The 72089-nt window shown below is 46.8% G+C and overlaps 1 protein-coding gene across 1 annotated transcript; it reads right to left on the bottom strand.

Annotated features, from left to right (window-relative positions):
* Positions 1 to 24543: 24543 nt before the first annotated feature.
* SKA1 (spindle and kinetochore associated complex subunit 1) lies at positions 24544 to 71118 on the bottom strand. Its single transcript, XM_082255146.1, has 7 exons — positions 70991 to 71118; positions 63773 to 63887; positions 57711 to 57835; positions 55111 to 55202; positions 43783 to 43920; positions 41178 to 41347; positions 24544 to 24766 (listed from the first exon to the last, which is right to left on the bottom strand). Exons 2-7 carry the CDS (start codon positions 63858 to 63860, stop codon positions 24618 to 24620), a joined length of 762 nt encoding a protein of 253 aa, XP_082111272.1. The 5' UTR covers positions 63861 to 63887; positions 70991 to 71118; the 3' UTR covers positions 24544 to 24617.
* Positions 71119 to 72089: the final 971 nt, after the last annotated feature.

The following is a 72089-nucleotide window of genomic DNA, read 5'->3' as shown; positions in this document are numbered from 1 at the left end:
TGTCAATGCAAGTCGCTCCGATGTCGCCCCGAAGTAGTACAGGAACTATTTTCTAAGTCGGAGCGACTTGAGTCAATCCTATTAGAACGGTTCCCGTAGCACTGCATGGACCCCGGCTTGTCAGGCTGACCAGTCGCATGACAAGTCGCGGTAGTGTAAATGGGCACTTTTCAAAATATTTTAAAGTCTCATATTTCTAGGATCAAGTTATGAAACCTTGCTGTATAATAAAAAGAGTACAGGCTGGATATGGCAGTCCTAGAGAGAAGCGTTATATAAAATAAAAGAAAATCTGTAGTCTTCTGAAAGATCTTTTCGGTATATGTGTAGATGTAATCACCCAACTCCTGCTTTAAAGTAGAACAAAAACATCTTTAATACCAAAAGAAAAAGAAAAGAAAAATAAATTGCATATGCATGCACCCTTATAAATCTGTCTTGGTTTTTGCTTTATCCATATTCTATGTTATCTACAGCAATTACTCTCAACCACTGGGGCGTGGCCTTCCGGCACATGCAGATCCCCTAACCCAGTGGTCCTCAACCCTGGCCTACAGGGCCCACTAACAGGCCAGATTTGCAAGATAACTGAAATACATCCCAGGTGATATCATTTACTGCTCAGTGATTGCAGTACTCTGGTCTGCATCTCCCCAAGGTAATACCTAAAATCTGGCCTGTTAGTGAGGACCACTGCCCTAACCTCCCACAGTGCTTCTCGGGTCTCATTCATAGACCACCCAACTTCCCATAGTGGTCCACCATGCCTTTCAACCTCCCACAGTGCCTCCCAGCTCTCCTAGCTCCACCCAACTTTACATATTGGTCCACTATGCCCCTCAACCTCAAGCAGTGCCTCCCACCTCTCATAGTGTCACCCAACCTTCCATAGTGGTCCACCATGCCCATCAACCTCCCATAGTGCCATAGTGCCACCCAACTTTCAATAGCGGTCCACCATACCCCTCAACCTCCCACCTCTCATTGTGGTACACCATGCCCCTCAACCTACCAGCTCCCATAGTGTCTTCCAATTTTCCATAATGGTCCACCATGCCCCTTGACCTCCCACCTCTCATAGTGCCACCCAACCTCCTATAGTGGTCCACCATTCCCATCAACCTCCCACAGTGCCACCCAACTTTCCATAGTGGCCCACCATACCCCTCAACCTCCCACCTCTCATTGTGGTGCACCATGCCCCTCAACCTACCAGCTCCCATAGTGCCTCCCAATTTTCCATAATGGTCCACCATGCCCCTTAACCTCCCACCTCTTCTAGTGCCACCCAACCTCCCATTGGGGTCCTACATGCCCCTCAACCTCCTACAGTGCCTGCCAGCTGCCATAGTGCCACCCAACCTTCCATAGTGGTGCACGCTGCCCCCCAATCTCCCACAGTGCTCCCTGAGAACCCTTACCACCCACGGCACCCCCCCCCCCCCAGCTCCTGCAGTGCCTCCTAGCTTTTTTTGCACAGCTTCCACCCCCCCTAGTGCCCTCAACCTTGGCACAGCCACTTTTTGCCTCCAATGGGAAAGCATAAAATTGGCAGGAGCGTAACTACAGGGGTTGCAATTGCAACCGGGCCCCATGCTCCAGGGGGCCTGTGTGGCTCCCCCGTACACCTGGATAGGAGGGGCAGTGGGGGCAGCATGTAGAGAAATCCCTGTCCTCCTTTTTCCTCCTGAAGCTGCAGGAGGAAAATGGAGGAGATTGGTTCCTCTGTATGCTGCCACCGCCACTCCTCCTATCGAGTTGACTTGTGTTCTGCTGTCTCTGGGCCCCTGTGTGCTCTCCTTGTTTCCCCGCCCCACTGTGGTCCCTTCCCTCTCCTGCCGGCTGCTGCAGGGGATGTGTCACAATAGAGAACCAGAAAGGGGTCGGTAGATATGTAATTTACCAGCTCCTTTTCTGAATGGACAGAGTCGTAGTCAGTGACATTGAAAAGAAATAATAATAATAAAATGATAAAAAATAATACAATTAAAATACCAAAAAATAAAAACTACTGACACCAGCGGGTGAACTTCCAGGATCGCAAAGGTCACACTTGCAACCGGACCCTGGCATTCCACCACCGTGGGGAGGCCCCAAGATGGCAGGAAGGGAGCCCACTGCAGAACTTGTGAAAGGGTCCCACAACAAGAGTAAAGTTCCCCAGGATCAGTGGGAAGAGCCCCTGGCTTGAAGGGAAGGGCCCCAGCCAGGGGTCCCTTCATGGTTTCTTGCCCTGGGGCCCTGAAGGTTCTAGTTATGCCTCTGATAATTGGGTGACATGGACAGAGCGTGGCCACCTTATAACAAGATGTGCTTGCACAAGGACCTTCGTGGAAGAATGAACAGGTTAATGAAAGCTGCAAATTTGAAAATAATGAAAAATGATTTTTGAAGTTACAATAATATGTTATAGATTCTAGGAGATTTTAGTTATTGGGTTTCTATGTACTGTGTACTTTATTTTAAATAGCCTTATCAGTAAGAGTTAATGTTTAAAAAGCCATAGGAAGGACTTCTTGCCAGTAATCTGGTGCAGCACTGGACACACCCAGACACAATGATTGCAAACCGCAACTGAAAACTGAGTTCTAGTTGTAAATACTATAATTTCTGTATGATACAGAAATATTATTTAGCAAATGAGTAATCTGAATGCAGCAAAAATATTACATACGTTTACCCGCACTTTTAGTGTTGATGGGGCTCAGTGCTGTGTAAGAAAGCAATGATTTCATTACAAGGCAGAAGAGCCCAAATCCCTGGGAGGAAGCCACTTGTAGAGCGGACTGTAATTAGGGGTGCAGCCATGCATCTCTAAAAATGATTAATGCTATTGCAGGACTTGTGCGGAGGGTTCTGTGCTATAATTAGAGTCCTGGATATTTGTAATTATAGAGGCTGTCCTAAGATATTAAGGCAAAGCACAAATGAACCTGAAATTCACCAAAAGCCTTGCTCAACTGGACACAAAGCTGTGTGTGTATGCAAAATGTGTAATACCATGTGTATAAATATTTTAGGAATTTATCTGTATATGCCAAGGTGTAAGGCTCCATTCACACCAATGCCTTTTTTGCAGAAATGCAGGACATTGTTTTAACATGGGTTCCTATGGAACACCTTCACATCAATGCATTTTTGTGCCTCTGCATTTTTTTTTTGTTTTTTTGGTTCAATAGACTTCAATGGAGAAGCTGCAGAAAAGCATGTAGTGCGTTTTTACCATGGTTTTGCTGCGATTTGCATTTGCCCAACAACAAATCCCCCCCCCAAAAAAAAACGCATAAAAAACGCAAATCACTGCAAAAAAAATGTGGAAAGCACAGCAAAAAGCACTACAGAAATGCTCAAAAAGCAACATGCATAGGTGTGAATTGAGTCCTAGGGGGTCTGTTGGAAAGCTGCTGCAGATACAACTCTTCCCAGTCAGGATGATACTGGACGTATAGCTGAGCCCTTCTTTTTTTGTTGGAGACAAGAGGAACTCAGATACATTAAATTACATCATAAACATGCAATTCCACAAAAAAGAACAATACATTATAACACATTAAACATAACACTACCACCTAGAGGCAGAACTACTAATCACAATATAATATACGAGAGTGGTTGTTGCATCTAAAGGCCCGTACACACGTACCGATCGTCGGCATACAAACGTCGGTGGACGAAGGATCTGCCGATTGTACGCGTGTTAGTATGGTGCCTCCGACAGATGTCTGCTCACAATCCGCGGACAAAAGTCTTTCGTGCAAACATGAAAATATTTGTATGCCGACACCAGAACGGACGATTGTTCGCCTGTCAGTACACAATTCGGCCGACAGACCGCAGATTTGCAAGACTGGGCATGCTCAGAAAATAGAAAACACAGGGAAAGTTAACCATTACATGACATCACTTCTGCAGTCGGCGGACAAAATTCTTGTGCTGTCCTTGTGCTGTCTTTGCACTTTTCAGCAGACACCGACATCCCGGGGAGAAAAGAGGAACATTTGTAAGCCGACCATCGGTACGTGTGTACGGGGCTTAACTCTGTATGAACAGCATGCTAACCTTTTTCACAGTGCCCCCTGCCACTCTTTAATCAGTCGGGAAATTAACCCTGTGTAAGCTCTGTGTTGGATGGTGCCTAAAGTACATTATATTACCAAAAGTACGCCTGCCTCTACACGCACATGAACTTTAATGGCACCCCCAATCTTAGTTTGCAGTCTTGCAAGGTCCATAAAAACCTGGATGAGTGAGTTTGAGGTGGAGGAACTTGACTGGCCTGCACAGAGTCCTGACCTCAACCTGATAGAACACCTTTGGGATGAATTAGAGCGGAGAATGCGAGCCAGGCCTTCTTGTCCATCATCAGTGCCTGACCTCACAAATGCGCTTCTGGAAGAATGGTCAAACATTCCCATAGAGACACTCCTAAACCTTGTGGACATCCTTCCCAGAAGAGATGAAGGTGTTATAGCTGCAAAGGGTGGGCCAACTCAATATTGAACCCTACAGACTAAGACGCCATTAAAGTTCATGTGCGTGTAAAGGCAGGCGTCCCAATACTTTTGGTAATATAGTGTATCTGTTTCCATGTTGGAAAATTAGCACTGAAAACTATTAATCCAGCAAGGCAGATTTAATAGGAATAAGACCCCTTTCACACGGGCGATCCGATCCACCGGTTAGTTTTTTAGGCGGACCTGATCGGATGCACCATGCATCCCTATGGGGCAGCGGAGACATCTCTGCTGACACCCGCTGCTATCCGATCCGATCCTGTCCGTGAAATCCGGACGGATGGAAACCCTATTTTCCATTCGTCTGGAGGATCGGATGAGAATGGATAGGCGGTCCGTTCTCATCTGATCTCCCATAGAGGACAGCGAGCATCTAACAGCTCCATCTCTGCACACAGAGGGGAGACTGAGCTGTCATTTGCCTGCTCAGCGGGGATCGATCCCCCGCTGAGCAGAAGGGACTCCGTCGGGCGCACCGTCCGTGTGAAAGGGGCCTAAGATTTAAAAAAACTAACCACTTTGTGAGATGCTCCACAGTAAGTCATGGCTGAGCAGGTCTCAACCAGGAAAAAAAAAAAACCACTCATCGAATGTGGAAATAAGAGCTTTGCTGTTCTTATAGTCAGCATTGTGAAGGGGATGGTTGGGCACAGACAGAAAATATTTCAGAATATCGTGCACTGGCCTGTGAGTAAAAGATACAAAGGAACAAGAGTGAAGATCAGGAGGTGTGACATCACTTGTTGCATGCTTGTATGTCTGTGCTGGTGGTGGGAGTCAGGGTTCAGGGGGATGACCAGAAGGTCTGTTAGGCCCAGGGCTGGCAGGAGCATAAATCAAGAACTGTTCTACTAGGGCACTGGTCTCCAAACTGCGGCTCAGGGTCCAAATGTGGCCCTTTGCTTGCTTTTATCTGGTCCTTTGGTCACTATTCCAGCAACTGACACCAATGATGGAGCACTATTCATTTTACGGATAGCAATGGTACAATGATAACTACTCCTCCCATTAAAACCAATGCTGGGGCATTATCCAATCCCACTAGCCACAGTCCGGCCTCCCTAAACCCTGAAGGACATTAAACTGGCCCTTTGCTTGGAAAGTTTGGAGACCCCTGTACCTAGAGCAGCCTTTTTCAACCAGGGTGCCTTGAGGTTTCTTCAGGGGTGCCTTGGCAAAATGCCTAAAAATTGCCCAAAATATGTTTTCAAAAAAAGGTTTTCATTGTACACAATTACAACCTTCTAGCTGGTGGTGTCCCAACGACCATTGGCATAATCAGTTGAAAAGGAGGATGTCAGTCACCTGCATAGCATCCTTGTTTAACCCTCCCCTACCCCTCACATTAACTGAATGATAGAGGAAAAACTGAAGGAGAAGAGAAACATTGGGATACTACTCAGTACCAGTTTACAAAAGTTGCTTTGGAAGAATAAATCACCTCTAACATTGGGTGTCCTACTTGGACTTGTGGAAGTTGCTGCATTATGTAAGACTATTAACCACTTAAGCCCCGGAGGATTTGGCTGCTAAAGGACCAGGGGTTTTTTTGCGCTTTTTTACTGCGTGACTTTAACGGACAATTGCGCGGTCGTGCGACGCTGTACCTAAACGAATTTGACGTCCTTTTTTTCCCACAAACAGAGCTTTCTTTTGGTGGTATTTGATCACCTGTGCGATTTTTTGATCACGCGCTATAAACAAAAAAAGAGCGTAAATTTTGCAAAAATAATATTTTTCACATTTTTTTATATGAAATTCCCCAAAAAAAAAAAGTAAAAATCTAAATTTTTTAACATTTTTCGGCCAATTTGTTTTATGCTACCTATGTTTGGTAAAAAAAATCGCAAAAAGCGTATTTTGATTGGTTTGCGCAAAAGTTATCGCGTTTACTAACAAAGGGAAAGATTTTTGTCATATTTGTTTTTTTTTTTTTAACGCGTAATGGCGGCGATCTGCGATTTTTTTTCGGTACTGCGACATTGCGGCGGACAGATCGGACCCTTGACTGACATTTTTGACACTTTTGGGGTTACCAGTGACATTACTGCAGTAATCAGTGCTATACATATGCACTGTTACTGCAAAAATGACACTGGCAGGGAAGGGGTTAACTTTATTGGACAGGGAGGGGTTAAGTGTGTCCTAGGGGCGTGATTCTAACTGTGTAGGGACATTCCTATTGGTGTAAAAGCAAAGATCAACCGTTCTACATAGTAGAACGGTCAGATCTTCACTTTTACACAGGGAGAACTGACAGGCAGCTTGTTTACACAAGCTGCTCTGTCTTTCTCCCTTCACAGGAGCGATCGCAGTGTGACTGGCGGACATCGAGTCCGCCGGTCACACGCACTGACTTGCCTGTGAACGAGCCGCGGCGGGCGCGCGCCTCGGCGGGCGCGCGCCCGCCCGCGATAGGCTCGCAAGTCAGTGACAGGCGAGTGACGTACCGATACGTCACTCTGCCTGGCCGGGGCTGACCGCCGCAGTATATAGTCGTGCGGCGGTCGGCAACCGGTTAAAATAGTTTTTACATTTTATAATGGGGTGCCTTGAGAGTGTCCATAATTTTTAAAGGGTGCCTTGACTGAAAAACGCTTGAAAAACAGTGACCTAGAGGACCAGGTAAGTGATCATTCCCTTATTGAACAGTCTGCACCTTTTTGGCCATGGAAAGTTATTCTGGTACCTGTTGCTACCTAACAAGCGGATAGAAAGTATTCTAAGGTGCTTTGTATGTTAATGTGTTACTTTCCTTGGTACAAGCCACATCTGCAATCACCGTTCCTGCTCAATGTTATTTTTCCCTCTTTCCTCAGGCTTTTATTGATTGAATTAAATTATCATTCTGCATGCAAGTCAGGCTGGGTATAAACCATGAAGGCTTTTCCTCTGAGACTCTCTCATGCCATATTATTTTTCTACCTAATTAAAATGTGAGAAATGGAGGCCATTCGCTGTCACTGCTCGACGATGTGCGGCAGGATCCATTTCAGTGCCGGATGAGATTAGATAGTCTAGTTCTCTATAATAAAATACGTTTAAGCAGATTGCAGTGCTGAGAAAAAAAAAATACAGCTGAACTCCAGACTAAACAGCTAAAAACACACATAAAGAAAATATACAGTATATATAAGGGAGGGGATTTATCCTCCAGAGAACTTATATTTCTGTACATCCACCCCTAAGATTTACAAAGCTCTGCCAGACATTACAGCCAGGCAAATGACCACCTATTTACAGTTAAAGCGGAGTTCCACCCAAATGTGGAACTTCCGCTTATATGCTTTATCCCCCCCTTCTGGTGCCACATTTGGGGGGGGGGGGGAACAGGTACCTGTTTTTGACAGGTACCATTGCCCACTTCTGGGAGACAGCGGCACTGTCCCTCAGGAGTTCAGCCCTTTCCTTCTTCCTCCGCCGCCAGGCCAATTAGAAAGCGTTGTGCATGCACAATAGGGCACCAGCTGTGAAGCCAAAAGGCTTCACTGCCGGGTCCCCTTACCCTGAATGGCGGCGGCAGCACCTAGGAGCCGATATGAAAATTGGCTTTGGGTGCAGACATCGCGGGAACCCTGGATCAGCAAGTTCTAATATTTGAAAGTCAGCAGCTACAGTATTTGTAGCTGTTGACTTTTAATTTTTTCCTGGGGGGGCGGAACTCCTCTTTAAATACAGTGGCGTCAACCTGCTGACAGGACAGTGTTAGAACAGCAGCAGAGGTAATTTCTCTGCTCACTCTGCTCTCATATCCTATCAGCATGTTGTCAGCAAATATGCATGCAGCATTCCAGATTTACCCTAAGTACTGCCTTCTGCTCCAAGTTTAAGTGTAGCTGTACAGGGGACTGCAATAGGCAAATACCAATTCTAATTTAGGGAAAAACTTTAATTTAAAAATAAAACCTTTAAAGAAATCCCACCTCCTTTTTATTGTAATTACATTGGGAGACAGGGAAGCCATTAAGCTCCACTGTCCTCTAGACATGAGACACATAGACTCGGCTTCACCTTTGCCAAATTCCTCTCTTCAACCCCATGTGCCTCAGCATGGATGAGCTACTTGGCGAATGCTAGAATGCAGGACGGTGGGCCTCAAGGAGCATGGAATCCAACGATACTTTGCAGCTTGAGCTGCCCACACTATGAAAACCGATGAAGCTTGCTGTCAGGTGGCTGATCAAGCTGAGCTGCAGTGAGAAAAATAGGGGGTTGAACTGGGTACCGCAATTGGTCATACCGTAGCAGGGGGGGGGGGGGGCATGGCCATGGACAACTCAGAGGATTGGTCAGTGTGAACATCCCCACAGGTGCGCTCACTGAAGAGGGGGAAGTGGCAACTGAGCTCAACAAGAATTTCAACAAATTGGGCTTCCAGCAGGGGATGAGCTGACAGTGAGCAATGAGAGAATACTAAAAGGATTTTCTTTACAATCCATTAGCCTTCCCCTGGAGAGGAAGGTATTTTTACATGAATGTGTGGACTGTTATTCCTCTTTCAATATTTTTATTGAAGGTTAACATACGAATAGGTAACAATACAGCCATAAGCCCTTGATGGTAGCGGCAAATGGAGCTCACAACACAGAAGAGATACAAAGAAAAAAGGCATACATTAACAATGTGTACAATAGGTGCAACAAACCCAAATATTACAATTTACCCCCCAAAGGGAGATAGCAGAGAAAATCAAGAGCAGAGAAAATCAAGAACAAGAAAAAGGAAATGTACACGTGAACTTTGTGGGAGCAGCTCAAGTGGACCAGAGCCTGATTCTTTTTCATTTTGTATCAGTAGATATCAGGCAAAAAAAGAACAGGATGCTACACGATTTGTCTTAAAGTCATAATAGGACACTAATCCATAATAAGGCAAAATAAGGAGAGAAGAATAGGAAGGAGAAAAAGGGAGTAAGACAGGAAGAGCAAAGAGAGAGACATAATCCACCCATGTGACAGGCCCATCTATCCCAGCAAAGAGAAAGGATTTGTTATTAGGATGTAGTTTACAAGTAACTAATCTATGCGCTCCAGATTCGCTCAAACCGGGTAGAGGTATCACATAAGAGGCTGACCATCTTCTCATTGATCATGACCCATTAGGGTTTACGTTTCATCAACGTAAAGTCCACCAATGGACTCTTCCAGGCATGTGCAATCGCAATTTTGGCTGCCAGGAGCAAGAGATTAGGGTCTGGTTAGATCTGGACACTCCAGCTATGGGTTCGTGCATGGGTTGTAGTTCTGGGGTTTTCAATAATATTAGTCATGGTCACTGTGAAGAGCAGGGAATTAACTTTTATCCATTACCATATAACTTTAGGGCATATCCCCCATATGCAGAACATCGTTCCCACTTGCCCACATCCCTGGAAACAGAGCGTGGAGGAACCATGGTATGTTCTCGATAAAAGGCCCCGGACCAAATACCAATGAGAGAGGACCTTATAGCCTTGCCTCCACAAAGGAGACATTCATAATGCTTTTATGTATTCTAAGAGACCAGTCCCTCCAGTCCTCCTCGCCTATGTCCCTTTCCCAGGCGAGCAAGCATATACAGAAGTATACTTGGTACTGGTATTTCTTTAATGATGTTATAATGAATACAAATCTAATGTTTAAACCTAGAACACTAATCAGCATACCTGAAGAGGTTTCTGCACATATACAAGCAGGTTTACAGATTGCCTTGGCCTGATCTGGGGCTATCTCTTAAGTCTACAACCACTTCCTGGACATCAAAATTGGTTTACAGCTATGATGAGCATACTCAATGGCCATCAATAAGGTCCGCAGAGTGGAAAAGGGGCAGGTATAGGTGTCTCATTCCTGCACCTCACTATTGGCCCACCAGTGTAATAAGCAGACTCCATCAAACAATACAAGCATGCAACATTGTAGGGTGTAATCCAGTCTTTGACTAGATGTTACCAGCACCCCAGCAAGCTTTTAAAAAGACAAAGCTCTTTATTCTTGTACAATCACATAGAAAAGCAACATTTTGGAACCGTGCAGGGACCCTTCCTCAGGCGTGGCATAGAAGGGTCCCCATGTGCGGTCCCAAAACGTTTCTGCTCTATGTGATTATACAAGAATAAGAACCTCTGCAGTGTGAAACAAGCTTGTTGGTGTGCTGGCGACATATCTTATCCATGTTGTAAACTGTGGTCAGTTCAGGGTCATTGCAGCACCCTTTTACCACATCAATTCCAGTACGGTGTGGGACAGGAATATAGTCCTGGTCAATGCTCAACCTGGGCATCTGGTCAGTATTTGCATATTACAGAGCCCTGACCTCCAAGACTCATGGGGGACACCAAGTCAAATATGGACAGTCTTGAGAGCAACTTGAGGTTTAGCACATTTACTAGGATCAGAGGTTTTCTTTAACCACATCCCGCCTGCCCTATAGCAAAATGAAGGCGGGAATGTGGTTGTATTATCCTGACCGGATGTCATATGACGGCGGCAGGATAATACGGTCTGCGCGCCCCCCGGGGGCACGCAGAGCGGCGATCATTGATGCGAGGTATCAGTCTGACTCCCTGCATCTCCGATCTCTGTAAAGAGCCTACTGACGGGGGGGGGGGGGGGTTCCACCAGGGATGCCCACCCATGACCCCAGGGATGCCCACTATGGCCACCAGGGATGGCAATCAGGGCTCAGGGAGCCCCCCATTGCCCTCCCCATCAGTGCTGCCCACCAGTGCCCATCATTGCAATCCATCAGTGTTGCCCACCAGTGCCGCCTATCAGTGCCCATTAGTGTCACCTATCAGTGCCCATCAATGCCACCTATCAGTGCCGTCTATCAGTGCTCACCAATGCTGCATATCAGTGCTACCTATCAGTGCCACATAGTGCCTATCAGTGCCGCCTATCAGTGCCACCCCATCAGTGCCTCCTCATCAGTGCCTGTCAGTGTAGGAAAAAACGTATTTATTTAGAAAATTGTATAACATAAACAAAAAAACTTTTTTTTTTTTCAAACTTTTCGGTCTTTTTTTTATTTGTTTAGCAAAAAAGAAAAAACCTTGCGGTGACTAAATACCACCAAAAGAAAGCTCTATTTGTGGGGGGAAAATGACATAAATTTTGTTTAGGTACAGTGTTGCATGACCGCGCAATTGTCATTCAAAATGCAACAGCGCTAAAAGGGGAAATTGGCCTAGGCAGGAAGGTGGTGAAAGTGCCCTGTATTGAAGTGGTTAAAAGTAGCTGAACATTTTTCTCTTACCTTCTTGATAAATGATCATTCAATGCTGAATAGAAGTATCATTATTTACTAAGCTTGATGGGAACATTTTTGTCTGATAACAAATACATTAATGTATACTTTATCAAAATCTGCATGGAACAATCTTTCAACCCAAGGACCTAAAATATTGACTAGTTATTAATAAGCCAGAATATAAAACTTTGACCCCAAAACTAGTATTTTTATGTTGGCGAGAACTGCATTTCAAGTGTTCTCAGCTCCCCCCCACCAGTCATGGCAGTTACAGGGAGAGTTCCCAGGGGTGATGCCCCAAACTAGAGTAAAGTATTATAGGTCTAGGCATTTAGGAACCTGAAGCAACATGTTTTCCAGCAAAAGGTAAATATGTAATAAGGAGATGTACAGTTATAAAACCTCTTTATTCATCTCTCCCAGTATAACTTTGGGCATTTGTATGTTAATAACTGATTTCTAAAAAAACATTTTGAGTGAATTAGATAAGTTTTGTGACCATGTTTTTATAGGTGTTCCCCATTGGACAGGATCTCCCCTCACTTCCTGTCCCAGTTGTCACTAAGAGGAGATTTCTCCAGTGGTGACACATACAACAGAATTATGTTTAACCCTACATGATGTTGGACTTGCGGCCAGGAAATAAAGCAGGATTTTTATGAATTACTGCAGTCTCCAATGCACACTGGGAGAAGCTCACAGTATGGAGCAATTTCTTTTTTTTTTTTGAATATCTTTTTATTGGTATAAAACAGAAAAACAACAACACACTACAAAAACAACAATGGTCCATTCAATCAGTTACATGGCACTGAAGGGATAAACAAAAATGCTGTCACTCATATCGATAGCGCAGGTAGACATGGCGTTCACAGTCAGCATAGTGAGAGGAAAAAAAAAAGAAAAGGGGGGGAACCACCCCAGCCATGAAAACAACAAAACCAAGGGAAACGAGGCAACCGAACTGTGGACCGCCATTATTCCATGCACGCCAGCAGGGCAGCCGAGGAACCCTCCAGCCACCGCTGCCAGACACGGTCATGCTTTTTCAGACAGCCCCTGTGTGCGTATGTGTCTCGATATAGTGGGAGAACTCCATCTATCAGCTCCCTCCAATGCTGTTGCGTGGGGGGAGCCCGCCTGCGCCAGTGTAAAGCAATAATCTTCCGGGCATAGAAAAGCAGGAGACCTAGGAGGGTGCGGTCCGCCACTCTAGGCACCAAGTCATTCAACAGTCCCAGGAGGCCAAGCCGGGAGGAAGGGTCCAGGTCCATCTGCAAAAGAGCGGAGGACACCGAAAAAACACGGGACCAGTAGGCTGAAAGTTGTGGGCAAGTCCAAAAAATGTGAAAAAAATCCCCCGGAACACCCCCACAGCGCCAGCACTCCGGGGACTGCGCAGGATAGATCTGATGCACACGATGTGGGGTGATATAAGCCCTGTGCACAATTTTGAATTGGACCAAACGGTCACGCATGGAGACCAGAATCTTGAATGGGGAATCCCAGATATGCAACCAGTCCACCGAGTCCAAGTCCGGAACGTCCCGGGCCCAGTGAGAGTGGAGGCCCAGGAGCTCCGGAGAGGAGACCCAGAGGAGATGGCGGTGTAGCACCGAGACCGCCCGAGCGGAGCAGTCGTACCGTAGGACCCGTTCCAGATCCGACTGCACCAGCTGAGAACTCTCAAGGGGGAATTGGGCTCTGAAGGCGTGGGACAACTGTAAATAATGAAAGAAGTGCGAGGGGGGGACATTGCGATCCGAGACTAGGCTCGTGAAAGACGGGAGGGTGAGGTCAGACGTAAGGTCCGAGACCTTCTTAATGTTAAATTTGGTCCATCGCACCGGGTCAGGGAGACTGTACAGGTGGGGCAGAGAGGGATTCCTCCACAGAGGGGCGCTCGGGGAGGACGCGGTGTTCGGATAAGACTCCAAAAGAAGTCCCTGGCGCCACGCCCGAAGCGTTGTGCGCATGGAGGTAGTCAGTTCGTAAGGGGCCCGGGGGCCACGAAACAAGAGAAGGGAAAGCGCCTCCGTAGAACCCAACACCGCGGCCTCCACCACTACTGCGGAATTGGAAGCCTCCGGGGCCAACCACCAGACAGCTGTGACCAGCTGAGAGGCCAGGAAATACTTGTGGCAGTCGGGGAAAGCCAGTCCTCCCTGGGAGAGGGGACGCATAAGGGTGGCGAATTTGTAACGGGGGGGGCGGGGGCCCCATAAGAAACTAGAAAACATCTTGTTCAACGCAGTGAAAAAGGACTTTGGAATCCATTGCGTAGAGTGTCGAAACAAGTATGTCAATTTAGGAAGGAGTTTCATTTTGATCAAATTGATCCGGCCTAGCAGGGAAAGAGGGAGGTTCTCCCACGCCTTCAGTTTGGCCCTGAGTGTGGCCACAACCGGGTCCAAGTTCAGGGCAATAAAATCGGTAGGGTTCCTCGAGACTCGGACCCCAAGGTACATGAAGCTATCTACCCATTGAAGAGCAACATCAGGCCCACAGTCTCTCCTGGCCTCAGGGTCAATCGCCAACAGTAGAGATTTGGACCAGTTCACCCTGAGTCCCGTCACATCGGAGAAAGCATTCAGGATCCTGAGGGCACCACCGAGGGACGGGCCAGCGTCATTCAGAAACAAGAGGAGATCATCAGCATACAGAGCTACCCTCTCCTCCAGCCATGCCACCCGAAGACCTTTAACATGCGGGGAGACCCGAAGGGCCTCCGCCACAGGCTCCATGGCGATGGCAAAAAGGGCCGGGGAGAGAGGGTAGCCCTGCCGCGTACCCCGAGACAGCCGAAACACCGAGGACAGTCGTCCCCCGAGGCGGATGGCAGCCTCGGGGGAGGCATAGATGGTCTGCAGCCATCGAATAAACAGGAGCGGGAAACCCATCCTCCGGAGCACCTCCCACAGGAAGAGCCACTCCACGGAGTCGAACGCCTTCTCGATGTCGAGAGAGGCGACGACTCGGGAGCCAGAGTTGGTATGATTGGCCTGCAAATTCGTAAAAAGCCTACGGAGGTTGATGTCTGTGGATCGGTGGGCCATGAAACCGGTCTGGTCCTGGTCGACAACGGAGGGGAGCAAGGGTTGAAGCCTAGCCGCCAGTATCTTCGTGAGGATTTTCAGATCATTGTTAAGCAGGGCAATCGGCCGGTAGGAGGCGCACAATTTAGGGTCTTTAGGTGATTTATGTATCAGGATTATGTGAGCCTGCGCCATGGAGGGGGGGAGAGCCCCCTCCGCCAGACAGTCGTTAAAGAGTGCGGCCAGTAGTGGGGCCAGCAGATCCAGGTGGGCCCGATAAAATTCTATCGGAAGCCCATCCGGGCCCGGAGCCTTCCCCCTGGGGATAGAGCGGACCACCACTTTCACTTCCTCCTCCGTGATCGGCCGGACCAGACCGGACCGTTCATGATCAGAGAACCATCCCAGAGCAATCGGATCGAGAAGAGGGCACAGGTCCCCTGGCAGGAGACTCGGCGGGAGGGTAGTGGTGTACAAGCGGGAATAAAAGTCTCTGAATTCTGCCAGAATCGCCTCGGGAGAGGAGAGGGCCTCCCCCGCCGAGGAGATGAGCTGGGGCACCAGCGTTAAGGGGGTATCCTGTTGAGAGAGTTGGGCCAACAAGCGACCATTCCGGTCCCCCTGCTCAAAACAACACTGCCGTGAGCGATATAGGGACAGCCTGGTGAGTTCCGAGAGATGGAGCTGGAGGTCCCGACGGGAGGCCTGGAGCCCCTCAAAGTTCGCTACCGAGGGGTCCTGCCCATAGCGGACCGAGGCCCTCTCCGCCGCCTCCTCCAGCACCACCGTGTCAGCTGTCAACCGGCTGCGCACCGCCTTAATGGACGAGATATAGTGACCCCTAGTGAATGCTTTGAACGCATCCCACACCACAGCAGGGGAGGACGTGCCAGCATTTATGCGCCAATATTCCCGCAACACAGGAGGGGCTTGTTGTGAGACGTCCGGCTGATCTATCCAGTGAGCTCCCAGGCGCCACATAGAGCCATCGCGAGTCAGTCCAGATCGCAACTGTAGCAGCAAGGGACTGTGATCAGACAGGCCACTCGGGAGATATGCTACCCCCTCCACCTCAGACAGGACTGACGGGCTGGCAAAGGCAAGGTCAATCCTAGAGGAGGTCTTGTGCGTAGCAGAGAAGCAGGAGTACTCCCTCTGCTCAGGGTGCTTCCAGCGCCAGGCCTCCCGGACCCCAGCCGCCTCCGCCCAGTCAAGCAGGTCACGAGAGAATACCTTGGGCGGAACTGGCCTGTCCAGGTCGGGGGAGAGGATGGCATTGAAGTCCCCGACAATCACCAATTTGGCAGAGGCGTAGAGGGAAACCTTATCTAACACATCATATAGTACTTCGGCCCTAAAAGGCGGGGGTACATAAATCCCCACCACAACGTACCGCTGCCTCCACAAGGTGAGCACCAGCACGACATACCTGCCCATGGGGTCTGTGTGAACCGCCTCAACCTCATGGGGCAAGGACTTGCGCACCAAGACCGACACCCCCCTAGCATAGGAGGAGTAGGATGCATGAAAGGCCCTATGGACCCAGGGCTTCTTGAGGGCCTGTAGCTTGCCGCCCACCAGATGTGTCTCCTGTAGCACAAGAATCGAGGGACTGTGGGATTTAACATACTGAAATAATTGCGCCCGCTTAAATTTGTTGTTCAGACCACGGACATTCCACGAAAGGATGGAGAAACTAGAGGATTTAAGTGACGCCATATCTAGGCATAATAGGCATAAGAGGGCCAACCCGCACACATGCTGGGAGACCCATCTGGTGAGCAACAGCATAGCAGAAGGAAATGCACCAACTAGCAAAACACGTAACCGAAAAACAAAAAAAGAAAAAACAAGCATGTACATTAAAACATACAACAGTTACCCTAGAGCCAAAACGGCTCACCCTATCGTGCCCCGGGCACCCCATAAAACACAGGGGTGGCGGGGGGACGATCTCGACCAAAAAACAAAAACTGAGAAAAAATATAGCAGACCGCTAACCGTGCAGCCTGCCGAGCAGTCTCTCCAGGGGGGGAGAAATCAAAGAGGCACGATGCCCAGACCTCTTTCCGGGCCGGGAAAGCACAGTCCGAACAGTGCAGAGAGGGGAAAAAAAAAAAGTCAGCAGACAATGTGATATCAGCAGCACAAGGAGGGGGGCAGCTCCAGTAAGCAGGGACATCCATCCGGGGGGAGAAGGCAACAGAGGGGGGGAAGAGCAGCGGGGCAGGAAGATGTGGATCAGAGATGGGGGGGAAGACCGACAGGCAGTCCAGGTGAGGCAAAGTCAGCAATGAGATGGTCCAGGCAAACAAAAAAGAAAAAGGCTCAGAGAGGGGGGGGAAGCACTAAGAAGAAAAAGGGCCTTCGGCTGCAGGGGGAGAGCTGCAGGCAATACTTGCGACAGTACGGAGATTCTCAAGCAGCCGAGCGGTCATCCACGTCACCGAACATCCAGCCAAGCAGCCGCCGCCTCTGGGGTGTCAAAAAACCGAGTCCGGCGACTGGGATAGAGGAGGCTATACTTCAGGCCCCTGCCAATTAGCCGCTTCCTGATGTCGGTGAACTGGCGTCTCTTGCCCTGAACTTCTGGCGAGTAGTCAGGGAAAAACATCAGCCTGGTGTTTTCATAGCAGACCTCCTGTTTGGCCCTGGCCGCAGCAAGGATTTGGTCCCGATGCCTGTAATTGAGAAGGCGGAGGAGGAAGGGCCTGGGGGGGGGGGGCGCCCGGCACTGGGGGTGTCGGGGGGACCCTGTGTGCCCGCTCCACCACAAATGTCGGCGGCATGTCAGGGAGGCCTAGCAGCGAAGGGAGGAACGCTTCAGCGAATTCCGCCGGTTTGGTGCCCTCCACCCGCTCCGGCAGGCCCAGGATGCGGACGTTGTTGCGACGGAGACGGTTTTCGGTGTCTATCGCCTTATCTTGCAGTGCTCTAACCTGAAGCTGAAGGGCTCGGAGCTCCGTGGAGTCAGCACGAGTGGAGTCTTCCAGCTGGGATATCCTCTCCTCCGCCTCCGTCACGCGAGAGCGGAACTTATCAAGATCGTGGCGGATCAGGCTTATGTTAGTGGCAAGATAGTCCATTTTAGCAGTGAGGGTGTCCTTACAGGCCTTGATTGCCTCCAGAATGTCGGCCGGGGAAGGATCTGGTGGGCCGCCGGTGTCTCGAGCAGGCTGAGCTTCAGCAGACATCTTCTTCGGAGGAGGGCTCGTGTCCAAGATGGCCGCCGCGGGACCCGAAGGACGGGACGAACTCCGGGATTTGGCGGACCGCAGCTTCCCCGGTGAGAACGGAGGAATCTGCGAAGTGCCGCCCCTCCTTCTGGACCCCAGGGTGAGTTTTTAGGGGTATAGATGTAAGGGATGGATGCCGATGGAACAGATAGGATTATTGCAGGAGCGGAGCTAGAGCCCTGTGCGTCCGTGCAGTCTCACATCCCGGCCACGCCCCCCAGTATGGAGCAATTTCAGTACAGGAGAGGAGCCTGCACAACTGAAGGGAAGGTTGGAGCTTAGATTTAAGTAAATGTCAGGAGTAAGAGGCCACCTGATAACTGACCAATGCTATGTTGTCAACTACATGACATCACACATTGGGGTTAATTTACTAAAGATAAATACTGTGAACTTTGCAAGTGCAGGTACCTTGTTGCCTAGTGAATGAGGGGTAGCTTTGCTGACTTACATCATTCAATCATCTGCAAGCAAAAATGCTGTTTTTCTTGCATGTGATTGGGAATTCTATGCAAAGTGAAACTTCACTTCATTCATGAAGCTCTGGAGCAACTGCACGTGCAGAGTGCATTTGCCTTTAGTAAATCAACCTCATTGTCTCCTAAAGCCCCGTACACACGATAATAAATTCGGAAGGGAAATTTCATCCGACGACTGATCTGCCAATTTTCGGATTGTTAGTATGGTGCTTTTGACAGCCGACTCCGACTTTTCGGCTGACAAAATCCTGATGTGCAGGCATTAAAATTTTTGTCCTCCGTCAACACACGTCAGATTTTCATCTCATTAGTACAGAATTCAAAGGGGAAAAATCTTATGAGCAAAACTAGGCATGCTCAGAGATGAAAGAACACATAGAAAGAAATCCAACACATGCCATCACTTCTGAAGTAGAATTCTGTCGTACGGGAAAATTAGTGTGCAGTCTAGAGCACATTCCAACCAACGGACACCACTCTGGACAAAAGACGGATGACCGGTCGGCGGAAATTCGTAGCATAGTATTGCAAAATAGCAGAGTCTTGTACAGGACAGACTGCATTCTGATCCATGCATCGAATCCACACGGATGTACATTTCGGGTTGCGTTTGGAGATTCATGCAGCCGACTTACCTGTCACCAATTTGATCAGGCCTCCTACACTTACATCCCTTGCAGGTGAAGACAGTCATTTGCAGGGATGGACAGATCAGGTTGAGAGAATAAGACCTTAAAAGTGTTTGCAAAGTCTCTTTTTTTTTTTGTGGTAAAAATAACAAACATGTTATACTTGCCACCTCTGTGCAGTGGTTTTGCACAGAGCAGCCTCGAATTCTCCTCTTCTCGGGTCCCTTTTCTGTGCTCCTGTCCCCTTCCCCCTGTTGAGTGCCCCCACAGCAAGCAGCTGTTTTGGGGGCACCGAAGCCGAGCCGCAGCTCCCTGTGTCCATTCAGACATGGAGCCCATAGCCCAGCCCCGCCCCCACTGTAGCAGAATGGACACAGAGTCTGGTTTGGATTGCTTCAAGGGGCACAGGGTGACCAAGAACCCCAGTTGGGTTTACACTAATCAGACTCGCTGTACAACCACACTGGACTCAGCCTTTCATGTTACCCTAGTTATCCTGGGTTGGTTCTATGTGTGGTTTGTGTGAAGGCCCTCTTTCACTTGGGACCATAATATTTCTGAACAGTGTCCCTCAGGAAAAATATAAAGATAAACAGTTTGACTTAACAGATTGCTAGAATATTGCAGGAGTGTCTCATAGACCCTTGCTAGTGGGGTGGGGTTTATTATTGTTAAGTATCTGCATCCCATTGTTCTTCTGTTGTTTCCCTCTGCCTTTGGATAAACTTATTATGGGATGTATATGTGTATGTGGATTGACTGCTAAGGGGGAGGGGAGATTGTCCTAAAGTGTATATCTCTTTGTGCCTGTGTTTCAATAAACAGTTCATTCTAGTTGACTTCCAGAACTGTGTGTGGAATTTTTGCCTTGGATATAATAGTATTTCCTCAGCTTCAAGGATTATACAGCGGAGATACCTAGGCTGGGTATTGGAGCTCCGTTAACCCTCTTTCCTGATGGGCTCACTGAATTTGATTGACCGCAGTGAGAGCCAATGACGCTGTGCTGCCATCTTGGCCAGGAGAGTCACAGGCAGTAGCTGAGACAGGCCTGCAACATCGCTGGATAGAGATGAGCCTCAGGTAAGTATTAAGGGGGCTGCTGCATATATAAGGCTTTTTATATTAATGCATAGAAGGCATTTGGATAAAAAAATCTTCTGACTTTACAATCACTTTTAAAGAGGTTGTAAACCCTCGAAAGTTTTTTTTTTTTTTTTTTTCTGCAACCTTAAAGAGAAACCCATAATGAGCTAGTATGCATCGCCTAAGAACGAGCCCCCGCATTGCCGCCCGCTCACCTGTATGACGGGCGACATGTCCAGTCGCCCGTCTTCCGGGATCACGGCATCCGGCCATCTGATTGGCCGGAGCCGCGGTGACGTCACTCGACGGTCACGGCACGGGGCTCTGAAGAAACGACACCAGCGGCCGTTCCTTCAGAGCGCATGCGCCAGTGATGTCACTGGCTGAATGTAAGGTAAATATCTCCTAAATGGTACAGGTTTAGGAGACAATTACAGTACCTATAGGCAAACCTTAATATAGGCTTACCTATAGGTAAAAGTGTCAGAGGAGGGTTTACTTCCTCTTTAAGATTTGAAAATAAAAGCTAGAAGCTGAGTGGCTTCCATGCTCAGCCACTCTAGATTCTGTCTGCTTTTGATAAATTCCCCTCATTGTGGGTATTCAGACTTTATGGGTTATCTATTGCCCTTTGCACTTTATCACATGCTCTCGAGTCATGCTTTCTATAGCAGATAATGGGGAGTATGTAAGAGTTCAAAGGATCAATAGCTCATATGGCTAAACTACATTTACAGTTCCATTCATCTTCAATTAGAACACAAAGTTAGCTTTAGCATTGCAAACATATTACAGAAAAAATATTTCCTAGATAAACATGTAATAGTTTCAGTATATTATGGGAAAACATTTCAAGCAAAATTATAGGCTTTTTTTTTTTATTTTTAAATGTTCCTTCGATTTTCACAGCTTTAACTTGATGCAAATAATGTAAGGAATTGATTATGAAATTCCACTTCACTGTCTCCAAAAAAAATCAGCATTGACACCCCCCCCCCCCCCCAAAAAAAAAAAAATGACCACAAAAACAGGAAACTAAAAATACAGTTTATTAAAACGCAGAACAAATGCATTTTTTTAGAGGAAATACAGTACAAAAAAACCCAACAATTCACAAACAACACAGATATCTGGAATGTGCAGAATTTAGTTGAAATTATATTAACTGAATACATTTTAAATTAATATTTATACTTTTAGCCACTAAAAATTTACAATTACTGTATACTGTTAACAAGAACCTGAAAGGACGTTTTAGAGGACACTTTAACACGCTTTCACATTTCATGTGACTGTTTCATACACAGATTAACCTCTTAGGGGATCCTTTACACCAGTGGGGTGCAGTACCGCACACACGTTTAATGGGTGGTATTTCGTGCATTAAAAGTAAGTTGCATTAGAGCAGCCCATTCATTTTTAATAGGATGTCAATTCACCACAATGCACCAAACAAGCAGCACCACCACATAGGAATGGTTCTTATCTGTGGATTGCGGTCCGCTGCAATGCGAATGTGTTTGGGATTGTGCATAGAGGCGCCATTCAAAATAAAAGGCACCACAACACCAATTGTAACTTTTACGTGTGTTTTGCAGCAATGTGCACAATGCTTTGGTGTGAAGCCACCCTTAGTGGCTGCCCTATATTAGGGAATTTTATTAGCATCCCTGCAGCAGAACTGCTGAGATCGGTTAGCCACGTATGGGCCAAAGCCATAGTGTGACAACAGCAGTGTGCTTCACAAATTTGCTTTCCTCGGTTTAGTACGGGACTAGCCGGCCATTAACCGAGCAATTTTCTTTCCGGCAAACTCGATTTTATCCTCAACACAACAAGTATTGATGGGGGAATCCCGACAGAACAGTGATTACTGCTAGCGGCTGTAATAGCCGCTAGCAATAATTGCATGTAAAAGCCAACATGCTGGCTGTACCCAAGTTGATGATGGATCAACTTGGGTACATTCAGCCTGCCCAATCATTTGAACGGTCTATGGCTGGCTTTAACCCAACAAAGCTCCATTCATTGTAATGGATGGGGAAAAAGTGCTGGAAGAAACCAGTCACATGACTGTGACACATCACATGACAAGCCTCTCCTTTTACAGAATATCCTCTACAGAACAGCACATGCTGTGTTTATTGTGATGTCTTGCAGAAAAGCGATACCTGCTGGTGTTATAAACAGGGCCTATAGAGTCCATTGTCTTCGGTTTATCTAACCTAAATAGATTAGCATTGAGAAACAGAATAGTGAAGTCATAGGGAGACAAGGTTACACAAACAAACATTGACGAGATAATTTACAATGTAGTGGAAATACATTAAATGGTTTTATTCATTAATTTCTACAGAATGTTTAGAACCTCTACCAGGTTTTTAGTCATGTTGGGGTGATTTCCCCTCATTTCCTGTCCACTATTAACTAGACAGGAAGTGAGGGAAATCTTCCATTAGGCACACAAATAATAGCCTTGTCCCACTACACTAACGACAATTTTTATTTCTGTCTGTGTCCCTGTTGGGGAGATTTCCCCTCCCCAAGTGTTCCAGAGACTTTCTAAGTGTCTGCATTAAAATTGCAATCACGTTATCTCATTTACCTTACTAAAGGTTCTTCAGTCTGCAGAAAAAAAAAAATTAAAGTCAGCAGATACAAATACTGTAGCTGCTGAATTTTAATATAAGGACACTTACCTGTCCAAGGATCCAGCGGCGACCTCACCTGGGCCCGTTGTTCGACAGTCTTTGGGGGCCCCGGCATGTCTAGTGTAGGAAGCCGGCTTGACTCCTTGCAGCTTCACAGTGCGCATGCACGAGTCGCGCTGCGCTTTGTTACTTTGGCAAGCCAGCTGGCATTGATTACGGTCTCCTAGCCTGCCTCCCACTGCGCATGCACAAGCTGCGCTTTGGGAATGGTCCTGCAGCTTTGTGGGACCGGGGACGTGTCCTAAGAGGTTGTGGGGGAAGGGGGGGGGGTCGAACTTCCACTTGGATTGCTGCAACCAGACCGGAAGTGGGAGTCGGTACCTGGCAAAACCTAGAACCCCCCCTTCCTGGGAAAAAACAAAAACAAAGTGCAAAAAATTGAAGAGGAGGGGAAGAGGAAGCAGACAAGGACTTCATGTTTTGGGTGACGTTCTGCTTTAAACATTTACTGGAATGATAAAATCGGAGGGTTCCTGAGGGGGTAATTAAGGTATGGTCCAGCAAGGTTCCTTAATCAGCATCTGGAACGATAATTCTGCTTATAATTTTATCAGTCCAGTACACAGGCTGTTCAGGTATACCAAGTCCTGAAGAAGGAGGACTGTCTGAACCCCGAAACGTGTTTTTTTTTTTTTTTTAAATGATACAAGAGTAAAGAATTCTAGCTTAGGACTATATACGATTGGATTCTGGCACTTTCTTCCTTCAACATCCAGTCCTTATTTCAACAAAGAGCTGACATTAAGCCACCACTCCTGGAAAGGAGTGCTTAACGAAAATCATTCCATCAACACTGGTTAAGGCCTGACTGAAAACACCTACCACTTGGGGAGACCCATTGTCCCACACTGTTCGACTTCACAAGGTTTTGCTTTAGTTTTGCTTAACCCAGGTTCACACTCATGCGGTGCAGGACACCATATGTAATTCGCACAGGAATCGCAGCACATTTCTGTGTGAATTGCATGCAGTGTCTCTGGGGTGCTATTTAAACCATGGATTTGTATGGCTCAAATCACACCACATTAGCATCAAACTCGTGCAGGACTCTTTTTTTGTCTGCAACAGAATCAGTTCACACCTATGCGATCTGATTCCTGCAAATCGAACTGCGTTTTGCAAACCGATTGTTGGCGGTTGTTAACTTGACATACACTTCACAATCGGTTCGCATGAACGGGTTGCAATTTTGATGCGGTGCGGAATCTGCTATAAATTCCACCGTATCTAGTGTGAGCCGAGGCTTACTGTAACCCCATTGGGGAGATTTTTACTTCCTGTCCCTGTAATGCCTGTATAAGAAATGTAAGGGTATGGGCATCACCAGTAATACAATCCACTGTCACAGAAGTTCTAACCTTTCCCAGCTCTACCAAAAATATGGTTGTCTTTGTCCCTGTGTGCGAAGTGTCCCATCACTTCTGTGCTGACAGGAAGTCAGAGAAAATCACCTCAATAGGGACACAAACAGCAATAAAATACAAAGGCTCTGACCCTTCACTGCTCTATCTAAAACAAAACATTAAGGTAGAGTCAGAATTTCCATCAGTAATTCAAAGTACTAAAACTTTAATATCAACGGCTGGGAGCAAAAGTATTGTCTCAGAACAGTTTCCTTTTAAATTAGTACGATTCAATAAATATTAAGGACTTCCTGATCGGAAGGATTTGAATGGTTCCTGGTGTGTTTTTGGCAATTAACAGATAACATAGCGCACTATTCCTTTACCACGCAGCTCCCGCATTCTATGGCAATGTCGCAGGATGTTCAGCATTCCATGGAATCTTTTATCCACCTTCTGCTGGGTGAATTCTTTGATATCTTGCTCTACAATAAAAAACTGACCTGGGGGGAGATAAATAAGATGGGTTAGATTACAAATTATTATGTGCTCCATGTGTATTTATGTAACGGGCTAGGAAGAATCTGAAATACTCCTGTAGCTTAGGCAGAAAAAGAAAGCCGCCATTACTAGTAAAAAAAAAAAAAAAAAAATTACATAAATAAATCCCATAGTTTGTAGACGCGATAACTTTTGCACAAATCAATATACGCTTATTGGGATGTTTGTTTTACCAAAAATATGTAGCAGAATACATATTGACCTACATTGATTAAGAAATCTGATTTTTTTTTTTACACGTTTTTATTGGATATGTTTTATAGCAGAAAGTAAAAAATATATTTTTTTTTTCAAAAAAATGTTGGTCGTTTTTTATTTATAGCACAAAAATAATAGTCTAGTATAGTGTATAGCGCAAAAAATAAAAACCACAGAGATGATCAAAATACCACCAAAAGAAAGCTCTATTTGTGAAGGAAAAAAAGAACATCAATGCTGTTTGGGTACAGTGTCGCACAACCGCACAATTGTCAGTTAAAATAACGCAGTGCTGTATCGCAAAAAATAGCCTGGTCACGAAGGGGAAAAACCTTTCCAGAGGTAAAGTGGTTAATTGGAAAGGATCCTAAACGACTGAGGATCTAAAGTTTTAGGAGAGGTGCACACTGGCACTGAAAGATGGCGTTTGAGGGGCATTTTTAACATTCCTCAATTGCCTGTGAAGTTGATAGCATGGACAGCACACAGTGCTGTTCACATTATCAAAACATGAAATGTTAGCTTAGCTTTGGTTCAAAATTGACGCTTCATGTCTAGTTTGAAAGAAGTTGAAGAATTTCAACTCCTTCCATTCAAGTCAATGGCAATGTGCCGCAAATGCGCTGGCATGCGTTTGCGGCACACTAGGAGATTACAGTTAAAAAAAAACACGGAATTTTTGTAAAATCTTACCGTAAAATTCCTTTCTCTGAGTCCTCCGACAGTCGCCGCCCCCTCCCAAGTCTTCACCAATGGGTATTGACCTTTGCTCCGCAGGAGTAGCTAGGCAACAAGAATTGTTAATACAAAAGCTTTTAGCATAGACACACCCCTAGGGGCTGTCCCCTCAGTCAATACCTCCCTGCACCAGCATTCCCAACTCAGTTTGGTAGCATAGCAGTAAGAGTACACAAAAACCCCAAAAGAGGGGCGGCGACTGTCGGAGGACTCAGAGAAAGGAATTTTACGGTAAGATTTTACAAAAATTCCGTTTTCTCTTACGTCCTCCGACAGTCGCCGCCCCCTCCCAAGTCTTCACCAATGGGACGTCCCAAAGCAGTGTAGACATGAGGGGTGGGAGACGCAACCGTAGAAAAGGCAACGCAGTACCCACATCAGAGAAAGGAACCTTACCACAGTAAGAGAACCAACTGGGCAACAGGAAAACGTGCTCAACAGGAGCAACAACCCAGGAAAACAAGTAACCCAGGGTTAAAACACCCCAATAACCAAGGGCCCACAAAAACAAGGGTCCCTAGGAAACTGCCGCACTGAGAACTTTACGGCCAAAGGAGGCATCGGCCGATGCCTGAACATCCACCTTATATGGTCGCCGCCTTACACACCTGGGCCACAGAAGCCTGATGACGGTAAGCCCAAGACGTACTCAAAGATCTGGTAGAGTGCGCCCTCACAGGGAAAGGAGGAACCTTCCCCTTCAAGGCATAGGCTTGCTCAATGGTCTGTCTGATCCATTTGGCGATGGTCGCAGCCGACGCCGCCATGCCCTTCCGAGGTCCCTCAGGAAGGACAAAGAGGGAATCCGACTTGCGAAAAGATTTAGTGGACAACAGGTAAACCCTGATCGCCCGGACAACATCCAAGGAATGTAAGGCAACCTCCTTCGGATGTTTAGGCTTCGCGCAGAGCGAAGGCAAGACAATGTCTTCATTAAGGTGAAACTCCGAGATCCTTTTTGGAAGAAAGGAAGGGTTAGATCGCAAGACCACCTTATCCTTGTGAATCACCAGGTAGGGAGAGCTGCAGGACAAAGCCACCAGCTCCGACACCCTGCGAGCCGAAATGATCGCCACCAAAAAGGCAACCTTCTTGGACAACAGAGACAACGAGATCTCCCTGATCTTTTCAAAGGGAGCCTGTTGTAACACGGACAGAACCAAGTTCAAGTCCCATGGAGGCAAAGGTTCCCTCCTAGGAGGGGCCAAATGTCGCACCCCCTGAACAAAGGTGCTAACCAACGAATTAGACGCCACAGGGCGTTGAAAAAGGACGGCCAGCGCAGAAACCTGACCCTTAGTCGTGGCCAACGCCAAACGCTGGTCCACTCCAGTTTGGAGGAAAGCCAACACTCTCGACACCGAGTATGAGCGAGGGGAATACCCCCTGGACTCACACCAGGCAAAGTATGCTTTCCAAGTACGGTAGTACATTTTTCCCGAAGAGGCTTTTCTAGCCTTGATCAAAGTGGGAATGACCTCAGGGGAGAGACCCCTATCCTTCAGGACCTGGCTTTCAACAGCCAGGCCGTTAAAGCCAGCGACTGTAAAGCAGGATGGAATATCGGCCCTTGAGACAGAAGGTCTTCCCGAAGCGGCAGGCGCCACGGAGCGTCGACTGCCAGATTTACGAGGTCTGCGTACCAAGACCGGCGAGGCCAGTCCGGTGCCACCAGAATCACTGCATGCTGTTCCGAGGCCAATCTGCGAAGCAGCCTGGACAGTAGTTGAATCGGGGGAAAGCCATACATCAGACGATACTGATGCCAGGGCGCCACTAACGCGTCCGAGGCGTCCGCCCGGGGATCGCGCGTTCTTGCCACGAACCCTTCCACCTTGTTGTTCAGACGAGACGCGAACAGGTCCACATCTGGAAAACCCCACTTCGCGCACAACATCTGTAAGACATCCGGGTGAAGGGACCATTCCCCCTGGTCCAGGGTCTGGCGACTCAGATAGTCTGCCTGCCAGTTCTCCACCCCCGGTATGTGAACTGCCGTTATCGCCGGGACGTGCGTCTCGGCCCAAGACAGAATGTCGGCCACTTACCGAGCCGCCCGGGCACTCCTGGTGCCCCCTTGATGGTTGACATAGGCCACCGCGGTGGCATTGTCCGTCTGAACCCGAACTGGACGGCCCTGAAGCTGGTCCGTCCATCGCAGAAGGCAAAGCTTTATCGCCCTCAATTCCAGAATGTTGATCGTAAGGGAGGACTCCTCCTCCGACCAAGTTCCCTGGGCGGACAAAACGCCCAGAACACCACCCCAGCCCGACAGGCTGGCATCCGTGGTGATCACCATCCACAACAATGGACGAAAAGACTTGCCCCCCGACACCGCCGGGGACTGGAGCCACCACAGAAGATCCCTTCTGGTGCTGTGGCTCAACGAGATCCGCAGATCCAGGGATTGCGGCCGCCCGTCCCACTCGGCAAGAATCTCCGCTTGGAGACCCCGCGTGTGAAACTGGGCAAAGGGGATCGCCTTGAAAGCCGAGACCATTAAACCTAGACATCTCATGCATGTCCGGAGAGACGAGTGCCGGTTGTCCCTGAGGGACCTGACCTCGTCCTGAAGTGTCCGAAGCTTGTCTTCCAGCAGGAAGACCTTCGCTTGGACAGAGTCCAGAATCATTCCCAGGTAGGGAAGACGAACCGAAGGACACAGAGTCGACTTTGGAATGTTTATAGTCCAACCAAACTCCTGCAGTGTCCGCATCGTGGTGGACAGGTCGGTCACCAGGCTCTGACTGGCGTTTGACCTTATCAGGATATCGTCCAGATACCCCAAGACAGCAATGCCCTGTGCTCGCAACAGGGCCAGAACCGGCGCCAGCACCTTGGTAAAAAAACGCGGAGCCGAAGCGAGACAGAAAGGTAACGCCACGAATTGGTAGTGATCCTCCGCAATGGCGAATCGAAGGTACCTCTGGTGACCCTCGAAAATGGGGATGTGTAGGTACGCATCCTTCAGAACGATGGAGGCCATGAATTCCCCCGGACTCAGGGCAGCCACCACTGAACGCAGGGATTCCATGCGGAACTTGCGAACCCGCACAAAGCGGTTCAGAGCTTTCAAGTCCAGAATCGGACGCACCTTGCCCTCCTTTCTGGGCACAGTGAACAGATTGGAGTAAAACCCCCGAAATCTGTCCCGATGAGGCACTGGAACAACCACCCCTTGGGCCCGCAGGTCCCGCACCGCCAGGTGCAGATCCTGCAAGCGCTCCGGAGACAGCTGAAGATTTGAGGGAAAAAATCTGCCCGCCGGCCGAGAGAGAAATTCGATCTTGTAACCAGATCGAACGATTTCCTGAACCCATCTGTCCCGAATGCGGGTCAGCCAAGGTTGTAGGAAACCGCGAAGACGTCCCCCCACCCCAGAAACGGGTGAGGGCGCCCCTTCAGGCGGAAGTGGTATGGGAAGTCGAACCGGACTGGCCGGACTTCTGCTTCCCCGCTCACGGCTTCTTCTGGGAGCCCTGGCCTTTGAAGGGCTTGCCCTTGGATTGCGACCTAAAGGCAGGAAAGGACCCCTGAGAGGGTCTAAACGAGGAATTCCGTTTACCACGGAAGGACTTATGCTTGTGAGACTGGGGTAGGAGAGTACTCTTGCCCCCCGTAACCCCTTTTATCAGAGTATCCAAAGCCTCGCCAAAAAGGCGAGATCCCGCATAGGGAAAATCCGCCAGCGTCTTGCGAGAAGATTGGTCGACCAATTTTTCAGCCATATCAGACGACGGTTCAGTATCGCCACGCTGGACAGGCGCGCAGCCAAGGGAGCTAAATTCAAGTCCGCATCACACAGGTACATGACACCCTGATGGATTTGGTCCACCATAGCCAACGTGGTAGGCGGAGCCGAATCAGCCACCAGGGTGCGCCTGAGCATCTTCGTCCAATCTGCAACAGCCTGTGCCGCCATAATGGAAGCAAAAATAGGCTTCAGCATAGAACCAGCAACCATATAGGCATGACGGGCAAGAGACTCCATTCTCCTGTCCGTAGGGTCCCGGAAAACCGGGGTACCCTCAGAAGGCACCGCAGTAGCCTTGTTCAAAATGGCCACCGCGTGATCCACCTGAGGCGCCACACACCAACGCTCGTCGGTGGAGGGCGCAAACGGATAAAGCAGTTTAAACTTACTCGGCACACTAAAGGGCTTCTTTAAATTGCGCCACTGCTCATCAACAGTATGATGAAATTCCGCAGGGCAGGGAAAAACCTGCGCTGATTTTCGAGTTCTCTGCGTTCCAAAAGAGGACACCCTAGCAGGAGGAGTAGGCTCATCCTCTAGGTGCAAGGTATCTTTAATGGAAGCAATCAGCTCATTCATGAGTGCAAGCTCTTCAGGCTAGCCAGGGGGAGAAACATCAACCCCCTCCACCTCTGCCTCCCCCTCGGACCCCATAAGGTCCAAAGATGAGCGGGACCCCGAGAAGGGTACGCCAGCCACAGCAGCCACATCGCCCTCTGAATCAGAGGAAATGGATAACCTGGCCCTTTTTGCGGATCGTTCAGCCATCAGCATCTGCACCTGAGAAACCAAGGACGCCACCACCGCGGCCAGATCAGCCCCCTGGTCCCCCACCAGGGCGGGGGGAAACTTGCTATCCCGAGAATCCATGCCCCAGCAATGAAAAGGAAAAAAGGTACTGGCCCTTTAACACCACGGCGAGCGCAGCCCACCGTACACTACTGTATGCACCGACCCCGCAGGGATAGATAAAACTGAGCAAGGAATGACAGGACAAAGACCTGAAGAAAGCACAACAGGCTGCTGCCACCGATCGCTGTTCCCAGAGAAAGAGGAAGTGATGCAATAGCTGGCTGACTGATATAGCATGAGGCTCCGCAAACATGGCCGCTCGGCGGAGGGATGAGGCTACAGGAAAATGGCACCGACATGTGCTCGAACGAGCGCGGCCCGTCAAAATGGCGGCGAATGGCGCCAAAACCCGGCGCTGTACAGGGACAGGGCCGGCCACAGCATACAAGCAAAAAAAAAAATGGCGGATCGCCTCAGCGGCCGCCGCACAACACGTGTCTGTACCTAAATCTGCACCCAGAACATAACTCACAGCAGAGCAGGATGTCCCCCCCTCGCAGCCCACAGGCAGTGCAGCCATACAGGGATCTGACAAGGAGCCCGCATTTACACAGACATGGGGGGTACTACACAGCCACAGACTGACACCCACACAGAAGGTCCCCACACAGAAGGTGCTTACCGTACCAGATGGCGTGGGGAACCGTCTCCAGCGACAAACCGCTATCAAGGCAGACAGGGAGTGCCGCAGCCAGGACGCTTGTGGACCGCAGCCATAGACCGCAGCATGGCGTCCAGTGAGGTAGCCACCTCACAGGCAGCATCCCTGCAGCGAACAGGGATGGGTCATTCAATGTGCCAGGGCAAACCTAAGCTGAACGCTCGATGGCAGGCTGGGGATCCATCTGGCACTCAGCCCTGAGATCCAGGGCGGCCAGTCCAAGACCCAGCTCCGCATGAACATCTTCATCCGAAGAACCCTAAACTAAAGCTGACAAAATAACAGCTAGCAAAGAAAAGAAAAATACTTGAAATAAAATCAAAAAAGGGTAGAAGGCTGAGACTAAAGCCCCAGCACAGGAAAGCCTGCTACTCCTAAGATAGGCAAGATCAAACTGAGTTGGGAATGCTGGTGCAGGGAGGTATTGACTGAGGGGACAGCCCCTAGGGGTGTGTCTATGCTAAAAGCTTTTGTATTAACAATTCTTGTTGCCTAGCTACTCCTGCGGAGCAAAGGTCAATACCCATTGGTGAAGACTTGGGAGGGGGCGGCGACTGTCGGAGGACGTAAGAGAAAGTATGGATTTTTTTTTTTTTTTTTTTTAAGAATCATACTTACCTAGGTTGAGGTCGATGCTGCATCAGTCCCTGCCGGCTGTAAGACTAAGAACCGAGTGATCAAACACCGCCGATCGCTCGGTTCACAGAGCTCTGTGAGCAGAGAGCTGGTGACTGTAAGTCACCGCCTCTCTGCTCTGCCCCTCCATGCTCACTGGAGCGCTGAGCAGTGGAGGGGGCAGGAGTGACTGGCACAGGCTCTCAGCAGCTCACTGAGAGGCTGAGCCAGGTGCTGGTCCAGGCATGTGAGTGGATCCTAACCATATGGTCACAATCTTTCCCAAGCTTGGACCAGCTGTGTGACATCAGCCAAAAGAGGGCTGCTGACAACGGGTCAGAGGAGTGCAGAAAGAACTGCACTCCTGTCATCCACAGGTAAAGTACAGCCAAACGAGGTTTGTCTGTACTTCTTTAATAATAGGTGGTGCAGTTTTAATGTGCTAAAAACATGTCAACCATGCTGAAAACGCAGATAGGGCGATTGGGGGAGCGTTTTTAATGCTCACTAAACAAACCTATCAACGTGCATTAACCCTATAGGCATGTGTTTGATAAACGTCAGTATTTTGAGCAAGTAGGAACAAGCCCTTCGGTTGTACAATGCTCAAAAAAATTAAAGGAACACTTTTAATCAGAGTATTGCATCAAGTCAAATAAACTCCTGGGATATTGATCTGGTTAGTTAAGTAGCAGAGGGGGTTGTTAATCAGTTTCAGCTGCTTTAGGGTTAATGAAAGTAATAACAGGTGCACTTGATGGGCAACAATGAGACAACCCCCAAAACAGGAATGGTTTTACAGTTGAAGCCACTGACATTTTTTTTCTACTCCTCTTTTCTGACTAGATTTGCATTTTGCTAGGGTCAGGGTCACTATTTGTAGCATGAGGTGATACCTGGACCCTATAGAGCAGGGGGGTCTCCAAACTTAATAAAGAAAGGGACAGTTTACTGTCCTTCAGACTTTAGGGGGGCTGGAATATGCCCAGTGGGAATAAACAATACCTGATCTTTGGTATTAGGAGGAAAAAAAGTTGGTGTCAGTGGGAGGAATAGTGCCCCATTTTTGTTTTTAATGGAAGGAATAAGTGCCTGGTTGTTGGTGTCCGGGGCAGGACTAATGCCTCAAGGGCCGAATCCAACCCCAGGGCCACAGTTTGGAGACCACTGCTATAGAGGTTGTACAGGCAGTCCAACTCCTCCGAATGGCACATCAATAAGTGCCACTGCAAGAAGGTTTGCTGTGTCTCTCAGCACAGTCAAGAGCATGGAGGAGATTGCAGGAGACAGTTACTCTAGGAGAGCTGGACAGGGCCGTAGAAGGTCCTTAACCCATCAGCAAGACTGGTATCCACTCCTTTGTGCAAGGAGGAACAGGATGAGCACTGCCAGAGCCATACAAAAGGACCTCCAGCAGGCCACTGGTTTGAATGTCTCTGACCAAACAATTAGAAAAGACTTCATGAGGGTGGCCTGAGTGGGCCCTGTGCTCACTGCCTTGCACTGTGGAGCTCGATTGAGATTTGCCTTTGAACACCAGAATTGGCAGGTCCGCCACTGGCACCCTGTGCTTTTCACAGATGAGAGCAGGTTCACCCTGAGATGTGAAAGGGTCTGAAGAAGCCATGGAAGAACGTTATGCTCACATGATGATGTTCACGGGTTTCGCGTGAGAGAAGAGAACATCCACTGGGAGTACACAAACAGCACACTGACACCAGTACATATAGGCACACATTTAACCCCATGATCATCCCCAGTTAACCCTTTCACTCCCTGTCACAGTGTACACTATATACAGATAATTTACTGATCACTGTATTAGTGTCACTTGTGACTTCAGTTAGTGTGAGAGACAGTTAGTGGTAGTTAGAGTAGTCCCAGATAGGTTTAGGGTTCCCGCCATACATCCCTAAATATTTAACCCCCTGATCACCCCCAGTTAACCCCTTCATTGCCCTCTCACAGTGTCACTATTATAGTGTACAGATCTTTTTTTGGATCACTGTATTAGTGTCACAGGTTAGCGGTAACGATAGTTAGCGTCAGATTGACCACCGCATATTTAGTAATACATTTTAACCTTTTGATTGCCAGTGACACACACGCACACTAAACACCTCCATTACCAGTATAGTGTCTGAACAGATCAATATCTTTGACCTGATCAGAATTATACTAGACTTCCCCAATATTTTGGTATAGTGTTCCCAAAATGCAAGGTTAGCAGGATCAGCTCGACACCTGCCAGCACCTGCGTTTAGCCCCTCCGCCCATCCCCCAAGAAGTACAGTATCAGCAGATTACTGTCACTTCAGATACAAAGCACACTAAACCACAGCGTTAGCAGAGTCAGGCTTGATCTCTGCTAGCACTAGCAGTTACATTTTTTGGTAGCGGTTCGAACATTTCTTGACAACCAGGTGCTTCTTTAACTGTGAGTCACACTAGGTACCTATACATTTATTGGCCAAAATGTCCAAACAGAGGTACACTAGTGAAGAGTCCTACACGTTACTGAGAATGAAAGATGAGAGCGATGGGGAAGCCTCACTGTCAGATTCAGGCTCAGTATATGAACCTGTAGAGAGCAGCGGCATCCTGACAGATAGCTCTGACGACGGAGTAGTGGTCCCTGCTAAGGTCAGGCGTACCCAACCCTGTTCTTTTGTTGCTGAGGTGCAACGATTGCAGGGTTCTTGTATGCAGCAGAGTGTCCGGTACTAGTGCCGCTCAACCTTCTGGTGAACTGGCAAGCATCAGTGGCCTAGTACATCCTGGCTGTAGACAAACCAGCACTGCAGTAACACTTGGTGACGTGGTGACTCCCATAAGTGCAGTACAAGCTGGCGCGGTGGCTAGCACAAGTAGTGTCCTGCAGCCACTAATAATTTGAAGACAGGCCCATAGAGCAAATAGTGTCCTTCCTGATGCGCTGGCAAATCCTAATTGGGAGCCCACCACTTCTGCAGCGCCCGTACTTCCCCCATTCACTGGTCAACCTGAAATTCAGGTGGAAACAGCCAATTTTACTACCAGTTGTTTTTATGAACTGTTTTTCACGGAAGATCTGTACAGATCTATTGTGGAACAAAGCAATTTCTATACCAATCAATTAATCGCTGCAAATCTAAAATTTGACCCTTGCCATAGAATTTGCATGGAAGCGTATCACGGTTTCCGAATTTAAAAACTTTCTCGGCCTATCTCTCCTCATGGGCATTACTGCGGTCATATTGGTCCACTGACCCAATTCATCATATGCCCGTGTTCTCTGCTGCCATGGCCAGGACTAGATACGAGCAAATCTTGCGGTTCATACACTTCAGTGACAATGAATTCTGTCATCCTCGGAGTCACCCTGGATATGACCGGCTCCACAAAAGTCGGTCCCTCGTAAATCACTTCAACCAGAAGTTTGCAGCCTTGTATACGCCCCAACAAGCTGTCTGCGTTGAGGAGTCCCTGCTTAAATTTTTTGGCTGCCTTGCTTTCAGTTTCTCCCCAGCAAGCGTGCCAAGATGTCTAAGCTCTGTGGCAGGACCACATACTATACATGTGGTTTACGTGTTTACGAGGGAAAAGATAGCAATGTGTAGCCCCCAACTGCCCAGACTACATGGGGAGCAGTGGCAAGATTGTTTGGGACTTGGTGTCACCTTTATTTGGAAAGATGTACCATTTTTTATGTGGAAAATTATTACACAAGCGTGCCACTTTTTAGTCACCTTTTAGATTATGGAATAGGCGCATGTGGCACCCTGCGATCTAATCACCGGGGCTTCCCCCAATGGCTTGTAGATTCCTGACTTAGATGGGGGGGGAGAGCCTGCTTGAATTGCAATAAATTGCTCACGCAGATATGGCAGTCTAAACTGCAACGGAGACTGGTGTTGTTCAGAAGCCCCTCTGTGTCTAGTAATACAACCTTAACATGGGAGGGGTGGACATCAACGACCAGACGATGGCGTCGTACTTAATTGCCCGTAAGACCAGACGCTGGTACAAAAAAGTGTCTGTATACTTATTCCAATTGGCTCTGCTGAACGCTTATGTACTATACAAAGCGTTAGGAAGAAGTGGATCCTTCCTAAAATTCCAGGAAGAGATCATCACCGCCCTTCTGTATCCAGGAGGTGCTGTGGCCCAAATTCACAATCCAGATGTAGTGAGGCGGCTGCATGAGAGGCATTTTCTGGACGTCCTCTCTAGTACCTCTACCCAAGAAGCACCCCAGAGAAGATGTCGTGTCTGTAGAGAACGCGGATATAGGCGTAACATCCACATGTTTTGTCACTCCTGTCCTGGCCAACCTGGTCTCTGCATCGGGGACTGTTTCCGTCGCTATGACACACTAGTAGCGTATTAGTATAGGGTACAGCACAGTCTAGGGCACACTTTCACACAGGGTCTCAAAAGATGTTAGATGGCTATCGCATTTTGAGAGACCCTAGCCTGGAACGTTTAAAGTTTTTCTTAGTTACAAAAAAAAAAAAAAAAAAATATTTGTTGTTTTATTGAGTTAATTTTCTGTTCGTACTCTAGTGTTCTACTATTTCTAATTTTACTGTACTTTATAATAAACGTATACTGTGATGTTTTATTGTTACGGTTTTACATTGTTAACCATAGTCTGCTTTGCAGATATCACCATTCTACGGTTTTACTGCACTATATACTATTACACTGTAATATTTTATTGTTACTGTGTTTTTTTGTTAACCATTGTTTGCTTTGCAGGTACGCCCATCAGCTGGAGATCTAATTTGTTTATTCTGACAGCAAGAGCGTTTGCTCTCAGCATCTATGTAAATCCATGATTGCACCGCTGTAGGAGGGGGATTTCACCACCGCAGTTAAAAAAAACAAAAAACAAAAAAAACATGTAACATATGGCGAAGCTTAAGGGTTGGGGATAGGGGATGGGGTGGGCACAGAGGGCGGATCTCGCCTATGCTTCGCCATACATTTTTTAACACTTTTCTTGCCAGCGATTTCTTCATCCACATCAATCGATGCGAATGGAGGAATCTGCTATAGGGAACGACCGATTATCGGCAAGGCCGATATATCGAGGGCCGATATTCACTTTTGCCGATATATCTGTATCGGCCTGGAACTGGTCGATATTGCAAAGATTGCTAATGTAAGGGTAAAATTATGTCACATAGCATAATTCCGTTTACAAATGTTATTAAATATGCCACTCACATATGTACAAAATTAAAGATATAAGCAATTCCACATTAGCAGATCGGTATCTCTCATCCACTTGCCGTAAGTGATACCCGGGTGATACTGCTCCGTTTGGCATCCACTCAATACTGCTCTGTCTCTCACCTGCTCCATCTCCCTCCCACCCGATACCAATCCGTCTCTCACCCACTTGCCATATGTGACACCCGGGTAATACAGCTCCGTCAGGCATACGATGGCGACCTCGGAGGTCACGTGGTCACATGACCTCTGAGATTGTATGTCGGACGGAGCGGTATCACCCGGGTGTCACTTACGGCAAGTGGGTTCACAATATCATGAAAAGTCTCGGGACAGGGAAAAACCTTGCAAGACTTTTGGGTCTTGCGGGAGCCAAAGGCCACCCGTGTCCCTGCCGGCGTGGGCTCATCAGTCAATTTTAAAGTTTCCCTCACTGAAATAATCAGGGCTTCCACCAAAGCGCGTTCCCGCTCTGCAGTTTAAGAAGACAGGTCCTCTTCGCCATCTGACTGCGAGGACAGTGACCCTTCAGGTAGGGGGGTGTCTGTGGCGACCACATCAGCCACTGAATCAGAGGACTCCACCAAAGATGGAGAAGGCAGCGGCCGTTTTCAGCTATTAACCTTTTTCATGACAAAATCAACTTTTGTTGACAGGCTTTCCAGAGCTGCTGAAATCGCGGCCAGCGTCTGCGATCTGGACTGTCTGGGACGCACAGAGTGAAATTACAGCCTGGGACTACATATTCAAAGTTACAGAAAAACAGAGTACTGACACTTTAAGAAGTGCCGATCGCAGCGATCTGCAGAGTCCGCCTTAAATATACATTAACAGTAGAGTGTGCAGGGATATGCCCGCAAAGACCCCAGTACTGTACCACCACCTGAGAAAACTCTCCTGAATGGCCTGGAGCAGGAAGAAGAATCACAGGAAGTGACCTCAGCCTGGATGTAAAAGGTCACGCTGCTAATGCATAGGACTACACAAAAATAGCTGCCAATGCATTTTAATAGGAAGCTCAGGGAAAATGGCTGCCCCATACAAGTCAACGGAAAAAAAAAAAAAAATACACATTGCCAACACTCAAGATGGCGGCGCCCACGGCGTGCCATACGGCCAGGGACCCCCACAATGAAGGCCTCGAAGATCTACAACAAGACCCAGCAAGCAACAAGGTACTATTGCCACCCCCCTCAGGATGCCAGGCGCCCCAGTTACATAGCCCCCTGGCCGGGGCGGGAGAGGGAGAAAGGGCACAATGGCCGGGTACCTGACAGGCCAGGGGGATCTTTTAGGAGGTACAGGTCCTATTATCCCCCCCCCCAGGCCACCAGGGGCAAGAGGGGTTACATTTACTCACCATACCGTGAACCGGGTGGTCTCCGCTCCGGGCAGACCTACTCATACCCTAAGTGGGGGTGCTGTCAGCCAAGGGGTACGCTGTGATTCAGGGCGTTCCAGGTTGTCGAGTCCCGGCGAGGCGACCGCTCCCAGCCCCGTCCCCATCCAGGAAGGGGCACCATCATGGCGAGGCCTAGTGTGGCACTATAACCTGCTCACTAGGCCAGGCTGGGGGGACCATAAGGATCTAGATTATCCAGTGCGAAGCCCCAGCCGGCATTGCTTGCAGATCACCAGGAGGATCCCCCTGAACACTAGCTAGCAAAGTGAGTAAAGAGAAATAAAACAAAATATTCTGAAGAATAAAAAACTGAGACCGAAGTCCCAGCAGGAAACCTAGGTCCTACTACTTCACTAGGCAGAAACAAACTGGTTTGCTGAGCTGAGGGTGTGTGGGTTATGCCTGTGGGGATGGCCCCATGGGCGTGTACATTTAAATTTTTCCTGCCTAGACTACTCCTGCAGGGAGGAGCATAACCCATTCAGCTCATGAAGATGGAGGCTGCGTCTGTCAATGGACGATAGAGAACTAGTCTTGAGATTTTTTTTTTTTTTTAATTAAAGACATGTAGCTAATAACATTTTGGCTTAAATGTATGACAAAAATTTAGTTTATTGGATATTTCTTTTTTAGAAGAAAAAGTAGAAAATTAAATTTTTCCGCAGAGGTGATCAAATACCACCAAAAGAAAGCTCCATTTGTGGGGGAAAAAAAAAAGGACATAAATTTAGTTTGGGTACAGCATTGCATGACAATGATATAGCATGTGCAATTAGCAGTTAAAGTCACGCAGTGCCAAATTGCAAAAAATGGCCTGGTCTTTAAGGGGGTAAATCCTTCTGGTCCAGAAGTGGTTAAAGATGAGCAGGCCAATGACAATGTGCAGGTGTGGACAAACTTTAGCACTATAAAAAAAAAAAGTTCTGAAGCTTCGCCTGTTGGAATGCCAGTTTTCCACTCCACTACGCTAGGGGCAGTGTGGTGCGAAATTTAGTGCATCACGTGGTTCATTTTTTTTTTGCTTTGGACAAACTTTATTTGAAGTGTAAAATAGGATCAAATAAACAGCATGTCTGGTGTATAGGTGATGTCTATGCGTTCCAGACTTCAGGCTGTAATTGACTGCAAAGGATTTGCAACTAAGTATTTAAAAAGTGAAAGTTTGATTTATGAATGTTAATCTGTCCCATTACTTTTGGTCCCTTTAAAAAGTGGGAGGCACATATACAAACTGTTGTAATTCCTACACCTTTCACCTGATTTGGATGTAAATACCCTCAAATTAAAGCTGAAAGTCTGCAGTTAAAGCACATCTTGTTTGTTTCATTTCAAATCCATTGTGGTGGTGTATAGAGCCAAAAATATTAGAATTGTGTTGATGTCCCAATATCTATGGACCTGACTGTATGGATCTCGATAGAGCTTATTTGGGATCTGTTATATGTATCCCTTATTTTTTACCTTTTATACAATATTTTTTTATTTTTATAGCAATCTGTATCAATTATTCAATGTTTGTGCCACTTAATATATTGACCTTTATCTATAGATTGTGATATTTTCATAAATATATATTGTATTGGTTTTTTAATCTTTTAGGGTTCTTTGCCCATTTTAGATTGTGCTTATATTTAAGTGAATTCTCTTTTGTACGTTACTGCTCCGATTTGTGGTGAGTCCTGATGTATTTGGCTTCCTGTTTTGTATCCTCCTAGCCATGGAAGGCATTTGGCTTACGCTCAGATTTCATTCCGGAACGCTCTGTCATCACTTGCGGTCCTTGGCTTTGAGAGTGACTACTTCGGGTTATCGGCGGTACGTCACTTCCGGTTTCGGGTCCCGTACGGAGCGGTTGCTATATGCCCCGCTCCTGACCCAGTACCACCTCGTTTTTATTCAAAATTATAGAGGAGTGTGAGGATCCTTTATTCTCTTTCTATATATTGCTGGGATTTAACATTTTTTTATTTATTTCCTTATATTTGACCTCCGCCCACTATCGGTCTGTGCCCTATAGAGTGGTTCTACATTACGTGGCCACGCCCCTGATGATGTCACCTATGATGAAACGCATCAGAAGGAACCTAGCCACGTGACGTTGGTGCTGCATACCATTGGAGGTCGGCCATGTTTTTGGTTTGAAACGGATCTACACCGCTACCCTTGTGTTTTTAGGCTTATTCCTTTTGGAGAGAGTGCGAGTACCCTGTGTACAGTTTCTATATGTTTAATAACCCCTTTTTAGAGATATCTGTGCACTGATTGCTTTCCATTTCTTCATTTATACATTTTGGAGTCTGCCTTCATGCTTCTAAGGGATCTGGATTCACTGATGAAGTGATTTACATGAGCTCACTTTGACTGCTGCTCAACCCAGTAGTCATTGGAATCTTGTAAGAGACAGTGTGTTTCTTCCCCTTGGTGGTGGATCTATCGTTTTCCTTTCACTGTTTTTGTGCCTATGTCACCGGAGGATTGTCTGGAACATATTCTGAGCGCTGCTGCTTATTTGATTCTACTTTACCATCCTTTATATGACTTTGTGCTAGCTGTTCAAGACCCTTTCATTGGACTTCTATTAATTGCAAAACTATTTGGGATCTGTTTTTGTTCTTTTGTCCTAGCGCAATATTTGGATATTTTATTGTTAATGCAGTAAAAATGCCTGTGACTGCACTTTGGGGTTGATTTTCTAGAACTAGAGTGCAAAAACTGGTGCTGTTCTGCATAGAAACCAATCGGCTTCCATTTTTTTTTTTTGTCAAAGATTGAACACGCTGAAGTTAGAAGGTGGTTGGCTACCATGCACAGCTGCACCAGATTTTTCACTCTCCAGTTATAGTAACTCAAAACCTGTGTGAATTAGTCGCTAGAGAAAGTCACTTTCCTACACTTTGCAGTCTAGCTTTAAGCTACCTTTTGTATCTTTTGTTTCGTCATCCTTAAATCGTCCGAGCTGCTTCTTGGCAATATTGTTCAGATTTTTCAGCGGCTGTTGCATGATCTTGTATTTTCCCACAACAGCCTTGTTGATTTCCTCAATAAGGCTATTAATCTGATCATACGTCAAACGGTTCTTCATATATCTGCCGAAGAGAAACAAATAAACAGTGGTCATGCAGACGGAAGCTAATCAATCACATCACAAAGTAGAAGTTCACTCCATCAATGCCCCAGCCTTAAATGTGTCACACAACAGCCACTGCAGACTTGCACACCAAGTTTAGTAGGAGGTCCAAGTGCAGACTTGATAACTTGTGTTCAGAATTCCCTACAGAGATCCCTGAATCGATTAATGATCTTGTAGGCGATTTAACTTTCCACAGCCATCCAAAACAAACTTATCAAGTTGTGTTGGATACATCGATACATCCGTTACAAAAAAAGAAAAAAAAAAAAAAGGGTCCACCCAAAACTTTTATTTTAGGTGGAGTGTTTAGTACCACTTCACAGCTATTTTATGATGTGCACATGGCTGCGTAGCTTATGATCACAAGTGTTCATTAAAGTGTAATTACAATACTAAACCTACTCCCTACCTCCTTCTAAGACTATTCTATCTACCCTGTGAAAGAAAAGATGCCTATACTATACTGAAGTTGGTCCGGTTCGATCACATTATCAGGTCCCAGCTCCAGGTCCAGTGTAGAGGAGGGACAGTGGCTGCCCCATAGTAAGCCTATGGATGACATCATCACCCAGACTCTGTAGCCAATGTCGGCTGACCCTCCTCTAAACTGAAGCCGGAGATGGGACCCAATCATGTGATCGGACCAGATTTTTTTTTTTGTCAGTAAAAAACTTTATTGATATTTCAGCATATAACATGGTGTGACCCACAGGGGGCCAACACAACAGATATAGACCAGAGAGTTTTCATAACACCTAGATACATTTCAGAAGTATATCTAAAATGGGTACAGAATATACGATATGATACATATAGGTCTTGCCACACAAGGGTACATGTAATGAATAATCATGCAATATGGCTATACACTACAATGCTTCATGCCATCACAGATCTTAAAGAGCCAACCCTAGATAATGGGCATTGCACTCAGAACCAAGTGTCCTATCTGGACAGGAAGCGACCAAGAACTAATTCTACTGTGGTGATGCCTGGTGTATCCAGCCATTTGTGCAAGAGCTTTTCAAATTTGTCGCCCATCTGGGATATCCATTCCCCAACTGTAGGAGGGGCTGTAGATATCCAATGTCTAAGGATCAGTCTGCGGGCCTGGAACAGAGCTCTTGCCACAACCTGCTTGGTGGCATCATTGGCCTGGAGGTCTCCGAGAACACCCAGCACACACTGTTTGGGGACCTCACCCAACGCCACCTGAAAAACCATGTTAATTGTATCTATTACCCCCCTCCAGTATATGTACAGACCGGACCAGCTTTAGAATAAGTATAGGGATCTTTTCTTTTACAAGGTAGATAGAATAGTCTTAGAATGGGGTGGAAATAGGTTTAGCCTTCGTTAAAAATTGACTGGAATTATACTTTAGTAAAAAAAAAAAAAAAAATCATAATTCTCAGCTATTGGGGAGACTGGACCTGTGCTGGACGGAAGCACAAACTGCAGATATGAAGTCTAGTAGTAGGGATCAGAGGCCAGAGCCATATTGGACTGCGGTGGCAATCATCAGATGTGCAGGGTGAATACTTAAATAAAATCAAGGGGGATATCCTGCGCTTAATAATGAATAAAAAAGTATATGATAAATTAACATAAAACAAGGTAGCAGCTAGAACACTGGATTCATAGTAATCCCATTCATATTGTGTGTCAAGTAGTGCAGCTCTATGAACAACAAAATTAATTGTGCTTAAAAAGTTGATAAATTGATATACAATTGATAACGATGCAATATAATAAAATGAATCAATTGCGCTAAATCATAAGTCAATTCAGCATATATAGATGGTGGAGAGTCCACTAGAGGGTGAAGATCCCAAGATGTGAAAAGCAATGGAAATAAAACAGTCACCCGTGCGGATAGGCAAGATGGCAGCTTACCGCAATGAGTGGGCCTCCAAATTAATGGATGGGCCACTAAGAGCATAAAGCAATAACTCCTATGGACTGGGTTCTCTCCTCTGCATGAACGGACCAAGTATCACTAGACTGCATCAAATCCTAACTCGCTCATAGATCCAGACACGACTCCGATATGTATGGTCTTTGCATGGGAGAAGTTTGCTAGCTGCAGATTCCTCTGCTAAAACTGCAATAAAGGGTGAATACTTATGGCTTGCTTTGGGTCTCTGAAAACCACGGAAGTTTATAAACAGCCTTATGGCCTGGCAAGTTAGTGCAAAGCCCAAAACTGGATCAGAAAGCAAAAAATATGGAGGAGGTAAGGACTCTTCAACTGCTCTGGTGGTGCACAGAGAGAGGAGCAAACAGCACAGGTCCTACACCATGAGATCGTGGACAGCAGGCAGGATCAGCCAAGTCAAATGTGTCCATTTCTGGGAGCAAACTTACTTCCAATTTTATATTTCTACTTACGCAGGGACACTTTCGAACTCCTGCACTGTTATCAGCTCCATCTCCTTGATGACATGTTTATCTTTGATGGGTTTCTTCACTGGCTCTGGAGCGACAACCTTTACTTCCACCGGAGCTTCTTCATTTGCAGCTGAACTGCTGTTAAAAGAGAAGACACAAAGCCTTAAAGCTAAAGTTTGACCTGCTTAGATTTTGCCTTCCCTGGTTTCTCCCTCCCCCCGCTTCAACATGCTAATATAAACATTAAAGGAGAAGTACAGCCAAAGCTTGTTTAGCTGTACTTCTCCTGTGGAACACAGGAGTGCAGTTCGTTTTGCACTGTGACCCTTTTTCAGCAGAGAGCGGGCTGAAGTCCGCTCTCTGCTGATGTCACAGAGTGGTCCAGGCTTGCGCCATCACGACCATAGAGTCGGGACTTGCCCACATGCCTGGACTTGCACCCGGCTCAGCATCTCAGTGAGCCGCAAAGAGCCTGAGCCGGCCGCTCCCGCCCCCTCCACAGCCCAGCTCTCCAGAAAGTGAGGAGGGGGCTGATTGACAGTCAGCAGCTCTCTGCTCACAGAGCCATGATAACCGAGTGATCAGCGGTGTTCAATCGCTCTGTTCTCAGTGTTTGAGGTGCCAGGAGATGGATGCAGCATCCACATAGGTAGGTATGACTCAAAAAAACATACATCTATTTTAAATAGAACTTTCTGTTTTTTATTACAGCCCTTATTTAAGACCCAGTGATATCATCCCTGGGTCTCTATTGGGTCTCTATGTAATGCAGGGCGATCATGGCTGGTGGGAGGGGCTGGCAGGGTGCTGTACATAGCTTACTGAAAACTTCACAGCACCCTGACTCAGGAGCCCTCAGACCAGACACAACTACTGGGTTGGCTCTTTGGAGGGGTCATGCAAACATTAAATTGTCTTCATGGGCAGATGGAAGTCTGGCGGAGTGGGCACTGAATTGATAATATCCAGAAAACAATGACGCTGCATTAAAGTCAGGAAGGTCACCTATCCTACAATTATTACAAATTCTATTTAATCTTTTGCAGGCAGAAGTTAAAAAAAAGGCCAAACCTAACAACTCCTTTATTAACAGAACTGTGTGATCACATGAGTATTTAGAAGAAAAGGATTAGCATTAGGGTTCCTGAATATCCAATTCTATGTCCATGCCTATTGGTGGACAGTTTTCTAGCACAAGAACAGGTCTGGGATAGTTCAATGTAGCTTCCATAACCCTGAGGAACCAATTAAAAACATCATAGTACCCTTAAAAAACACTTTAAAGCGGTAGTAAAACGCAGTTTTTTTTTTTTTAAACAAGGCAATGTTATAATGTGCCAATATGCATCGTATACTAGCACATTATGTGAAACTTACCTTAGAACGAAGCCCTCCAGCGACACGCTGTCACCACTGAAGGCGCTTCCATTTCACCCGGTCTTCTTTCCTTAATGCTATTGCTGCATTAAGGTAAAAACCTTTAGATAGCAGCTCCCCCCAACCCCCTTAAACACTTTCTTGAGTACTGTACGGATCCTACCCTGTCCCGTCTGCAGCAGCTCTTCTCCCTTCTTTCTGCTCTCTCAGGCTTAGTTGATAGCAGCGTGAACCATTGAGTCCTGCTACTGTCAACCAAATCCTGTGAAGAGGGAGAAGGGGGACAGGGTGGGGGGTTGCATGCAGAAGGTGCAATAAGGTAAAAAGAAAAAAACCTTTAGCCTTTAGAACCACTTTGAGGTGCTAGTTTAGTCTTGGGGAGAGAAGTAGTACTTCAACATGCTTGATTCTCCACTGCCCTGGCAGGAGGAGATCCCCTATGATTCAGCCGGCGGTGGACTGTCACTTAATGTTATCTTGTCCAATGCAGAGTCTTGATGTCATCAGGGTCTTAGACCGTCAGAGCATAGGGGAGAAAATGTTGCAGAGGCCAGTCTATCAGCACAGAGGAGTAGGTAAGTAGATCATTTCTATGTTTGCTAGACCTAAATGCAACCTGTATAGCTGCTACTGCAGCTGTGAGCTGTTTTAACTCCTTAGGCTCTGCATGTACCAGATATGTCCAAAGAGTAGTTAAACAGTAGAGCTTAGAGTGTTTAGCAAATGAGCCGCAAGTCACCAATTAGGCTATTCCTCTGTTCTCTCCTACTATCAATCAGCTCTTTGCATTGGACTGACAGCATTGTGCAATGCAATACACCCTGATTTGATTGGAGTTCTACTAAATTCTATCCCAAAGTGAGTTGCAGGGCATTACAACAGTTTACTATAAAAACAGACAAGTATTTTTTTTTTTTTTTTTTTTTAAAAAAGGTACCTCAAAGAGTTACAAACAAATTCACAACTGGATTAAATGAAGGTCTTATTAGAAATGCCTTTGGTTCTGCTATAATGAACTTGCAAGTGACTTCCACTAGAGGGCAGCAACATACCATACACAAATCTCTATTTACCTACAGGTTGCATAGATCAATCTTGTAAATTCCTTGAAGAAAGCAGACATGAAATATCTGTAGGTCAGAGTGTCTATCCTTGTCATCTCCTGCACTTTTTGCACAGCACTTTTTCATCATGTCATTCTGAATAAATGAGCATGGAAACTGCTGCAGGCCTCATCAGCTAAACTGTCACATTGTTCTCAGCAAAGATTGGATCAACTGCATTGCTAGGGCAGCTTTAGTTCAGCTGTTACAAACAGAACTCCAGGCTCTTAAAAATGTCCCCTCCCTCCTCCTAACACCTACGTTGACTAACCTGCATAAGAAAGATGTACAAACCCGATTCCAAAAAAGTTGGGACACTGTACAAATTGTGAATAAAATCAGAATGCAATTTCCTTGCGGATCCTGGCCCCTCCCTCGCGGAGGCTTTACGCATCATGACCTCCTTCGCTGATGTTTCTGGCCTGCGCACTAATTGGGATAAGTCTCTGGTACTGCCGATCGATGAAGGGGCTGTGGCCCTATGGGACCTGGCGTCCCCGCTTCGTTTGACCCGTGTGGTTAAATATTTGGGTATACATATTTCTCCGGACACCAGGGACTTTCTCAAACTTAATGTGCAGCCCAAGATACTTTGGTGTAAGCAACGGTTGCGGGCGTGGTCTCAGTTGCCCCTGTCCCTGATTGGCAGGATCAACTTGTTGAAAATGAAGGTTCTTCCGGTCCTCCTTTATACTCTTCGGCATTCCCCTTTCTGGATTCCGAAGTCCTATTTTGCCCAATTGGACTCTGTAATCTCCACCTTTTTATGGTCTTCCCGACCTCCTCGATTTAACAAACGGATCCTCCGTCGGCCCAGGACCCAGGGGGGGCTTGCCTGCCCCGACTTTTACTCCTACTTTTTGGCTGCCATGCTCACCCATGCTCATAACTGGCTATTGTCGGACGACACCAACTCCTCGGTCATCCTCGAGGCGGCTCATGTGGGTTCCTACGAGTCCCTTCGTAATGCCTTGTACCAGGGCCTGAGGGCTCCCTATCCCCCTCTGACTCCAGCTATGCGAGTGGTGGTGCGGGTGTGGACCCAACTGGTGGTTGCCCCGGAGAGGAAGTTGGCCCGCTGGTCTCCGGACACTCCGCTCTGGTTCAACCCCCACCTGGGAGAATTCCTCTCCATCCCGGACCCGGCCCTGTGGGCTGCTAGGGGCGTCAAGTCCCTGGTGGACATCAGCGTCGGCGGGACCCTGGCCACTTTTGATGATCTAAAGGCTAAGTTTCAATTGCCTAACTCCTTCTTTTTCAGGTTCCTCCAACTCCGTCATGCCTACCGCGCACAGTTCCCCACGCCTGTGGCTGGTCTAGAGCGCAGCGACTTTGAGTCTCAGTTATGGGACCCTGGTATGCGTCAGCCGCTCTCCACCATCTACAAGGCCTTGTTACCTTCGGTCCATGCTGGGCTGACGGGACTGCGGGCGGCGTGGAGCGCGGGGGAGGAGGGTCTGGACGATGAGGATTGGGAGGACATCTGGGATAACTCGTTCCAGCCGCTCATAGCGACCAGGGACGTGCTGATCCAATTTAAAATTCTACACAGGATTTATTACACTCTTCACAAGCTGCACCGTATCTATCCTAGCGTCTCGGCCTCCTGCTGGAGATGCACGTGCACTTCTGCAGATTTTTCGCACATTTTCTGGGACTGCCCGCAGATTGCCTCTTACTGACTGGAGGTGACCCGTTTTATGTCCAGTCTGACTTCCTTCTCGGTTCCGATGACGGTGGGGGTCTGTCTTCTTGGCCTGGTCGACCAGGGCGACGAGGACCCTTATTGGAATATTACTGTTTTATGCCAGAAAGGCTATAGTCCTCAAGTGGAATTCTCCCCATTCTCCGACCCTAGGCTTCTGGAAAGGGTTGGTCAATGCGGTGGTTCCGCTATACAAGGCGACCTATATCTCCAGGAATTGCCCTAAAAAATATGAAAAGGTCTGGCGAGCCTGGGTGGATTCTAAATCCACTGTCGACGAGCGAGACTCCGAGTCTGACACGGCTTAATCTCTGGTGGGACCTTGGGGAGAGAGAACAGAGACTAGGTGTTCCTGTATAAGTATTGGTTTACTTTGCTACAGTTGATTCCTGACTGAGGGTGCTGAGCAGTGTGATTGCGGGTTGTTTTGGGTGGTTTTCTTGGGTTATGTTGTTGTCCGTTGGCCGGGGTATGCCCGCTTCTGGCCTTGTCTTTCTATGTGTTTAAACTCAATAAACAGAATTTAAAAAAAAAAAAAAACAGAATGCAATGATGTGGAAAATTTCAATATCTTATTCAGAATACAACATAGATGACATATCAAATGTTTAAACTGAGAAAATTTATCATTTTAAGGGTTAAATAAGTTGATTTTAAATTTCATGGCATCAACACATCTCAAAAAAGTTGGGACAAGGCCATGTTTACCACTGTATGGCCTCCCCTCTTCTTTTTATAACAGTCTGAAAATGTCTGGGGACTGAGGAGACAAGTTGCTCAAGTTTAGGAATAGGAATGTTGTCCCATTCTTGTCTAATACAGGCTTCTAGTTGCTCAACTGTCTTAGGTCTTCTTTGTCCCATCTTCCTTTCTATGATGCGCCAAATGTTTCTATGAGTAAAAGATCTGGACTGCAGGCTGGCCATTTCAGTACCCGGATCCTCCTTCTACGCAGCCATGATGTTGTAATTGATGCAGTTTGTGGTCTGGCATTGTCATGTTGGAAAAAAGAGAAAGACGATGTCTGGATGGGAGCATATGTTGTTCTAGAACTTGGATATACCTTTCAGCATTGATGGTGCCTTTCCAGATGTGTAAGCTGCCCATGCCACACGCACTCATGCAACCCCATACCATCAGAGATGCAGGCTTCTGAACTGAGCGCTGAGAACAACTTGGGTTGTCCTTGTCCTCTTTAGTCCGGATGACATGGCGTCCCAGTTTTCCAAAAAGAACTTCAAATTTTGATTCGTCCGACCACAGAACAGTTTTCCACTTTGCCACAGACCATTTTAAATGAGCCTTGGCCCTAGGGCTGAAACAACTAATCGACGAAATCGATAATAACAATCGTTGTCAACGATTGTCATTATCGATTAGTTGCTCCGTCGATTAGTTGTGCTGCTTTCCCCGACTGTCAGCGAGCTCCGTCTTCTCTGTGAAGCTGCAGCGTGCACACACTGTCCCTCTCTCTCTCTCACAGCACGGCTTCCGTGACCTCCCCCCTCCTTTCCTTTCTGCCTTTCCTCTCCGCCCATTTCCTGACGTCAGTGAGGGAGTGAGTCATATCGAGGTCAGGGAGAAAAGAAACAGTCACTTCAGAAGAGGGGCCCGGGCATCTGCAGGAAAGGAGAGCCGGCTGTACTGCCTTGTGACTCCAGGCTGTGGAACCCCCTTTCTTTCTGTGTGTCAGGGACAGCTGCAGAGTCTCTCTCTGCCTTTGCTATGAAATCGTTACTGCTGGCCAGGTCCTGAAACTCCCCCTACCCTCCCCCTGTGATCGGCAGCTTTATCTATTGCAAAGAAGAAAGATCGAGGAGATAGGAAACTCTCTGCCTGCTCCACCTCCTCCCTGAGTCCTGAGCTCTGCTCTGCCAACCTCCACACCGTTCTCTATGTGCACTGTAACCTGCAGTGGTTGTAGGGTCTGAATGGAGAAGTCATTCTGCTGGAAGGGTGTGAGTTGGAATGTAGCTGCAGAAAGCTGAGAGAAGGGGGGGAAATGTGCCAGCTGCAGGTAGACACTGGCCACCACTGCAGTGCTGGAGCTAGGGGCCAGTGAATACACCTCTCCCTACACCTGACAGACATTTCTATTTGGCACCCCTGAGGTCCCATTCACATCGTAGTGGGAATGCATGTTCCTGCACTAATTTTTTTTAGCTTGTTTTTCACACATAAGGCAGGCTATTTATTTAAATAGACAGCGCTACATTTGACAAATGCACCATAGAAGCTCTAGAACATTTTAAGGCATCCTACTTTTACGTTTGCCACATTCTGCTAACTGTTTTTGGGGTGCCATTAACAATTAATGGCACCACAACCCCTATTTTTGCAGTGCAGGGCCCTGTCAGGTAGGCTGTACGGGGCCCCGTGGTTTCTAACAGCAGCCCTGCCTGTACATACAAAGCAGCCCGCCAAAAAATAGAATAAAAGCTTATCAACATAAAAGAGTTAATATTCCTTATAAAGTGCAATATTATAATAGAAAAATAAGTGATTAAAAATGTCCATATAGCACATATAGGGGGTCTTTCTATGCTCCCTATTTCATATCTATGGCTGACAGGGACGTTTTTATTCACTTATTTTTCTATTAGAATATTGCACCTTATAAGGAATATTAACTCTTATCTAGATAAGCGTTTATTATATTATTTACAGTATATAGGAGCTTAATTTAAAAAAAAAAAGTTTTGGTATTAGTGCCGGTTCACACTTGTGCGGTTTGCGAGATCGCATGTAATTCGGAGCGCACTGCTCCTAAATTACATGCGATCTGATGTGCGGATGCGAGTTCAACCATACACTTTGTATGGCTGAATTCGCAGCGCATCTGCAGCAAACTCGCACATGAGGCTTTTTTTGAGCCACCTCAGAATCGGATCGCACAGTGGTTCACACTTGTGCGATCCGATTCTGTGCGAACTTGCAGATCGCACTGCAATATGCGATCGCAACTGGGGGTGTCGTTAACATTTAATTTACACCCCCTGCGTATCACATATGGCAGTGTGAACTGCCAGATGTGCGGATGCGATGGCCTTAGGCTCGGTTCACATTTGTGCGATGCGGGAATGCTGTGAATATGCAGCGTGTTCCCGCATCGCATCCGCACCTCTGGCAGTTCACACTTCTGGCAGTTCACACGCAGGGGGTGTCAATTAAAAGTTAACGACACCCCTAGTTGCAATTGCATATTGCAGTGCAATCTGCAAGTTCGCACAGAATCAGATCGCACTAGTGTGAACCACTGTGCGATCCGATTCTGAGGCGGCTCAAAAAAAAGCCTCATGTGCGAGTTTGCTGCGGATGCGCTGCAAATTCAGCCATACAAAGTGTATGGCTGAACTCGCATGTAATTTAGGAGCAGTGCGCTCCGAATTACATGCAATCTCGCAAACCGCACAAGTGTGAACCGGCACTAACACTCTGTTTGTTCATTATTATTTTAAATAAATTAAAAAAAGGCATATTGAGTTTTTTTATGATTTTATCCGATTAATCGAAAAAATAATCGGCAACTAATCGATTATTAAAATAATCGTTAGTTGCAGCCCTACTTGGCCCAAAGAAAAACGCCTGCGCTTCTGGATCATGTTTAGATTTGGCTTCTTTTTTGGCCTATAGAGATTTAGCCTGCAACGGCGAATGGCACGGTGGATTGTGTTCACCGACAATGTTTCCTGGAAGTATTCCTGAGCCCATGTTGTGATTTCCATTACAGTAGCATTCCTGTATGTGATGCAGTGCCGTCTAAGGGCCCGAAGATCACCGCCATCCAGTATGGTTTTCCAGCCTTGACCCTTACACACAGAGATTTTTACAGATTCTCTGAATCTTTGGATGATATTATGTACTGTAGATGATGATAACTTCAAACTCTTTGCAATTTTTCTCTGAGAAACTCCTTTCTGATATTGCTCCACTTTTTTTTGCCGCAGCATTGGGGGAATTGGTGATCCTCTGCCCATCTTGACTTCTGAGAGACACTGCCACTCTGAGAGGCCCTTTTTATACCCAATCATGTTTCTAATTGACCTAATAAAGCGCAAATTGGTCCTCCAGCTGTTTCTTATATGTAGATTTAAATTTTCGAGCCTCTTACTGCATCCTGTCCCAACTTTTTTGGAATGTGTAGCTCTCATCAAATACAAAATCAGCCAATATTTGGCATGACATTTTAAAATGTCTCACTTTCAACATTTGATATGTTATCTATATTATATTGTGAATAAAATATAAAAGTTTATGAGCTTTGTAAATTAGTCCATTCCTTTTTTACAGCAGACTTCTGAAAATTCAGAATTCAGCCAAACTCCCTCAAGCTTTTTTGGTGATCTCCAGGTTTTCCCCCAGAGCAGTAGGAGACTACGCTCGCAAAAGGAGGACGTCCAAGTAGCCCAGTACCACGATCCCTATTGGCATATTTGCTGGCACCGAGGCCAATCTTTCATGAAAACCCGAGGAGCAGACCAAAAAGTATAGCCACAAACTGATAATGCTCCTCTCCCACGGCAAAGCGGAGGAAGCGCAGGAGATCGACACATATTGGAAAGTGAAGGTAAGCATCCTTGATGTCGCTGGAGGCAAGAAAATCCCATTGATGCAGGGAAGCCACCACGGTGCGAACAAACTCCATTCTGAACTTCTGCACCCGCACAAAGCAGTTCAGCGCCTTGAGGTCCAGAATTGGACGCACCTTGCCTTCCTTCCTGGTGACTGTAAACAGGTTTGAGCAAAACCCCTGAAAATGTTCTGAAGTCAGAACCGGGAGCATCACCCGTAAAGTAAAAGGTCTTGCACCGCCCCAAAAAGAGCCTGTAAGCGGACCGGGGACAGTCGCACGCTGGAAGGAAGAACCTTACCGGAGGATAAGAACGAAACTCGATTTTGTAGCTGGACTGAATGACCTCGTGGACCCATTTGTTCTCGTACCAGGGGGGTCCGGGAACCAGCGAGGACGTCCCCCCCACCCAAAATATGGGTGAGGGGCACCTTCATGCTGAAGGGGCCTTGTCCACGGGACTAGAGAAGCCTGCACTTGACTTACCAGACCACGTTCTCTTGGATCCTCCAGAGGGTGCCCCGAAGGGCTCCGGTCTCTTGTCAGTCAATCTTGAGGGATAAAACAACTTCTTATGAGCCGAGGAGGGCCCACGTTTACAACAAGGATCCATGCCCTTAGTAGCCTGGGGAAGAAAGGCAATCTTCCCCCCTGTGAGACCTTTAATGAGGTCATCCAGGGTAGCACCAAACAGGCGATCTCCTTGAAAGAAAAGATCAGGCAAGGCCTTTTTAGAAGTCTGGTCTGCAGACCAGCATTTGAGCCAAAAGACAGGCCGAAGGACCACTGCAGAAACAGAGAGCCTAGCCACTAGGGGTGCTGCATCCAAAGAGGCATCACAGATAAACTGCAGCCCCTGGACCAGCTGGTCCGCCAGCTCAGCAAAGCCAGGGGGGAGCTACTCCCCCTCCAGGTCAAAACTTAGCCCACTCAGTCAGAGTCTGCGACACCAGGGCAATGGTGAAAATTGACATCAGTGCCGAACCAGCCAGGGTGTACAAATTGCGGGCCACAACCTCCGCCTTCCTGTCAGCCAGGTCCTTAAAGGCCAGGGACACCTCATCTGGAATCATGGTTGCCTTGTTTAATCTGGAAAACGGAGGGTCCACCACCAGTGGAACAGTCCACCTCTTAAGAAGGGACTCCTCATAGGAGTATCGCCTAGCAACTCACTTAGGGACATCAAGGGGGCGCTTTGATCGCTCCCACTCTTCAGTGTCAATTCTGTCAAAATAGGGAGAGTAAAGGGAACTCCTTTGCTGCTCTGAATGGCTTGTGAGTGACAAAGGGAACCTGCACCTCTGTCGTAGCCGCAGCTGCATCCTCCGACTTTAAGTCTCAAGCCCAGATAATTATCAGTGCATCCACCAGCGCCTTTTCGTGTGCGGTTGCAGAAGCGGAGGAATCATCCTCACCATCTGAGGATTCAGGGCGCGTGGTTGCAGACCCAGCAGGGTGACCAACGTCTGCGGCGGACGAATCAGATTCAGGATCTGAGGAGACAGGTGAAGCAGGGGGCTCTTAATGCAAGCCCATCGCTTAAAAGCCACCTCCACCCTGGACATAAGGGACTCCAGGACCACCGTCAGTGCATTAATGGATAGGTGGGACCTACTACCAGATATACCATGCCGTGGATATATAAGAACCTACAGACAATACTCCACTCTATTTCCCTAATCCTCCCTCTCTTCTGTTCCTTTATTAGACAGTTAATACTTGGTTTAACAAATTGCTACGGTCAATCAAATGAGAGAAGTGAACACAGAACTGGTATGAGCCAAGTTGTTCTGTATAGTGATGGTCCTTTGTGCAAATATAGAAGCCTAATAGCATACCAAGAGGAAGGAGTGCAAAGTCTAGAGAACCTCTAGAGATAAAACCAAAAAATGTCAAAGAATTCCAGGTCCTGTTACTATACCTTCAGAGCTGCAGAGAGACCTTCCAAAAAAAGTTACAAAAACCAAAACTTCGCAGGTATACATGCATGCATACACTAATTTTGACTTGCTATCTCAGAGGGTTTACATACAAATAAATAAAAAAATAATACAGACACTTTAACTGCAACTAAACCTGAAAAACTGAAGAACTGCAAGCAGGCAGGCCCTTTATTGCAGAAGAATCATGACATGTCTCTTCTGCAATAAAAGCTTACTTGCCTTTTTTCAGTCGTCTTTGGAATGTAAACTGAGCAGCGAATGCCCAGCTCAGTGTACATTCTTAGCACACCTCAACACGGAATGTATGAACTTCTATGTGTATACGCGGGAAGCACGCCATTCCCAGCCTGCCAATCAAGAAGGCTTGGAGAAGATGTCAGCACAGGCCTATGCTGATGTTACATTGTTGGAGCAGAGGCATGTATTTTCAGAGTTTAGTTCTGCTTTTAATTGACTTTACCCAACAGGTGTGTCTTTGTACTGTATGTGCAATCCAGAGCGGCTGAAAGGAACCTGCTGAAACACACAAACGTGCAGACACCTTTGTAGGAACTGAGCCTAGGAACCCAGTGCTGACCACACGGTCTGCCACCCATATTTTATTATAAACCCTCCACCCTTTTATTATACCTGCTGGGGCCTTTTTTGGGAAGATGGACAGGAATATTCTCCTTTAGGTGAGATGCTTCTTTGAAATCTTTCTCAAGGGCAATCTGTAGCTCCTAAAATAGATAAAATTAGAAATTTACTAAAAAATAAAATAAATAAGTGTGTGTGTGTGTGTGTCAGGTTATAAATACAGGAATTACAAAACAAAAGGCCCCATTTTCTTTCCACCATGTGACAGTCAGCTACTCTGGGTTGCTAATTTTATTCACTTTCTTTGACCGCTTTACCTCTACAAAGCTCTATTTGAAGAGTAAAACATGTTGGGTATGGGTGATTTTATTTTGGGAGCACCTTCTGACTTTAATATTTAGGTTCTTTTTCTTGTCCTGACACACTCTATTTGGTGGATATGGTGATATATGGGGCTCGTCCACCAGTGGTTATTTGTGTTCACGTGGATGAGTGTACCAGTATTGCATTTCTGAGAGATAGATATCACCTTACAGGCATATCTGTTATGGTCATTTACATACCTTTTATGATCTACAATGAAAGTTTCAGATAAGTGGCCTTTTGGTGCATGGGAAAACGCAACCCTTGTCTAGTTCTATTACATTTAAACAATTGCAAGATCAAATTGCATTTGTTGTACAATTAATCCATTTTATATTTGTAGCACTGTCCCCGTAGGGATTGCTGTGTGATGACTTTTTGGGCCTCCTCTGATTACCTGCACACAGACACTTAGGGTACAGTTCAAACATCCATCCTTACTCCCAATGGCTCGTTGCGCAGTAAACAGTCCAGGGGTGTTAGTTTTTAGTATTTATTGTGGAACTTGGATGGGAGAAGGGAATAGTGGGATCCTCCAACTGGAACTATGTACATTGGATAAGGACAACTCTCACTTGGCCTCACCAGGCTGCTTGTGGAAGCAACTGCACTGCTTAAGCCATACTACCACATGTATGGAAAGGGTTAAGTCTCCTTGCTCTTTTCTCTCCAGCAATACACTTAGTGAACCTACATTATCTTCTGGACACTCACTAGCATCCCCTTTACTGACACCCGTCCACTGACTCTTCTAGCTGCAGGGGTGGCCCCCCTTAGGTCAGGCCCCCTTGAAACAGATCTGTGCTCATTGTACTGCAGAATCAGATCCTTCAGTGTCTCCCTTCTCAGTCAGCTCCACAGGACCTCAGAGTTCAGTTCCTTTTTAGCTCTTTAGGCCCTCAGGTTGACTACCTGAGGCCGAATGGCACCTCTGTATTTGTCATCCCATTGGCTCTGTTGTGTATGTTCTAAAGACAATAAAGCCTTTTGGAAAATTAAAAGATATCCTGTTCTCTTTGGATTAATTCCTGTGTGTGAAATCCCTGGTGTTCCTGACCGTTCCTCTGCTTTCCTATTAAAAACTGCCCACACCAAGCATGAGAGCACAGCATAGTCAGTTCCTGGCTGTGCTGAGAACTCAGCCTGCTCTCCTCCAATGATCAGACTGTCCTGACACCCTCTGCACAGCCATTCACTGGGAAGATCAAGTGTCCTGTTACTCCTTCTCCAGCTCTTTAAAGAGGTTGTAAACTTCAGAAACACCTGAAAGACAAAAACATAATGAGCTGGGATGCATCGCATACAAGCTCATTATGAAATACTTACCTTAGAACGAAGCGCCGCAGTGCCGACCGCTCACCTCTCTCATGGGTGACATGTTCGGTCGCCCTTCTTCCGGGTTTGCGGCATCCGGCCATCTGATTGGCTGGAGCCGCGATGATGTCACTCCCGCACATGCGCGTGGGAGCCGACATTCACGGCACAGGGCTCTGAAGGAACGTCACGAGCAGCCGTTCCTTCAGAGCGCATGCGCCAGTGATGTCCCTGGCTGCATGCAAAGTAAATATCTCCTAAACTGTGCATGTTTAGGAGATATTTACAGTACCTATAGGTAAGCCTTAGGCTCCGTTCACATGTAGGCGTTTTGGGGCGTTTTTGGGGAGTTTTTCTGCTCTAGGATCAGCTCTCAAAACGCCCAACAAGACAAATCCTATTCATTTCAATGGCCCCTGTTCACATCTGAGCGTTTTGATGCTGTGAGCAAAACGCCCAACGCTCAAAAAAGTGCATGAGCTTCTTTTTGGGCAGATTACAGGCGTTTTCCATTGGTCTCTATTCAATCTAAAAACGCCTGCACAAAAAACGCCTGTAAAAAACGCCTGTAAATCGCGGTAAAAAACGCGCGAAAACGCTACGCTCAGGTGTGAATGTAGCCTTAATATAGGCTTACCTATAGGTACAAGTTGCAGAGGAGGGTTTACTTCCTCTAAGTCCCTTATACAGCTGAGAACAGAGGGAATGTGATGAAAAAGGGGGGAAAAAGGTGTACATACATTAAACTTAATAGGTTGCTTCACAAGGTGAGGGTTCACTTATACTTCAACTTCTGACACCTGAATGGGAACATTTTCTCTACCATAGGCTGTGTGTACAGGCCAACCAATGACACCATGAAACGTCATTCTCAAAGCATTTTATGCAGGTGAAAAACACAAGGTACAGGAAGGAAGGATTAGAACACCTTTAATAGTTGCAAGGCCTAAATGAACAGAAAACAACATTCTTACCTTCAAAGAATTGGCAACGGTTTCCTGATACTGAACTTCTGTTTCCAGTTTATTGAGGAGTTCACACAGCAAATTAAGTTCATGGGCCACCTTATTGAGTGTATTCCTCAGGGGCGGATCCTGCCCTATTCATAGGAGACAAACGACAAGCTGGACTGAACCACAGAACCAATAGAGGCCAATGTGTGCTCTACCATAAACAGTTATTGCAAATCATCAAAATACAGTAAAAGCTTGGACTGAGAGAGTTTTGCAAGACAAGCAACATTTTTTGATAAATTTTAACTTGATAAACAAGCGATGCATCATGTCACAACTGAGTATAGGAGAGGCGCCTCTCAGTGGGTGTCATATTAATGCGATCCAATTCGTGCCCGAACTGACAGTTCACACTGCGATATGCAAACTGATCTGGGGGTGTCGTTAACCTTGTATTGACACCCCCAGCGTTTCGAATATGGCAGTGTGAAGTGCCTGCAAGTTGAATGCGATGCAGAAACAGTGGATTTGCAGAGTTCCCACATCGCATATGTGTGAATCGGGACCTAATCATCAACCATGTGAGTTGCTAAATGTTGTACCCTTATTAAATGTACCCATATTGCTACACTTAGAGGCTCCTCTCTTCTCTTTTATACTCTGTAGCTCCTGCTGGATTTTGCTTCTAATTCCCTTGTGAAGGCGCCATTTGTGAATGGACATTTTATGGTTACACAACCTATCATATTGCTATAATATTTTTATACAGCCTATAAATGAAAGGACTTATGAATAAATGGTTGTGGAGCAAATCATCTGAGTTTCCATTATTTCTTATGGGGAAATTCGTTTGATATAAGAGTGCATTGGATTACAACCACATTTCCGGAACAAATTATGCTCGCAATCCAAGGTTTTACTGTATAGAGAATGTCTTACAGTGGTGGCATTTTCAGGCTCATCTGACATAATCAGAAGATAAAAGAATAATAAAAAGATATTCCACCGAAAACTTGAAATTAACTGTCAAGCTCAAGTAAATATAGCATTGCCCCCTTGAGGACTGCTGGATATCACACTTTCGGGTCCCCCTGAGTTACCGTCAGCAACACTGGCATTCACAATTTAACACTTTACTTCTTGGCTCAGTCAATGATCAGTCCAGGGTTATGTAGTTATTTTTGGGGTTTTATTTAAATTAGGGATGGGAGAAGGGAATAGTGGGATACTCCAAATTAAAGAGGTTGTAAACCCTTGAAACTTTTTTTTTTTTTTTGCTGCAACATGAAAGAGAAACCCATAATGAGCTAGTATGCATCGCATACTAGCTCATTATGAAATACTTACCCAAGAACGAGCCCCCGCCGTGCCGCCTGCTCACCTGTATGACGGGCGACATGTGCCCGTCATACAGGTGCCGCGGTGACGTCACTCCCACGCACGCGCGCGGTAGCCGACGGTCACGGCACGGGGCTCTGAAGAAACGGCACCAGCGGCCATTCCTTCAGAGCGCATGCGCCAGTGACGTCACTGGCTGCATGTAAGGTAAATATCTCCTAAACGGTACAAGTTTAGGAGATATTTACAGTACCTATAGGTAAGCCTTAATATAGGCTTACCTTTAGGTACAAGTGTCAGAGGAGGGTTTACTTCCTCTTTAACTATTCACAAGATGGATGACTTCTAATTCTCGATACAGCCAGGCTGTTGATTCACCCTGCCACTTAGGTGAATTTGGGGTTAGGTCTCTATCCAGAAGACTTGATGAACTAAATTCTCTTCAGGACACTCTCCTAGCACCTTCTTTCTCGACCACTGACACCCATCCTCTGACTATCCTACTCTGGGGTGGCCCCCCTCAGGTCAGGCCCCTAGACACAATCCCCTGTACTAACGATACTGTTTTCCTAGGGTCTCCCTCTTAGTCAGCTCTCCTGGACCTCTGGGTTCAGATCCGTTCTTCTGGCCCTCAGGACAACCTCCTGATGCTATGTGCCACTGCTACAGAGGAGGAGGCAGCCGCCACCCTCCCTCTGGGCTCTGCTCACCAGCCAAAGACCCCACAGCACATGTGCTCTTGGCTTTTATACAGTATCCCAGAATGCACAGAGACAGCTTGTCCCTGCCAATCACCAGGACTGTATCAAAGCCTATGTACCCATTGGTCAGGTTTCCTTCCACTGTCCAACATGCCTCCCTATTGGACCAGTGTGAAACACTCTCTAGACCCAATGAATCACACACTGAGCAGACCTAATTCACAGATTCTGTTCTCTGCTAGACAGAAAGCAATATAGATTTGCCTGTTGCTCCTCCGATAGGCAGACGGAGCCAAAAACTATACTCTCTCACTAACACCTACCTAGGAGGGTGCTACATAAGATTTTGCAAAATCAGAATAGCAAAACTAAAAAGGACTAATAAAATCAATACACAGAAAAGGAATTCTTAATCTGGTTTAGATGCAAAGTCCAGGTAAAATATTTTTCTTCCTTATATTTGGATATATTATGGGGAATTAACAAAGACAGGTGTAGGCAGAAAGCCTACACCACTCTAAGCTGAAGAAAGGGGAGCAGATCCAGCTTCAAATTAACAAAAATCGAGATCGCGATTTTTTAACAATTAATCGTGCACCTGCACTTAGTATTGGGATCGGCCTCGGGCACAGCATTGGGGGGGGTGGCCTCGGGCTAGTGTAGACAGGTTTCCGGGCCCACCTGAGCTATCACGCCAGGAAGTTGTTAAACCAAATAGCCAATTATAGGTAGTGGAGTTGGCTGTCTGCTTTGACAGCTTCATGGCGCGATAACTCAGGCGGGTTTGGACTCCTGTCCGCACTCACCTGATCTTATCCATACTTAACATTACTGCAGATGCAACTGGTCCTATTGAGACACGTCTGCATTTCATGCAAAGGCAGTCAATCCCAACCTTTTGTATTTGCACACATGGATTTGAGCAGCAATGCATTCCAAGGCAAAGGGCAGAGTATGACAACAGCATCTATCTACACAAGCCAGTACTGGGAAAACATGGAGGCTGAAAATGCTAATTGTCTGTCAATATAATGGCTTCAATACTATGAGAAGTTGAACCATAAAAGTGAAGATCAGTTGACTTTAGTTTTTCCATGCTGGTTCATCATGGTCACTGATTCAGAAGTACTGAGGTCAGACCGCCAACCTTGCTACAATATTCAGAACAAGGTCAGGAAAGGAGCCTTCACAATTCTCTTATGACATGTGGAAGTGATATTTTACTGTCAACTAGACACTCCCTTAACCACTTGACCTCCAGCCCTTTTTCTGGCACTTGGTTTACATGTAACAATCAGTATTTTTTTACTAGAAAACTAGTCAGAACCCCCAAAACATTATTTATATATTATACCAGGGTTCGACAAACCCCAGGCGCCAGGTCGCATTGGTGTCTAGAATTAGCGGCCTGGCACCTTGGCTACACTGCGGCAGGTGTCCTCTCCCCATGCCAGACATCCCAAGTCTTCTGCGAGGTGCGGGAGTCTCCCGTATGCGGGCTGTGGTTCCCTAACACCCGCAAGTGCCGTGCAAAACTCCGGCTCCGGACGGTCAGAACGGAGCCCATGCTTCCTGTTTAGTTCTGGCACTGTCCTGTCACAGGCGGGCGGAGTGATATCAAATGCACTACGCCTGTGAGAGGAAACACACAGGAAGCGTCGGCTCTGCATGCTTCCCCAGCGCCGCTCCTCACACTCCACTGATATCTCTCAGAGGAGCCAGCATTTCCCTGCCAGCGATATCAGCCAGCAATAACCACCAGCAGTAAGCTACATGTGCATGAGGTGCAACTAGCCCCCAGCACATAACTGTAAATATCCCAGCATGTGCAGTGTTTCTGACTCCTACCACCATGACCACTTCAAATCACTGAAGTGGTCATGGTGGTTAGAGTGTTCCTTTAATATCTCTCAGAAGTAAACCTCTGTATACTGATTGCGCGGAGTGGCACCTCCCTAAAAAGGAGTATGCTACCTCCCTGAAATTAGTTTTTGCAGGTTGGGATGTGTGCCATGTGCCCCCCCCCCCCCCCCAGCAGGCGTGCGTACTAAGATGCCGTGCCGGCAGGTATGTGAGGCCGCAAAGCCGCCTATTGGGAAACTGCCGCCCTTGTGGTGGCCGGGGCTGCAACAAGTAGTCCCTGGTGGCGCTGGGGGTTTCCCCTGCCTGCTCTCATTGCCCACCAATCTCTTTCCAAAGAGAAGAGGTTGAAGGTGTTGCGGGCTTGATCTGGCACCCTGTCCCTACCAGTGAGTGGACAGGGAGTGTGGGGCAGCTGGTTGGAACGGCCTCAGTTCCATTTACAACCTCACAAAGATGGAAACAGCTTTTCATTATTATTTTTTTTCATGAAAATTCATTTTTTTTATTCATTTTCATTCTCTCCCTGTCATGCCACACAGCTGAAGACCCCTTTCACACGGGCTGTCAGATCAGGTCCGCCTGTTAGTTTTTCAGGTGGACCTGATAGGACCCTTTAGTCTCCTCTATGGAGCGCCGGATGTCCGCTGACAACTGCCGCCATCCAATCCTGTCCGCCAAAAACAGACGGATGGTGGTCCTATTTTCAATCCGTCCAGTGGATCGAATCAGATGGAACTGAACGGGCAGTCCATTTCCATCTGATTTCCCCATAGAGGAGAGCGGGACTGTGTTAGTCCCATAGTCTGCATAGCGGAGCGGCAGGACCTGTCATCCACCTGCTCAGCTGGAATTAGCACAGAAATCCCCGCTGAGCAGGAGGTGCTCGTTTGAATGAGGCCTAAGGTGGCATGAGTTACTTTATCATATCGCCCCCACCTTGCTGCACTGTCCTTCCCTAGTGAGCCACTGCCCATCACACCATCAAGCCAAGTACACACGGGCCGAATGCCAGGCAACATCAGCCGGTTCAATAAAAACTGGCCGCCATTCATCCCATGTGTATGGCAGACGGTTCGACAGAAGCTGGCCATTCTGCATGCGCGAAAAAAAACTGGCTCCTAACTTTTTTAGCTGGCTCATAAATTCCAAGCAAACTTGTCAAGCCCTGTATTATACATTTCAAAATGTTGGGTTTTGAAGTGTTTTTTATGTAACATGGTATTTGCGCAGCGGTTTCTTAAAACGCCATTTGTTTTTTGGGGAAAATATACACTTTTATTGAAAAAAAAAACACAATACATAACCCAATTTTTTGGTAAAATATAAAAGATAATGTTACACCAAGTAAATAGATACCAAACACGTCACGCTTTAAAATTGCGCACGCCCATGCAACAGCAACAAACGACATACATTTTACTATCCACAGTCGAGGCTATAAAAGCCTGTACAGGTTACTACTTTAGATTTACACAGGAGATCTGGTGCTAGATATACTGCCCATGATCTGACATTTCACGGGTAGAAAAATCGCTGTTTGCGTGCGCGCGGGACCTATGCGTGCATTCGCCTTTGTGAGTGAGCACTAGGTAGATGTCCCATGGCCCCTTCTGCTGCTTGTAAAAGAAATCCAGTGGCTAGTTAGCCACTAGCATCTAAAAAAAACATATAAGCAGTTGAAGTCTAGCGACATACCTGTACATCGCTTGGTGGTAAGTGGTGAAAGTGACCTTAAACTCTAAAAAATTCTATTCAAGAATGTGTTAAAAAAAAAAAAAAAAAAAGTCTCTTCTTTTGCTCAAAGCCTCCTCCAAGTTGCTTTTTTTTTTTTTTTTTGCAGCGGTCACCTGATTTCCTGTTAGAGGATGGCTATGTTTATTCTCCATGATCCCACTGTATGTAGGAACATAGCCACCCTCTCATGCTTGCTCCCAAGATAAACAAGGGACTATGGGACACGTAGTGTGTATAGAACAGTGCAGATGATCGCAACTAGCGCGCCCTTGCTTGTTCCAATCAAAGGGAAGAAGTGAAGGAGGAAAAGAAGGACTTTACAAGGAGGCAAAAAACAAAAAAAACAAACACAGTAAGGAATGATTTCCTGAAAAATAGATTACAGAGCCATTAGGTACTGAATGTGTATGGAATATTTTTGGAAAATATACCAATTACTCTGCTGACCTATTTTCCGAAGCTGCAGAGTCTTCTTGATGATGGAAATCTTTGAATGAAGATGAGAACACAAATCATCCAAGTCGGTGGAATCCATCTCTGATAGGAACAATGCAGAGAAATCCTGCGGGGATGAGAAAAGGGTCAGTACAGAGGTGTGAGAATTAAATTGGTTATAAAGCCATTCTCTGCATTAATGTAAAAAAAAAAAAAAAGAAGAATACAACCTTTTAGGTGAAGCCCCCCCCCCCCCTCCTTATCCACTTGACCTCCAGAAGATGTATCCCCCTTCATGACCAGGCCATTTTTTGCTATATAGCACTGCGTTATTTTAACTGGCAATTGATCATAAAATAAATTTATGTCCTTTTTTCTCCACAAATAGAACTTTTTTTTTTGGTTGGTATTTGATTAACTGTGTTTTATAAAAACAGAAAAAAAGAGACAATTTTGGAAAAAAAAACAAAAAAAAAAAAAAAAAAACATTTTTACTTTCTGCTATAAAACATATCCAATAAAAAAAATTCTTCATAAATTTAGGCCAATATGTATTCGGCTACATTTTTTTTGGTAAACAAAAATCTCAATAAGCATATATTGATTGGTTTGCGCAAAAATCAGGGCTTGACAAACCCCAGGTCGCTGTAGCGAGTAGAAAATGCAGCCTGGTGCCTGGGCCGTTGTTAGCCCCAGTGGCCAATACGAGGGAGTGCAACATCAGTGTAACCTCATCACTGTAGCCTCCTTATCAGCTTAGCCTCATCACTGCCCCATCAGCGTAGCCTCATCACTGCCCCATCAGCGTAGCCTCATCACTGCCCCATCAGCGCAGCCTCATCACTGCCCCATCAGCGCAGCCTCATCACTGCCCCATCAGCGCAGCCTCATCACTGCCCCATCAGCGCAGCCTCATCACTGCCCCATCAGCGCAGCCTCATCACTGCCCCATCAGCGCAGCCTCATCACTGCCCCATCAGCGCAGCCTCATCACTGCCCCATCAGCGCAGCCTCATCACTGCCCCATCAGCGCAGCCTCATCACTGCCCCATCAGCGCAGCCTCATCACTGCCCCATCAGCGCAGCCTCATCACTGCCCCATCAGCGCAGCCTCATCACTGCCCCATCAGAGTAGCCTCATCACTGCCCCATCAGAGTAGCCTCATCACTGCCCCATCAGCGTAGCCTCATCACTGCCCCATCAGCGCAGCCTCATCACTGCCCCATCAGAGTAGCCTCATCACTGCCCCATCAGCGCAGCCTCATCACTGCCCCATCAGCGCAGCCTCATCACTGCCCCATCAGCGTAGCCTCATCACTGCCCCATCAGCGCAGCCTCATCACTGCCCCATCAGGGCAGCCTCATCACTGCCCCATCAGTGTAGCCTCATCACTGCTCCATCAGCGCAGCCTCATCACTGCCCCATCAGAGTAGCCTCATCACTGTCCCATCAGCGCAGCCTCATCACTGTCCCATCAGCGTAGCCTCATCACTGCCCCATCAGCGCAGCCTCATCACTGCCCCATCAGCGTAGCCTCATCACTGCCCCATCAGCGTAGCCTCATCACTGCCCCATCAGCGTAGCCTCATCACTGCCCCATCAGCGTAGCCTCATCACTGCCCCATCAGCGTAGCCTCATCACTGCCCCATCAGCGTAGCCTCATCACTGCCCCATCAGCGCAGCCTCATCACTGCCCCATCAGCGCAGCCTCATCACTGCCCCATCAGCGTAGCCTCATCCCTGCCCCATCAGCGTAGCCTCATTAGTGCCCCATCAGTATAGGCTTATCACCGCACATTAATAAAGAAAAAAAAAAAATGACTTCCAAAATCTTATAAACAGGGTTTTTTTTTTTCAAAAATGTTCATGTATTTAGAAAAAAAAAACAAGGAAAAAAAAAAGGATAAACCCAGTGGTGATTAGGTACAACCAGAAGAAAGCTCTGTCTCAAAAAAAAAAATATATAAAATTTAATATGGGTAGAGTGTTGCTTGACTTGTCAATATGTGACAACACTTACAGCTAAAAATTGGTCTGGGCAGGAAGGGGGGGGGGTGAAAGTGCCCAGTAGGCAGAAGGTTAAAAAAAAAAAAAAAAACTGGCTCCTAACTTTTTTATTTGGCTGGCATCTGCTGATCGATCTAATCACAGCACGACGGGGTCGCCGGCAGCATACCCCCCCGCCCAGAAGTGCCGGATCATGTACCTAGTACGTGATTTGGTGCAGCAGAGCCTCCTTGCTTTTATTATATGGTTGGCTTTACCTGACCCCAATCTAGAGCTAGAGCTGTGTCTGAGAACAGTGGCTCTGCTCTCTCTCTCCTAACTGGATTTTGCATGCAGTGGGAGCCATTGGCTCCTGCTGCTGTCAATCAAATCCAGTGACAAGGAAAAGAGGGCTGGGCTGAGCCCCACTTTGTGTGTCAATAGACGAGCATACACGGTGCACCCCATGTAAAGCGACTTGCTAGGGGAGCACTAGGAAGGCAGAAGGAGCCAGAATTGCCAGCAGGGGGACCCGAGAAAAGGAGGTTTGGGTCTGCTGTGTGCAAAACCACGCACAGAAGGTAAGAGAAGGTAAGCGTTACATGTTTATTTAAAAAAAATAAAAAAAGGTGGGGGATCCTCTACAAAAATGTTAATGGATAGTACAAGCTCTGACATGTCTGGGCAATAGTAATATTAGAACAGGAGAAGAACCAGAGAAAACACACACATCAATACATTAAAGCTATTTTGCCTTCCTTGGTTCTTTCCTCCGCCCTCAATGTTAATAACTTTTTACAATAAAGCCTGTTTTCATTTCACACCTTATGTTCAATCCAGTGACACCATTATTGAGTCTCTGTGCTTCTCTATGCAATGAATGTCATTGCTGGTGGGAGGGGCTGGCAGGGTGCTACACATAGCTTCCTGAAAACATCACAGCACCCTGACTCAGTACTCCTTCCAAGAGCATTCAGACTTGTTGCAAGCAGTGGGAGGAGTTTTGTAAAATTTCATGATGAGTGGGCGGTTCTAGCAGTGCTGAGACAAGGTCATTCAGCGCCCAGGGCAAAGATGCCAAACTGCGCCCAACCCCCCCCCGGTTGATGATGTGCAAGTGTAGGGGATCCTACGCCCAGCAGTCACTCACTGGTCAAAAATCACTGCCGTTGTTGCTACTCCTGTCTGCCGGAAGGAAGGTGCCCTCATCCCTTCAGTAAGTCACTGCGCCCAGGGCAGCTGCCCACCCCTTGTCCCGGTCCTGGTTTCTAGGCAGGCTGCATTTGCACAGGTAGCACCCACATGGGACTCGGAGCCTCTATCATTGAACTAAAAACCAGTGAATGAAAGAGGGGGGGGGGGGCCTTAACATAAAATAACTTTTCTCATTGGAGGAGAAGACAGTAAGGGGGCGTGTCCCCATCCAGTTATCTCTAAGGCAGCTGAAGCTGTTTTGCCCCCCGACAGTGCCGGTGTTCTATCAGAATAGCGCTACCTATCAGATTCTACAACCAGAAGTGACGTTCGGATGAAACAACTTACTGCGCATGCGCCATGCTTCCAACATGGCCGCTATGCGTTCCAATAGGTTTCCTAATGTGACAGAACACGAAGCAGTGGCGGACATCTTCTTATACCCACGAAGTCTTGAATTTTACATTTATTTTAGCAGTAAACTCACCTTATAGACTGAATACCATCTTGTGGCCAGAAGCCAAACTACACTAAAGAAATAAACACTCCGGTCTCTGGTACGCATCCTGCTTCCTTCCGGTTCCTTAGTATGTGTAAAACTACATCCGCTTTCCCTGCCTATAAAATAGAGCGTCCTCCCGAGGTTAGGCCACGCCCCTGACGTCAACTACGTGTGGCGAAACGTACGTCGGGTGCAGCCCCCTGGTGGACGGATGCATGCGCAATTGGGAAGAACGGCGGCCATCTTTTGGGTTAGAAACCAACATTACGCCGACTTTGACACACTATGAGACGCCGCTGCCACTCTGCATCTGTGTAAGCCTTTTATTTTGTGTCTACTAATAAATCTATTGAAGAATAATACACTATGAGGGTGTTCCTTTATGTTTTTTGAGACAACAAAGATTGGCAGGTGGTCTATCAAGCTTTCAGCAAAAGGGAAGAAGATCCTCGGTTTATAGCTGCTGTTTTGCTTTTCATGATCTATTGGTCTGGTAAAGGCGTATCAGATTATTTCTGGTGGTGAATCTACTATACACTTCTCCTCACTATCAAGCTTGCTGTGATGCTATAGTTTCACCGGGACATTTTTACTGTTTGATGGACTGTTCATATTGGTCTCCATTAATAGCGCTACACCCCCACCTCCATTTTTTTAGTGATTTTCTTTCATAAATCATTTGTGTTGCTGCTTCAATTATGCATTAAGTTTAATGTTGTTTTATTACTTTATGATCTTAATAATTAGCGCAGCAATACTTACACCTTAAGAAACAAGAAATACCTTTTTGTGAAGTAGCTTCAGGCCGGTCACGTGACTCCTGGCCGCTGTAATACTACAATCCAGGGCTACAGCGCAGGGACCAGAGCGTGCAGCTCTGTGGTCACGTGACTCCAGGCTGACATCAGAGGGAGAGCTCGGCTCCTCCTGCTGTAGCCCTGGAATAGAAGTAGAAGAGCGTCCAGGAGTCACGTGACCGCCTGAAGACACTTCACAAAAAAGGTATTTAGAGGCTTTGTTTCTTACATTTGTACAGTGCAGGATGGGAGCTTGAAAGAGAAGTGCTGGCAGCGAGGCATATTTTAGGGTTACAACGAGATTATGCATCATTGAAGGCGGTGTTGGTGATTAAGAGCGGAGCAGAACAGTTGTATGTGTAGCTGCTGAATTAATTTTGCGCTTTTCTGGTGGCAGAACTCCTTTTTAAGTGATATGAAGCAACTGGATTATTTATTTATAGTCACTTGAAGAGATATATATATATATATATATATATATATATATAGAGACGCCCACCCATCCCCCTGATGATGCAATGCCAGATCTTGCACATGTGCAGACCATGTCGGTTTCCACACTGTCCCATGAATGGAGGACAAATAACACCTCTTGGTATACCAACGTCACAAATTGGGCGTTACGATCGGCCATTTATAGGACAGTATGGAAGCAAAGATGGCGTCATATCCCTGCACACGTCTGTTTACTTCCCACGCTCTGGGATTGGTGGAAAGAGATGCTCGCTGGGATGCGACATTGGCATCTCAGGAAATGACAGAAACTATGCATACATACACACATACACATATATATATACACACACACATAAACACACACATACAGTGTCTCATAAAAGTGAGTACACCCCTCACATTTTTTGTAAATATTTTATTATACATTTTCATGTGACAACACTGAAGAAATGACACTTTGCTACAATGTAAAGTAGTGAGTGTACAGCTTGTATAACAGTGTAAATTTGCTGTCCCCTCAAAGTAACTCAACACACAGCCATTAATGTCTAAACCGCTGACAACAAAAGTGAGTACACCCCTAAGTGACAATGTCCAAATTGGGCCCAGAGTGTGAATATTTTGTGTGGCCACCATTATTTTCCAGCACTGCCTTAACCCTCTTGGGCATGGAGTTCACCGGAGCTTCACAGGTTGCCACTGGAGTTCTCTTCCACTCCTCCATGATGACATCACAGAGCTGGTGGATGTTAGAGACCTTGCACTCCTCCACCTTCCATTTGAGGATGACCCACAGATGTTCAATAGGGTTTAGGTCTGGAGACATGCTTAGCCAGTCCATCACCTTTACCCTCAGCTTCTTTAGCAAGGCAGTGGTCATCTTAGTGGCGTGTTTGGGGTCATTATTTCGGAATACTGCCCTGCAGCCCAGTCTCATAAAGGGAGGGGATCATGCTCTGCTTCAGTATGTCACAGTACATGTTGGCATTCATGGTTCCCTCAATGAACTGTAGCTCCCCAGTGCCGGCAGCACTCATGCAGCCCCAGACCATGACACTCCCACCACCATGCTTGACTGTAGGCAAGACACACTTGTCTTTGTACTCCTCACCTGGTTGCCGCCACACACGCTTGACACCATCTGAACCTAATACATTTATCTTGGTCTCATCAGAGCACAGTACATGGTTCCAGTAATCCATGTCCTTAGTCTGCTTGTCTTTAGCAAACTGTTTGTGGGCTTTCTTGTGCATCATCTTTAGAAGAGGCTTCCTTCTGGGATGACAGCCATGCAGACCAATTTGATGCAGTGTGCGGCGTATGGTCTGAGCACTGACAGGCTGACCCCCCACCCCTTCAACCGCTGCAGCAATGCTGGCAGCACTCATACGTCTATTTCCCAAAGACAACCTCTGGATATGACGCTGAGCACGTGCACTCAACTACATTGGTCGACCATGGCGAGGCCTGTTCTGAGTGGAAGCGCTGTATGGTCTTGGCCACCGTGCTGCAGCTCAGTTTTAGGGTATTGGCAATCTTCTTATAGCCTAGGCCATCTTTATGTAGAGCAATAATACTTTTTTTCAGATCCTCAGAGAGTTCTTTGCCATGAGGTGCCATGTTGAACTTCCAGTGAGCAGTATGAGAGAGTGAGAGCGATAACACCAAATTTAACACACCTGCTCCTCATTCACACCTGAGACCTTGTAACACTAACGAGTCACATGACACCGGGGAGGGAAAATGGCTAATTGGGCCCAATTTGGACATTTTCACTTAGGGGTGTACTCACTTTTGTTGCCAGTGGTTTAGACATTAATGGCTGTGTGTTGAGTTATTTTGAGGGAACAGCAAATTTACACTGTTATACAAGCTGTACACTCACTACTTTACATTGTAGCAAAGTGTCATTTCTTCAGTGTTGTCACATGAAAAGATAGAATAAAATAGTTATAAAAATGTGAGGGGTGTACTCACTTTTGTGAGATACTGTATATAGAAATAGAATGATCGGATACGTGACGTAACAGCTGGGGGAGGGGCAGCGGGAAGAATCTCACACCCCAGGAGGGGGCGGGGTTGTCACATTATTCCTCTCATATAAAGTTCTATATTAGGCAGAAATATAAACTTTGTTCTCACATGTCATACAAGGTGACCGGGTCTCTTTAACCACAGCTCAGCTATTATTGGACACCCAGGAGGGCCTAAGCTCAGTTCTGAGGTCAGTCAGTCTTTATACCCCCATCCCACACCCGGGACCGGCGGGAGAGAACCGGCACATGGACTTACCGCACCGACCTGCCAACCACAGCCAGCTGATTCAAACAGACCCGCCAGACACACCTCCAACCAATCACCGCAGCCCGAGTCCAGGGCTCCTTGTACTTTCACCAATCACCGCTGTCCCTGCATCAGAGCCCATTCCAACCACCAATCAAATCACCTGAGCGCCGAGCACTAACCACCAATCTCCGCTGTCCCTGCATCAGAGCCCATTCCAACCACCAATCACCTCACTAGAGCTCCAAGCGCTACCACCAATCGGTGGTGCCCGAACACTAGAGCGCCAAGTGCTACCCAAGCAGCGTCTCCTTTGAAAGGCAAAAGCTAAGGTCAATCCTCCATCTTTGTGAAGACCACATTGTCGTTACTTACAATGCGCCCACGCTTGCGTTAGACGAGGACACTTAGCTGTGTTAGTGACGGTCGGACTTTAAATAAATGCATCAAAACAGTAAAAAAGATGACGAAATATTCTTTATGGGTGACTGGGAGCAGGAATAGAGGCTTGTAGTGTATAATATAAGTGAGCGGGGTTTTCTCTTGTTACACTGAAGTGACTGGGAAGTGACAGCGCCATCTTGTGGCTGTCAGACGAGTTGGGGGTCACCATACAATCACAATATTACAACGCTTACACAAAAAAATGATACATCATATTGTCTTTTTTGACGAAACCAATACATTTTTATTATTGATTTATTATTTATTATTGATTTATCTATTGATTGGAAAAAAATTATACATCACATAACAACAAATGTGCCATAAATAAAAGTATTAAAAGGTCTTTCAAAAATATATAAAGTGTTCAAGTGCTCCAAACTCCAAAATACAAGGTGCAGAAGTTGCTTCATGTTTTTTCATCCTGTGAAGAGTGCCACACTCCCCTCTTCTATCCCCACTCACGCAGCTTTTCCGTCTGCGGGTCAACCAAGCTTGTGTCTGGAGAGATGGAATCCAAATCGATAATCAATTAAATCAGGTCCCACCAATTGTTGGTCTTGGGGTGACTTCAGTGACCTTTGGTCTCAATGAAATAAATGGTACCCATAGTGAATTACAATTAAAAAAAAAAAAACATTTATTACTCAGAATAAAAATCACA

The sequence above is a fragment of the Pelophylax lessonae genome (assembly GCF_965119305.1).
Source record: "Pelophylax lessonae genome assembly, chromosome: 1".
NCBI classification, from domain to species: Eukaryota; Metazoa; Chordata; class Amphibia; order Anura; family Ranidae; genus Pelophylax; species Pelophylax lessonae.
This window is presented reverse-complemented; position numbering and strand designations above follow the sequence as displayed.

Coding starts and splice junctions, on each gene's coding strand:
- SKA1 (XM_082255146.1), bottom strand. CDS start 63,860: ATGGATTCCACCGACTTGGATGATTTGTGTTCTCATCTTCATTCAAAG. Junction 55,203..57,710: donor CCGTTGCCAATTCTTTGAAG/GTAAGAATGTTG, acceptor TATCTATTTTAG/GAGCTACAGATTGCCCTTGA. Junction 41,348..43,782: donor GAGTTCGAAAGTGTCCCTGC/GTAAGTAGAAAT, acceptor TCTCTTCGGCAG/ATATATGAAGAACCGTTTGA.